The following is a 60,570-nucleotide window of genomic DNA, read 5'->3' on the forward strand; positions in this document are numbered from 1 at the left end:
AACAGCCATAAATACTACCAGCCAGGTACCCTGCATAGAGAAAAACCACAAACACCTTGGTCCATATAGTAGTCAAGAATGGTCCATAAAACTTTTCAAAGAAGAAATTGATTGGCATTTCCTCCTCCGCACCTGTCTGAGGATCATAAGCACCACCGACTGAGCAAGCATTGCTCTTATTCGCTTCATTTGGAGTTGCAACCTTCCTGAATGTCAGCCAGTGTCTGTTGCCTTTCTCTCGTCGTCCATTCAGTGCCAGACAGGCACCGAAGAACGTGATGTTGTAGATGTAGCAGAAGAGGATTGCTGTTCCGGTGTACGTGCAGAAGGACTGTACAGAGCGAAAAGGCGTCAAGAGGCCAATGTAGAAGGCCAGGACATTAGTTAGAGTGGTGATGGTGATGGAGACAGCTGCCTCCTTGTACGTCTCTGCCATGCGATCTTCCATCTTGTCATGAACCCTCGTCCTCTGCCAGCATGATATCATGATGAACATGTCATCCACACCAATACCTGGGGATGATCGGTATTTAAAAACATAATACAACTGTATTTATTAAATGGGAATTGATTTATGTTGAGGAAAAAATGAATGTACTGAATATGACAGACTGTGACAACTAATTTGCAGTCTTACCAAGAATGAGAAAAGGGGCACTGGCAACAGGCATTGAAAATGGCATCCCACAGAAGAGAAGCAATCCAAAACTGGTAAGCACAGCAAGGCCTGCAGAGAGAACACCAGCCAAGGCCACCCACACTTTGTTTCTCACACAGTCCAACCTGAAAGAGAGAACCCAGTACACCAGCCAAGGGCCATGTCACCATCTTTCAGATACACATAGCCTCCTCATGCCTAATAGCTGTCTAAAGTGTGATACATTTATAAACCAAGTTCCTTTGCAAAACCTTTGCATGGATTTGAAGCTACAAAAAACATATTGGGATGAAGCCAACCTATCTACTCTCTTAAGCTAACCATCTCTAACCATCTTAAGCTAACAACTTGTAGGCCTAGTTCATATAATTTATAGCGTGTGAATGGTGTATGTGTTTTCACATCCAACATGGCTGTAAACCTATGGGGCGCCGTTTGTGAAATGTCGCACATTCTAAAATCCTGCTCAGTTTTTCCAAGGATAATGTTTGGCAGTAACACAAAGTTGTAGAATAATATAAATGTTTCATCTCAAAGTAAATGTTAAATGCAAATGTTTAATATAAACTTAAATGTTCGATGTTATATATAAATGTTAAATATAATTGTTAAATGTTAAATATAAATACTAAATATAAATGTTAAATGTAAATGTTAAATGTTCAGTCTACATGTCAGACTTGAAGACTAAACCTTACAATATTTACGGTAATTGGCTTTCATAGTTTTCACGTCATGTCAGAGTTACCAGCTTGCGGGCAAGAAATACACTCCACACATGTCTACCACTGGAACTTATACTGGAAATGACCATCTTTCATTCAAGATTATTTAATATCTCCGCTTTAAAATGGTCTGACTTAGGTAGTAAAATGCCACAGTTGTTGCTCGGTTTGCTGTTCAGATCGGCAAGGAGATAAGCCCGGATTGTGTTTTTATAGCATTAAAAAACGCCACGTTGTTACCAGCTGATTCTGGATCAACTTTTCTCAGACAAGCAGTTAAGAAGCCTTATTTTTGGAGCATGCAATAAAAGCAGTAACCCTGTTTTGGTCGCCTCATTTATCAGAATAACTACCTAAAAGGGGAATAGATCAAGAAATAAAGTCAAGAAACAAAGCATCAACACAAAATTGGATGCCCAGGCTTCTGCTGTGAGGTTCCGAAAAGTAGCCTACCTAAGCAAGTAGGCTAGGCTACTGTATTTCGTCATCCAACTGGTAACACTACAATGCCAGTAGAAAATATATGGGAAGATAATTTCAGTTGTCATTCGCCAAACCAGGTGGTTGTACTTGTGTTAACCAGGAAATTGTGTCAAACGATAAAACAGCATTGGGTAAGATAAAGGCTGCTGGCTAACAGCATGTAGCTCGCTAGCTGGTAGCTAACTATTCAATGGCAATCATCTTTGCTCTGATAATGAAAATGGTTTTTTTTTCACTTTCCAGATGACATCGTTATGAACCCATCCCATTCTGAAAATTAAATTACAATCTGTGCTTTTGTAGGCTTTCAGTTTTTGAGGTGTGTAGGGGGACGGATTTTCTATTAGATGTAAATATCTCCAAACTGGAGCTCAGGCAGGGACTTCGCCAACGTTATATAAATTAAAATATCAGCAGACAGTAAAGGGATCACAAGTTCCCAAAATGTAATTTTTTTTTCTAGATATCTCTGTCTGGCTATTGTGGTATGATCTGTGTTTGATGGAGATCGTAATTGAGTAGGCTGCGCTGCTCGATGATGTCCACTGTTGGTCGAAATCTTCACTGTTCAGCTGTTCTTTTTGTCTGCAAGGTACCCATTCTACTCCCGTGACTGAAAGCTATGAATTACCGTACATATTGTAATGTTCTGTCGTCAAGTCTGACAAGCAAACTGAACATTTACATTTAACATTTTCATTTGGCACTTGATATTTGTATTTACATTCAACATTTACCACTTATATTTAACATTTATATATAACATCGAACATTTAAGTTTATATTCAACATTTACATTTAACATTTATATTTAACATTTACTTTGAGATGAAACATTTATATTATTCTTCAACTTTGTGTGACTGCCAAACATTATACTTGGAAAAACTGAGCAGGATTGAACATTTACGTTTATATTTAACATTTACGTTTACATTTACATTTAACATTAACATTTAGATGAAAGATTCATATTATTTAACAACTTTGTGTTACTGCCAAAAACTATCCTTCGAAAAGTTATCGCATGAATTTACATGAATTTCTCTCTAAATGTTGAAAAAGTGACATTTGAATATCGTCGTGCTTTTTCCCCCCATATGACAATGCTACATGTACCATAACTGAGCAGGATTAACAATGTGCAACATTTTACAAACAGTGCCCCATATAAACCTACCTGAGACATGAAGCAATTGAAACGCTTATGGCCAGAACGTAAGTAATGGAGAATAATGGAATCACTGTCTTTGAATTTCTCTCAAATTCCTCTTCTCTTGAAATTGAAGTGAAATGAGATACAGATATCTGAAATAAACAGATAAAAGTCGTTATGAATACAAACATGCTTGCAAATGACATGCTGATGATAGGCATCTTTAAGTTATCTCAATGTGATAAATAACATAACATCTGCGTAAAAGTAGCTGAATAAAATAAAATGACAACATGCATTTTATTGATAGTGACTAATTATGATGAACAATCTGTTAAAGGTGAATATTTCATTTTTTATTCAAGATTAAACTGAAATTGCATTAAAACCAACTGAAACTGCATTATCTTTTTTTTTCCTGTAATGTAGGCAGGGCCGGTCCTTCCTACAGGCGACATAGGCGGTTGCCTGGGGCGCTAAAAACTGCGCCCAGCAATTAAGATAATTCTTATCATTTTTCTGGCTGGGCAGAGTTTTTTGTGCCCCTTGTATTTCTCCAACCAATATTTTGACATTCAAAAAATGAATCTAACATAAGGGGAAAATTAGCCTAAAATCGAAAGAGGAGGGGGTATGTACCTCCTTGGACCTGGGCAAAGTGCGACCCCAGGGCCATTTGCAGCCCCTTGGCTGTCCCTGACCGGCCCGCGGAGGTCAATGGTAAATTAGGAATCAAACGATAAAAATTGATATTACTATTTGTATACTTGCATTGCAAGCTTGCTCTTGTGTGTGTGTGTGAGCCATGTGTATTGGTCGTCTGGGCACACCTTTAATACTGCAAAAGAAAATGCTAATTTTTCATGCTGAATTGAGTTCAGATTTCCCCAAGGCTGCAGGGGACAGAATGCGTGACTGTCGGATGTCCCCAAGGATGCGGGGGACACCTACGCTCTTGGTGGTTTATCGTAGTGTCCTTCTGCATGTCCCTACACACCCATGAGCAGTAATATGAAGCGATACGGAGACACTGATGTGGAAACTATATTCGTTCTCTGAAGAGTGATTCTAATGATAGACGTTGTTGGGGGTTGGATGTAGCACAGGTGACATTGGAAATCACTAATCTGTTGTAATCTGTTCATGGACATAGAATTCTGGGTGATTACGGATGGGGAAGAAAAGAATGTAGGTACAATTGGTAACCAGGTTTTAGCTGTCAGAACAGAAATAAAAAGAAAACGTGACTTTTAAGGAATTCTCCCTGTCAATCCATAAAAATAAATGTGAAAGGCTTACACTTCTACATTAACTCACATTAAGAGATTGTATGGCATTTCCTTAGTGAAAGAATATTTTATGTTTTTTTTTCCATGTTTCTGAAGAATAAGGTTGGTTAAATCATATCAAAACCATCAATACATTCTGTTAGAATCTATATTTTTTCCCCCTTTGCAGTTTTCAGAAAGATGGTGTTTTATGCAATTCAGCAAATATGCAGCGCTATAGGCTACCTCCAGAGATGGGCAAAAATACATCAAAATGTATTTTGATACAAAATACAAAATACCCTTCAAATAAATGTATCAAAATAAAATACAAAATACTGTTGCCAGAAAATGTATCAAAATACAATACATGTATTTTGTATTTTTAAAATACAGGAAATACTTTTTCTGAATTTTCAGTTTTCTCTCAATTTGGTATAGCAAAACATCCAGGTTTGGGCTATTCAGTGGCGTAACGTAGTTATCACGGGCCCAGGTGCAGGTTATTATGACGGTTGTCAGTGTAAGGCAGTGGTTCCCAAACATTTGAGTCCTGTATCCTTTTTTTCATGTTTGTAACCGCCGCCACCACGCCCCTCCCCCCGCACACATATTCCGCCTATTACACCTGTCAGTGTAATTTTTTCGCTGAATATAGGTATACATCAGTATTTTGGGCAATGTGACTTGGCTATTCAGACTATTTAGATTGACATAAATATGTCTATGGGCCCTGGCTACGGGGCAATATAATGTGCACAAAGCTCTGGTGAACCCAGTAAAAAACAGTCACAGAATGTCAGTATAACTAAGCAAAGCTATTAAAAGACAACAACTTGATTGATTTTGTATATATATATTTTTGCAGGCAGCAGCTGTATGACTTTCATGTTTTCACAAAACAGGGCTCTCATTGCAATCTCTATGGCTTCCGGGAGGGCTATCCCCACCATGCTTTCGTCATACGTAATTGCGTATAAGGACATCATACGGCTTAGATCAAGTCACATTCTGTCAAGATGGCTAACGTTCAGTGCAACAACTCGATTCGCTCTTTGAAAGAACCTCCTTTTAGTCAGTGTACTAATGAAGATAAATTGACAAGGATCAAGACAGCTATCTAAGTTTTCGACCTGAGCCCTGTTTTGTGAAAACAAATGTATTTAACATGAGAGTCAACGAGAGATCTGGGGTGATTTCCTTTTCGCCCCGAAAAGGGGCGGGCCATAAGAAGCACCACTTTTGGCAAATTGACTGATGCCTGATTCGACAATGACATTCAGAGGCAGATCAGATGGTCTAGTGGTAGAATCCGACAGAAAAAATCTCCTTCTGCCTAAACACTGGAGAAAGTATTTTGAGTATTTTAAATACAAAATTACTCCACGCTAAAGTATTTTGTTACAAATTACATTGGATTTTTTATCGGCCCTATCAAATACAAATTACAAAATACTCAAAAGTAAATTAACTAGTATTTCAAATACAAGTAATTGAAATACTGCCTATCTCTGACTACCTCATAGCTTAGTGTCTTACGCCAGGGGTTTTCAACCGGGGGTCCGCGGCCCCCTGGTGATCAGCGCCGGTATTGCAGGGGGTCCGTGATATGAGCCTTTGTTGATCAGTTCACCATTGATTTAAAAAATATAAATAAATTCACTTTGACACTTCAACACATTTTCAGATAACTCTTGAATATCGTGAAAAATATCTAAAATAAGAAAAATATTTTTTAAATAATATAAATTAGATTCACGCTGACAGAACGTATCCAGTCAATGGTAACCTGTGCTTTGCTAATGTTAATGCATTACGTCCCTAACGTCACGCCATACGCATATTATGAAGTTGAAGTTTACAAGCATCTGCATTAAAGCATAGCCTACATGTACTTTTTAAGTTAAGTCAAAAAAGTAATACTTTTGGTGAACAACTGAAGTTATCTACTGTCCTTAGCTAACATTTCGTTCAACAGCGAGTTAGCTGGTCAGAAGCACCAATGGATCGGTTTTTTTTGTGAGGAGAGTGAAAGAGGGACAGACTGCCACGACAGAGGGACAGGCTGCCACGACAGAGGGACACGGACAGGCTTCCAACAAAGCAACACCTTCACAGAATACAGGGAAACAAAGTTAAAAAAGAATATACAATGAGGAATACATCAAAGACAGAATTACAGTGACGACAGACAGAGCAGTAGAGGAGGAACCACTGTGGTTCGTGGGTTCAACATTACTGTTAAATGAAGCCATGAAACCGTCAAAACAATTGTGGCATATGTAGATGCATGACGTTTTCTTGAATGCCAAGCCTATTGCGTACATGCAATAGATGTTGTCTGATCTTCATATGACTTAAGTTCTGGATAAGTTGCCAGACAAAAATTCCAGAACAAGCAGCAAAAGCAATGAGGTGTCTTTTGCCCTTTCCAACTACCTACCTGTGTGGGAGCGTTTTTTCTACACTGTCGTACTTATGGCAAAGAATAAGTACAGGGCAAGGCTCGAACCAGAGAATGATATGAGACTGTCGCTGTCTACCATTTCACCACAAATAAACAGGCTGTGTGGACTTCACCCTGCCAAGATTTCACACTGACAGGTCTCCCCTCTCTCCACACACACACACACAAACACAAATGAACCAACGCACGCTCGGGCAGGCACATCAGTGGGCTGCGGATTACTTTCTAGTCAGAATGGTGGTCCCTGGGAACAAACCAGTTGAAAACCCCTGTCTTAGGCAACTGAGCCTAATGTTGCTGAGACCAAATACCCTGATCGTTCATATTGAGGCCTCTGTTGGCCTACATCACCCATGACTACTGAAGCTGTAAATATGCTCTATGGTAGTTAAATGTCATCCCCACAAATACAAAAAAAAAAAAAAAACATATCTTTAGAGCATCAATACTACTATTGCATTCACACCACTCCTTTATTGCTGATTCTGGATTTATGATATATTGATTAAACAACATGGCTTTCTTCTGCTAAGTGTCTCTCTATGAAACCTCTAAAGGGACTATCCCGGGGTGACCATCTTGCTAATTTTTATGTGATTTTGTACATGCTATAAGAATGTAAGTAACTTGGAAAAAGAGTTCCAAGTGACTTTTAAGGATTTCCCCCGTTCAATCAATGTAAATAAATGCGAAAGGCTAATGCTTCTATCATACGAGGGAGTTCTACAACACTGGGATCTTCTTCAAACGCTTAATATGTTTAATGGAAATGGCTTACCTTTACAGTATTTCTCTGTTCCTAAAACACATTTTTTCAAAGCATGCCTCGGTTTCTCTTAGCTCTAAACACAAATCTCAAAACCACTCACACAAAATGCAAAACCCTTTATATCTCTTGCAAAATGACACTTTGGTTTCAAAACACTATTATATCACCTCAAAAGGGCATTTTGTTTTCAAACAACAAACACAGACCATTATTTGAGTAGACATTCTAAGCATTGATTGAACACTGATGTGCTCAATGGAAAACACTACTATGAAATGGGAAAACACTAGTGAAGGCCTTATCAGGAGTATTATGCCTTTTCATCTCCAGTGTTACTGTACACTTTCTCCTGTTGTAAAATATTGTAACTGTATAATGTTTTAACTCAAAAATGAAAGAAAAATGTAAAATAATAAAAGGCCAAGAAAACTAGACTGCATCCTGTTCTTGCTCAAGACAATATCGACAATTGTTGTGTTGTGAAACATCTGAAAATACAGTTTGATTTGAACATTTGATTGGATTACAATACAGTACAGTAATGTTTCTGTGCTGATAGGACGTAATCAGTTGTGGAAACGTATATGACTTACTTGCACATAGTCATATCATACTGTAATTGTTTGACTCTATCAGAGTTTCTGTCAAAAGGCACCCTGTACACCTGCTTCATTCTCGAGATGTTCTGCCTTAGAACATGGTCCACTGTGGCTAGGCTCTTTGTATTGATGTTTAGGAATATGTCTTGGTCATCAATGGTTGCACATCAATGGTTGTATTTGTTTACGTATACTGTAATTTTACAAATACAGTACAATGTAAAATATTCTACAGTAAAATACAAGAATACTATGCTCCTGATACAGTAAGGCATTCAAACTAGTGTTTTACTGTCATAGTAGTGTTTCTTACCCATTCTCTCTTCTGAATGTCCGGAGAATCGGTGCAACTGACTAGCGGCTTATGTTTGGTTGAACCCTCTGGCCAGCCTTGCCAGCCTCCTGCATGGTCAAACCCATGTTGACCACATGGTTGAACACATTGGCCTGAATCTCATCAGAGATACAGTAATGGCTCTCCGTCTTGCTCTTCCTGTTCATCATTTTCCTCCTCCTCCTCCTCTTACTCTCACTCCTCTGCCCCTCTGATCACCACTCACTTCAATGTTGCCATAAATTGTTCTCCAAACTAGGAGCTAAAGTTTTGATTTCAAATTGCACAACAGCTTTGGAAATGGAAGTTTTGTCATTTGATTAGCAGTGTTTTCTGTTTGAACACAATGAGGTTTTGGCATTGATGAAGCATGCAAAGAAGAGAGGACGGTGCTTAGTGTTTTGAAGAAAATGTGGTTAACAATTGAAAACTGTGTCTAAAGCAGAGAATTGTGTGTTGTGGTTTGAAGAAAGTGCGGTTAACAATTGAAATCTGTGTTTAAAGCAGAGAATTGTGCTTAAAGTTTAGCAGAATTGGTTTAGGGAGTTGGAACTTGGGTTTAGTGTTCAGAGAAACAGAGGCATGTTTTGAAAAAATGTGTTTTAGGAACAGAGAAATACTGTAATAGCGGAAGGGAATGACACACACTTACCATGTCGTCTGGGATTTCTTCTGAAAATGTCTTTATAAAAGCCTGCAGCCATGCACCATTCTCGCTTCCGTCCATCTCAGTTTTGGCATCTTTTAAAAAATAGAAAAGACGAACTGCCTCTGCACTTTGTATTGCTTTGCTGTTTGGTTTCAGGGTCACACCGCCAATTGTTGATCCTAAAAACTCGCGGCGATGAAATGGGTAATCAATAGATTGGTTGTCAGCGTTGGATACAATGTCTAAAACTGCATTTGAAGCGCACTCTCCCTTTGTAGTCGCACAGAGATCTGCATAGGTGCTTCCTGTTAATTCTGTCGTTACGTTTCGTACTTTGTGGTCCAAATCGATTACTTTTTGAAACAGTTCTTTTGAGAGAAGGTCATTGTTCGAAGAACTAGACACGATCAACGACGCATAAGTCCCTTCTGTGTACAGCCTCAACTGAGAGAATTCATCACTGTGAGGAAAATATGTTTTGACATATTCTCTCTCTGTCTTCGCCTGGCCGTTTGTTGGTGTGAACTGATCCTCGATGTCGCTTGCTTCTCTTTCATCGAGAAAGTAAAAACCCCCTCCGAGACCTCCGGATAACACCAAAGGTAAAACTAAAAACACCCATGGATGTTTTCCCACGAAAAGACCCAGTTTATGAAATCCTTTTGATAAAGGCTTCACGATGCAGTTTGTGTTGCACGAAGGCATTTCTAGCGTCTGTATGTTCAACCTAGGCAACGCTCTGAGCTCCGATGCGAATTCATACAGTAGCCTATCTATAGGAAACCTCTGATGGATGGTACGGGTGAAACATTAACAGATTTTATGGCCGTTCCCAACGAATATTTTATGGTTTTATTTTCTGAAGAATAAGGTAGGCTAATACTCATCCATGTCAAAACCAGCAACACATTCTGTAAGAAAAAAAACATTGTTGCATGGCAGTTTTTTACAGCAATTTAGGTGCAGTGATATAGACTCATATACCTCATAGCTTGGCAACTAAGCCTAATGTTTTTGTGACCAAATAATAATATTTAGGCCTCTGTTGGCCTATACATCACCAATGACTACTGGAGCTGTAAATATGCTCTATTGTAGTTAAATGCCCTCCCCACAAACACAAACCAAACAAAATATATCTTTAGAGCATTAATACTATGATTGCATCTACACCAAGTTGGCTAAAGCCTGATGCATGAAGTAGTGGAAAATTCTAAGAGTTCTTAAGAAACTTCTCAAGGCAAACAGGTATGAAAATTGAACGGTTTAATTCAGAGGAGTTAACTACTGTTGAGCTGGTCAATGGAGCACTTCAAAAACTCTAAGCATAAGGCAAGAGAGATCAAGTAGACTACCTGAGGACCAAGTCCCATTGCCCTTTTTATAGATATAACCCCATTTGTTCTTCCCTGTTCTTTGTTCTTCCCCGATGTTGTTTACTTCATTAGACTTAACCACATTGAGATTGAGAACAATTGGTACATCTATTTTAACATTGTGCATATTGCACAGTTTCCTGGGATAACAGGTTTTTTCAGGTATGGTGTCTGGAAACTGCCTGTCTTGTGGCATTTCAGAAGGGTCGAGAGGAACATGTGACCCCGTCATGGCCTTTCAGAGGCGCTTATCTGGAGGCCTGTGACCTTGGCATGACCTTTTAAAAGCGCCATTTTTAAAGGCATGTGACACAGTCAAAACCCTCAGGAGCCCTCAAAAGCGTCTTGGCTTGTCTGCCATGTGGTTTTTCAGAGACGGCATGTCTACCACATGATTTATCAGAAAACGTATCTCTGCCATGAGGTTTACAAGAAAAGGTATCTCTGCCACGTGATTTATCAGAAAAGGGCCCTTCTGCCGTATGGCAGCCTTCTCATCTAACTGCTACCTCTATTTGTTGAGATGTCCATGTTCCAGTACCAGCAATACACACATTATTCAACAATACAGTCATCAGTAGATAAAAATACGACAATGAACATGCATATTTACAAATAAGGCAATAGTTTTTATAGTCATTTTGCAATGAAATTGAAGCAGTTCCTGTATGATCTAGGTATTAACGGTAGTTTTTCATACTAATGCAAGGACATTGGCATTGACTGCATATGGCCTATATTAAAATGTAATGAATGCCTAATGCAATATAATACAAATACATTTAAATACAGGGAAAAGCATGTTGCTAAATTATCGATGACATCATGAAATAACAGGATAATAATTTGGCTTGTGCTACATTTCATGAAATCATACCAAACAAGCTGGAGAAATCAAATCAGAAATTCTTATTGGAACTAAATTCAGCTCTTGTTCATGACTTCATTCTTGACCCACATTGTAGAATGACTGAATACTTTATTTTTATCTCTATGAACATTGTGGGCACACAACTTCTCTAATACAATCCATGTTATTCCATGATTTATAATCAGCTTATTGTCAAAGCTGAAGTAATTTGTTTAATAGATCACTGACTCACAATGGCTGAAAAAGGCAATGTATCTGACACCTGGTGAGTTTACAACCTGTGAACACAGAGAAGTAGAGGAAACATCTTTGGTTTATAGCATCCTCATTTACCTTAACCCAACACTGGGTGTTGGTTATGAGCCCTATTCCTTAGTGATGGGTTGGTAACATGCAAAACAGGGATCAAAGTTCTATGCAGGTTTCATGTCACATTTGTTTACTTATCATCAGCAGTTTCAGTATTCTCATGGGAGCCAACACAAACAGTGATATCTTTTACAGGGAATTTTTTTTGTTTGTGAGTCTCAACCACTTAAGTAAAGAGCAGCTGAAAATCTCTCTGGAGAATGGCAGATCATCTCTCCAGAAACCTATGGTGTCTTCAAAGGAGTCAGGCATCAAGAATAAAGCTGACATAAAGTATTGAAAAGATTTGAATCGCAGTAATGAAAGGTTTTGTTTCATTGGGTTTCTCTCAATTTAGAAGCAATGCAGTTACTGTTGAAGGTTATTGAACCCTGCTTTGGCCACGCCCCCTTCCGCACACTCACACCACAGCTACCGACCACTACAGCCTGACAGTCACACTCCCAGCTGCATTCCATCTCCATTCACAATCCCCTGATTGCGTGCAGCTGCACTTCACTCCTTCACCTGATCCCACATACCAGCTGCACTTCACTCACTTCACTGCTCCCCGGGCGTCGCCAAAGGCAGCTGACTGCTCGGGGTTAGTGTGTAACCTCACTTCACTGTGTGTGTGTCACTTCCCTGGATGGGTTAAATGCAGAGGTGGATTTCAGAGTGTGTGTGTCTACACCACCTCTGCCATAGAGAGGACTTTCACTTTCACTTTCAACGCATTTGTTTTTAGAGTGCAGGTGACAAGCACAAGCAAAGCCAAGCCAATGGAAATGTATTTTAGTATAGAACAAATATTTTTCTTTTTTGAAATTCCAGCTAGCTTTGTTTATTTGCCAGTTTGAGATTTTAGTTTGAGGAATGTTTCCACTGAAGTTTTATTTAACATATGATTATGTTTTATTTATATGATTTCAGAGTCTGTGCCTTGAGTTTGATTGTGCCACTGCGGAGTATTTGGAAGAGCATATGTTACTTGGCTAGTTGAAAGGCCTGAGTTACTGAGCTTTTGTCTCAATAAAGACATTACTTGCAACATTGGTGTGTTTTTGGGATGAAAAACATAGAATTATCAAATGTTTTAAGGCAGGATACAAATATTTCTTGGTAAGATATAGGCTATATGTATCAATGCTTTAGTTGTCGCGGCTGTCCCACCAAAACATATTGTCAAATCAAATCGACGCATTTCATACCAGGAGGTACACAATGCGCCTCACAGATAAGTAAACAGGAAACTACGTACTAACCACACTGAACCGGAAAGGACTGGTCAGCACGGTTATCGTCATATTAAGAGACAGCTGATGGGGGGGGGGGGGGGGGGGGGGTGTGTCCCACCAAAACATATTACTTGTCCCACTTTTAGGAGGTGGGATAGCCAGGATATGTGGGATCAGGTGAATGAGTGAAGTGCAGCTGCACGCAATCAGGGGATTGTGAATGGAGATGGAATGCAGCTGGGAGTGTGACTGTCAGGCTGTAGTGGTCGGTAGCTGTGGTGTGAGTGTGCAGAAGGGGGCGTGGCCGAAGCAGGGTTCAGCACAGACGTGATAATAACCTTCTACAGTGTGTCAGTCTGCCCCAGGGCAGCTGTGGCTACTGATGTAGCTTACACCACCACCCAAGGCTCGGTGATGGGACCACTTCTCTTTGCCATTTGCACCACCTTGCTGGGCCCTATCATCCACTCGCATGGTTGTTCCTTTCACTGTTATGCCGATGGTACTCAACTGTTTCTGTCTTTCCCTCCTGACGACACCACTGTGTCGGCCGCGGATCTCGGACTGTCTTGCTGATATATCCACATGGATGAAAAATCACCACCTTCAGCTGAACCCGGCCAAAACAGAACTGATGGTCTTTCCAGCCAAACAGGTCATCCATCACAACATCTGTATCAATATTGACTCCTTATCTCTTGTTCCATCCAAAACAGCAATAAACCTCAGGGTCATTATTGAAGTCCAACTGAGTTTCACAGACCACATTGCCTCTGTCTCTAGGTCCTGCCGCTTTGCGCTATTCAACACCCACAAAATCAGGCCGTACCTAACCCAGTATGCCACCCAGCTGCTGGTGCAAACCTTGGTGAGTTCCCGCCTTGATTACTGCAACACCTTCCTAACAGGCCTGCCGGCTTGCATGGTGAAACCACTACAGATGATCTAGAACCTGGCAGCACGTCTGGTGTTTAACCAACCAATAAGGGCACACATCACCCCGCTACTCATTGAACTCCACTGGCTGCCTGAACAGGCGGAGATCCCGGGGGGGACGTGTGCAGTACACGGTCAGGTTGTGAGATTGTATTCCTCTTCTCTACCCTGTCACTCCCGCTATGATACAAGATATGTAAAGAGGTTTACCTCATTCTCGAACGCAGTAAGAACATGTAAAGAAGAGGTTTTTCTAAACTCCATTTAGGATGCTCCAATCGATATGCACAAGTATACATAAGTTTAATAATGGATTGACATGACAACGTGAACGTTTGCCATAACACACGCATGCCGGTAATTAACACCATTAAGATAGCTAGCTAGACAGTTAGGACACTGTCCTTTCAGGGGCAGGTTAATGGTAGTTAATAAACGTAGGTCTACATCTCAGTTCCTCTCCATATTAATTAAATTAACTGAAGGTTAAGTAATGTTATTTGTACTGGGCTCAATCAACCACGCTGTTACGGAATTCGAGGGGCGACAGTGGTACAGAGGTAGAGAGGTCGTTTAATAATTAGAAGGTTGTAAGCTCGAGTCTGTGTCGTAGCTTGACTGTTCTCTCCGTTGTATGTCGCTTTGGACAAAAGCGTCTGATAAATGACTAAATGTAAACATTTAATGTAAATGGTATGACTGTGTATGAATGACCAGTTCGGTATTTAGAGAAGCGCTATTTAAGATTGAATTATTATTATTATTATTACAGTAACTGCATTGCTTCTAAGTTGAACAGTAAAGTAATTGCAGTTTAAATGTATTATATTAAAAATACAGGCCCCAGAGTAGGAACCCAATGAAACAAAACCTTTCACTACTGAGATTCAAATCTTTTCAATACTTTATATGTCAGCTTTATTTTTTGATGACAGACTCAATCCTCCTTTGAAGACACCAGTGTTGCATAGTTTTCTGGAGAGAGGATCTGCCAGAGAGATCTTCAGCTGCTCTTTACTGGAGTTGAGACACACAAACAAAAAAAACTTCAAAAAAGCTATCACTGTTTGTGTTGGCTCCCATGAGAATACTGAAACTGCTGATGATAAGTAAACAAATGTGACATGAAACCTGCATAGAACTTTGATCCCTATGTTTTGCATGTTAGTAAGCTATCACTAAGGAGTGGGCTTCATAACAAACACCCAGTGTTGGGTTAAGGTAAATGAGGATGCTATAAACCAAAGATGTTTCCTCTACTTCTCTGTGTTCACAGGTTGTAAACTCACCAGATGTCAGATACATTGCCTTTTTCAGCCATTATGAGTCAGTGATCTATTAAACAAATTGCTTCAACTTTGACAATAAGCCATGGGAATCAGCAGCATTTTGAAATGGGGGGGGGGTGACACATTGCAGATTTTCTTTTAAGATGTAGATAGAATTTCTCGCATTCTGATGCATTTACCATTTTTTTTAGCTTACCATAGTAGCCTACTGGATTCAGAAAAACTAACATTACATTTTTTATTCAATATGGATTTAGAACAATTGTTTCACACAGAAACCTTTTCACTGCTCATGAGCGTTAGTCTTAACTGAGAAACCTATCCTAATCACCAGTGTGTTCTTTAACTAACTTAAAAAGGGGCACTTTAACCAAAGTAATAATTTCCCACTCTGAGAACCTTAAAACTTAGCAATAACACAGGATGTCATAAGCCCCATACCAACATTCACTCAGTGGCGGTCCGTGCATTTCACGACTGGGCCTTCAGCGATGTCCTACCACTGATCTCAAAAAGAAACTGTGTGTCCTACACGATGTTAAACTGAGTGAATCCGCCTCCTAATACCATCATTATGACGCCATGGCTCTAGAACCATTATATTTATACAGAAAGGCAGTGAGTACCTTAACATAGTCGAGTACAACAGACTTTATTAATATTTCCGGAGCATTTAAAATCAATACACCCGTATTACAATACATTAAGAGTAGTAAACTCTCAGTTATATGATCGCTTGGATATTACTGTCACAACTTAAAAATAAAAGGCGATTTTCAGGGATTAGTCTACAAAGTTTTATTAAGTCCACCGAAAGCTTTAACAAGTTTGTCCACTAAACATCGCATTGTCCCACCTGCAAAGCAGTTTCATTAAACTTCCCATCCTCACGATATCCAGTTTTTCTTGAAAGTTCCGTCTTGAAAATGGCGTTGTAATTGTATCAAAAACTGGAATTATCAAGTTGGTGTAAACTAGTTTATATGAGTTGGTTAATGTAATTATATTTAGTCTTACCAATAGAAACAACTAGCATAAGCATGTACGTCGTTTTCGCATTAGCCAGCTAAACTGAGCACTGAAGCACTGCACCGGTCTGCCTCAGTCTCCAATCAAAGAACGTTTACGTGTCACGTTCAACGCGAGGAAAGAAATCTTCCGGGCCTTCTAGAAGGCCCAGTGTCGCCAACTCGAAATCTGATTGGTTGTCACAACTGTCTGTTTCAGTTCATTCAACTTAAATTAAATGAAACAGCCAGTTGTGATAACCAATCAGATGTACACGGGCCTTCAATGTGAATTCTGAAGGCCTCAGGGAAGATTTCTGTTCTCGGGGAAGATTTCGCGGAGCGTGGCAACACACGATAGCTGAAATATGATTGGATGAAAGCTCTAACATAAATTAACAACGCTGGAAGTTATGCAATGAAGATAATGGACTATAGGGAATAATTGAATACATATTTATGGAAAGAAAATATTAAAATTAAATTTATTTTATTACATTTATTTTCTGATGATATTTAAAAGGCCAGCAGAGAAGGCCTTGAAGGCCCTGACGGACCACCACTGCATTCACTTGAATATATCAGAATACACTGTGTCTTCATAAACCACTGCTCACTTATATTCAAATACAAATACATTTAATTGCCAGACCCATAACAAAAGGTATTTTTCACCATAAACATATTTCACACGCATTTCGCTGTTTTTCTCAAAAAGTTCAATGTTCTTCAATTCAAAACGTCGTGTCACGGTCCTTAAACTGTTCACACACTGGACATTACCGTCCACCCAACACTTTGCTGCTCTTTTACAGTCGTGAAGTAGGCTAACATTTGCCAGGGTAATACTCACGACCCACACACCAACTGTCAGTGGGGTGGGAGAGAGGGAGTAAGGGCAAGTTTGCTGAAGCCACATGCAGGGGTGGAGTGGCGAAATGGCTGGCTGTCCTGTTTTGCTGACGTGGTGAAACCTTCAACGTTGGCGACTGTAGTAACTTGAGCAGCTTTATGTTCAACCTGTTTAATACCACTGATCAAACAACACAGTTTCATGCAGGTGGCTTATCGAACTGCCAGCATGCAGGTAAACTTCCAACTGAACCTCAGACCAACCACCCACGCCAGACTACTCCTGCCACCTAGTGGCTTGACTGCTAAAATACACTTTACTACATCTCCCCCCTTTTAAGCGTGAACAAAATCGTAATGAGGTAAATTACTAGCTTACCATCTCCAACAACTTGTAGACCTTATCATGGAACATTTTAATGGTGTGTGATTGGGGTTTGTGTTTTCACATCCAACATGGATGTAAACCTACCTAATACATGAAGCAACAGCAATGTTAATGACCAGAATGTAAGTAATGGAGAGTAATGGAATAACTGTCTTTGAATTCCTCTCAAATTCTTCGTCTCTTGAAATTGAAGTGAAATAAGATACATATATCTGAAATAAACAAAGTCGTTATGAATACAAACATGCTTGCAAGTGACATGCTGATAATAGGCATCCTAAAGTTTACTCACTGTGATAAATACCATAAGACAAACGGACACCTGCGCCAAAAAGCTGAATAAAAAAACCAATGACATTGTATTGATAGTGACTAAATATGATAAACAATATGTTAAAGATGAATATTTGCAAGACATTTAATTCAAGATTCAACTGACATTGCATTAACACACACTGGCTTTGCAGTTAAAAGAAAGATGGTGTTTATGCAATTTAGCTCTCAAGGTGCAGTGACAGGCTACCTGATAGCTTAATGTGCTAATGTGGGCACTCCTTTTTTAAGTACCATTAGGCTAGTTATAGAATAGGTATGACAATGCGCTAGGTTAAGCATTTGGGAACCCTGCTCCATACGTGACTTGGTTAAATTACAAACTATAGTTCGCTCACAACCTCATAATCCCATCAAACACTCAGACACGCCAATGTATTACACAACACAACCAATAAAACACAACGATGCGCTTATCGACCACGCTACCGCAGTAATTCACCAACAGTAGGCTAGCCGGCTGGCATTTATATAGCCATCCTAGTAATCAACTTTTCATAATTAAGAGTTGTCATTATCCAACGTCACATAACACAGAATCATCTTGCTGTCTCCGTAGAAAAAAAACACTGTTTGAATGCAGATCCGCGGCGGGAGTGACCCTGCATCACATTAACCAATTTTACAGACTGTTTTGAGACATGGGGGCATCCTCTTGACAGCCAGAGCTCTGTGATTGCGACAATAGTTGCCGTGGCCAATGGTCCTACTGCGCGTACTCGCCCTATTAATGATTTCCAGTTGTTCATCAGTTGCACCGTCTGTACACATTTTAATAATTGACAAGACCAGGACCTTGTCAATAGATGAGGCTACTCTTTAATAGATTAGGCTACTTCTTCTTTCTGAGTTGGCATTTGATGTGTGTCTTGCTCCCTTTTTGCCCACTCGGTGTTTAACCCTGGACCCCCTCGGTCCTGGTTCCTGGCTGACTGACAGGTTGCTGAACCTATTGCTAGCGCTCCCTGCACACCTCTTGACACCTACCTTGTCAGATACAGCTTTCAGGCCTTGCCTAGAGTTACACCTGTTGCAAGTTTATCTTGTCCACGTGTGTACTTGTTTTATGATTTTCTGGAAGTGCCTGTTGCCTGTTTATCTCTGGATTACGACTTTGCCTTTTCTAGTGATGGCGAGATGGCGAGAGAGAGGCTACAGATACCTTCTAGGGACACCTGCTGGCCAATGAAAATACAATACAAGATTAATTATCGGCACCGAGATTTGCAGTAGCCTATAGGTTGGCCAAAGCCTAATGCATGAACATGCATATTTACGAAAAGGAAATAGTTTTTATAGTCAGTGTCATCTTGTAATAAAATTGAAGCATTTCATGTATTATCTAGGTATAATCGGTAGTTTTTTATACTAATGCAAGGACATTGGCATTGCCTGCACATGGCCTATAGTATAACATAATGAATACTTAATGTAATATAATAAAAAATAATCTGTTCAGATAGTGTTTTGCTAGTTTAAACCATTTTAATATTGAAAGTTCTTTCAAATGCAGTGAAAAATCATGTGGCAGAATGATCCATGACATCATGAAATAACAGGATAATAATTCGGCTTGCTATATTTAATGAAATCATAGTAAACAAGCTGGAGTAATCCAATCAGAGTTATATACACTCTAAAATTCTTATTGGAACTAAATTCAGCTCTTGTTCATGCATCACTACATTCTTGACCCACATTGTAGAATGACTGAATACACTTGTGTTTTTTTTTTTTTATCTCTCTATGAACATTGTGGGCACACAACTTCTCTCATACAGTCCATGTTTTCCATTAACTTATTGTCAAAGCAAAGTCATTTGATTAATAGATCAGTTGCATCCATTCTCCGGTAGAAAGAGAATAGGTAAGAAACACTACTATGACAGGAAAACACTAGTTTGAATGCAGATGGAGATGAGATTAAATTGTATGAGAGCACAGCTGCCACTGATACAGGCCATGGAGGAGGCATGTGCCGATATAGCTCCTGAGGCATTTCAGGGCTGGATTGCCATACTAGGCGATACTTCCCAGGCTGCTTTGCCAGAGAGGCCATTTCCTGTGATGTCGATGATGTCCTGTGGCCAGACAGGAACGGAAGACAGGATGCAGCCTAGTTTGTTTGCTTTTTATTTGACATTTTTCTTTCTTTTTTTGTTTTCCACTGTACTGGCCTATTTTGTATTGTGTGTTCTGAGAAAATAATTTGCACACACAGTTGTGTTTGCTGTGATGTATTGGCTACAGCACTTTTGTAATAAAATAAAGAAATATTTTTGTTGTTACTGTATATTTGTGTGTTGTTTTATATTTGAGTTAAAACAGTATAGTTATATTTTACAACAGGAGTAAGCTTTCAGTTCAGGAAATATGCAGGGTTTTGCATTTTGTGTGTGTGGTTTTGGATTTCTGTTTAGAGTTTTGAGAAAATGTGTGTAAGCAATTGAGAAACTGTAATACCATCTTTTAAAGAAGAATGTAAAATGTAATATTTACTCCTGGTAAAGACTGTTGATTGTTTGATACAATCACATCAATGAGTTTAGATATCACTTTCTATGTAAGAAACCACACACACACATTAGACCCTCCTCCACATGCTCAACTGCTGTGGTACAAATATATAAGTATATACACGTATAAGAAGACTTAAGTAAACCAGTCAGCTCAAGCCTCCCACCATTTAGACTCTTATAGTTATATCCAGACCACCTTAGCTGAACTCTCTGAACCCTTAGCCCATCAGTCCTTAACATGAGTAGCCTCAGCACTACTTGACTGATAAGAACTTATTTCCTTATTATCCCTCTTTCCCATCAAGCTTTATCAAAAACTGATAAACTTCAATACCGTTATCTCGTATGAGAGATAATTATTTTTCCATTGATTGGTGGCTATCATAAAGAGTTCTTCACAGGGCCTTACGATAAAGAAACCCAGGGAGAAAAATATGTGCATTACAAATACACATCATTTTGAAAAAGGGTTGTTTTGGAAACATGGAACTTCTATGTTTTTTTTTTTTTTTCATGTCAACATCCATCCTTTAAAAGGGGGGCATTTTCATCTCATAGATATTCATTTTGAATTTCAGTATGGTAAAGATTCCAAGGGACTGTAGAACTAAATTACCTAAAGAATGAGGTAGAATATTACTAATAAAAAAAAACAATGGTTGCTTTTCGGTTTAAGGAAATATTGTGTTTTATGTAACTTACCTGTCAAGGTGCAGTGATACTGTACATATGTCTGGGTCAATAAACTGGTGATGAAAGGTTGGCACATAATCAGATGTTATGACACTTCTTTCCTGACAAAGACAGCATTGTATGGTTTTATCTTTCCTAATGCATCTTCCCCCACCCACTATACGATGTTCTGTGGATTTAATGGTTCCAAGACCGTATTTTATGGTTTTTTTTTGTGGACCTTGAAGTTGTATACTGACATCAGCAAGCAAACTCCAGTCCTGTGCTTTGCCCCATTTGTATTTTTCTGCCCCTCTTGAACAAAATAAATCCTACTGTTTCTGTCATTAATGGCAAAGAGTTAACCATTTATTCTCAAACAGACACACAAATGATTCTAGAACACGTGTAGAAACCCTGGCTCAGGCTCGTTTTACATCCAGACAAAATATTTGTTCGTAACACCCTAACACAATTTGATTCACCAACCAACTGACTGAGGTTCTGTGGAATTGGGAGGACATAATTTGTGGCTCCAAAAAATAATTGAATTTGCTTGGCGTAAAAAAAAAAAAAGTTATCTCCCACTAATCTTCCTTGTCTCAACACCCAGTTCATCCATTTCCCTTGCTTTGCTTGAGAAGCCGCTGCTGCTCGTCTAGTTTCCTCCTCGTGCTTGTGAACAAAGCTACCATCTGCCTCCTCTCCAGTAATGTACCTCCAACCATTTCCAACTGTCCCCTAGCCCAGACTCTGCTCTTCCACTGCCAAATGATGCTCTATCCCTATATGCTGTAATGCGCCTTGTGCATGTTGAACAACTTCTCCTGGATTTCCCCTCCTTTTTTTACCTTTTTTTAGCGAGCAGTGTTCTTGACTACTTTACTCTTAGTTAAGTTCATGTGAAAACAAATTTTATAAAAGAAAATTGTGCTTTGCAGTGTAAGGAAAGATCGTGTTGTATGAAACTTAGCTCTCAAGGTAGCTCTTAGCTCTTCCGCTCTGGACTTCATCAACACCAACATAAAAAGTGTCACCAACCTCAAAGTATCACTACCATTCCCTTTTTAGAAGCCATGGATGAACAATGGTCCGCTTACTGCTGAAGGCACAAGACACCGCTTTCAGATCAGGTGATGCGCAGACCTACAGTTCATCCATGGCTGGCCTGAAGAGGAGCATCAAAAACGCCAAGCACAGCCACAAGCTAAGGGTTGAGGAGCACTTCATGAATAACTCCGACCCCCGTTGCATGTGGCAAGGCAGCCAACACCCCCCCCCCCCCCCCCCCCAAAAAAAAAACCAATGCAAGTATGGCTGCTGGCCCTGATGGCATCCCTGGACACGCGTGCTCAGGCCTGTGCTGGGCAGCTTGAGGAGGTCTTGACTGACATATTCAACCTATCACTGGCCCAAGCAGCTGTCCCCACGTGCTTTAAAGCCACCTTCATTGTGCCGGTGCCAAAACACTCCACTGCTACGGGCCTAAATGACTTCCGCCCTGATACACTCACCCCCACGATCATCATGAAGCACTTTGAGAGGCTGGTCCTGGCTCACCTCAAAACTTGCTTACTAGCCACACTAGACCCCTTCCAATTCGCTTTTCGCCAGAATGGGAGTATGGAGGATGCCATCTCAACTGCCCTACACTCCGCCCATTCTCACCTGGACAATAACAACACCTATGTGTGAATGCTGTTCTTAGACTTCAGTTCAGCTTTCAACACCATCATCCCCTCCAAACTGATCTCCAAACTCAGTGACCTGTGTATCAACACTTCCCTCTACAACTGGATACTGGACTTCCTAACCAGCAGACCACAGTTTGTCAGGTTAGAGAACCACACCTCCGCAACCCTCATCCTAAACACCGGCGTCTTACAGGGTTGTGTGCTGAATCCTCTCCTCTACTCCATCTTCACCTACGACAGCACACCTGTACATGGTTCTTATACCATTGTCAAGTTTGCAGATGGCACAACGGTGATTGGCCTCATCAGCAACAACAATGAGACACACTACAGAGAAGAGGTACAGCACCTGGCGAGTGGTGCGCCGACAACAACCTGGCTCTTAACACCAAGAAGACCAAAGAGCTCATTGTGGACTGCAGGAAGGAAGGTGGCACACACACACACATCCGTATCAACGGGACGGAGGTTGAGCGTTACGCCAGCTTTAAGTTCCTGGGTGTCCACATCTCCGAGGACCCTTCTTGGACACTCAACATCTTAGTGCAGCGTCTCTTCTTCTTAAGGAGACTGAAGAAGGCCCATCTGTCTCCTCAGATTCTGGTGAACTTCTACCGCGGCCCATTGAGAGCAACCTCACCAACTGCATCTCAGTATGGTATTGCAGCCGCTCTGTTGCGAACCGGAAAACACTACAGAGGTGAAAACTGTCCAATGCATTACTGGTTCCTCACTCCCCACCATTAAGGCTGTCCAGAGCAAGAGATGTCTGCAGAGGGCGCACAGCTTTGTCAGGGACAGCTCTCACCCCAGCCACAGACTATTTGCCCTCTTACCCTCTGGGAGGCGCTAACGGTTCTCCGTTCCCGGACCAGCAGGTCAGGAACAGCTTCTACCCTGCTGAACTCTGCACCACGGCAATAGCACCCCCCCCCCCCCCCCCTCCCCCCACCACCCTCCAGTGACTGTACTCCACCTGGACTGCCACACACCATCCTCCAGTTATTGAACATTTGCACTAGACTGTTTTCTACTGTATTCATCCCACTTATAGAGTATAATATCTATTTATATTTCTATACTTATCTTGTGTATAGTCTATTCAAATTCCTTATATCATACATCTTAACTTATTCTGTATATAACATTACTACTAGCATTTTCATTTCATTTTTCTCATTTTTCATTTCACTTACTACCATCACTTATACTTACACCTGCACTTTATATATACTTATCATATCTGCACTACCCACTTCTATTGCTGCTTTTTCTCTATCAATACTTTTCATAGTCCATATCTTATTCCTTACTGTACATATCTTATTTATTTACATATTCCACTTTACAAATGCACAAACTCTGCACTTTTACTACTTTTTTACACTGCTGGTTAGATGCTAAACCTCATTTCTTTGTCTCAGTACTTGAACTCTGTGCAATGACAGTAAAGTTGTATCTAATCTTATCTAATCAAGGTGCGGTGATACATACACTAGCCTATTTGCAAGGAAATGTCTGACTACATGTCTGATAAAGAGGTTATGAATGGTTGACACATAATCAGATTGTATGACACTCGCCTCATGACAAAGACTTAAAGTATTTTATGGTTTTATCTTTCCTAATGCACCCTTCTCCACCCACTGACAGAGGTTCTGTGGAATTGGAGGCGTCAAGACAGTATTTTATGGTTTTTGTGGACCTTGAAGTTGTATACTGACATCAGCAAGCGAACTCCAGTCCTGTGCTTTGCCTCATTTGTATTGTTCTGCCCCTCTCGCACAAAATAAATCCGACTGTTCCTGTCATTAACTGGCAAAGAGTTAACCATTTATTCTCAAACAGACACACAAATTATTCTAGAACACGTGTAGCAACCCTGGCTCAGGCTAGTTTTACATTCAGACAAAATATTCCATCTGCCTCCTCTCCAGCAATGTACCCCTACCCATTTCAAACTGCTACCTAGCCCAGACTCCACTCTTACACTGCCCAATGATATCCCCATGCTGTACCCTAACTGCTTCTACTGGATTCCACCTCCTTTTTTTTACCGATGGAGCAGTGTTTTTGACTACTTAACTGTCAGTTTAGTTCATGCAAAATCACATTTTATCAAAGAAAATATGTTTTGGTGTACCAAAACCCAAACACAAGACAAGCTTTTGTCTTCAACCATCTAATCACTGAGTTTCTCTGGAATTGGGAGGACATAATTTAGTATGAGTAGCGTCAAAAGGCCTAAGTTCTCTCTAGCTAATCTTCCTCTTCTTAACACCATGCCAGTTCATCCATTGCCCTTGCTTTGCTTGTGTGTGTGTGTGCGAGTGTGTAGGATAGAGAGGGGAACATGTAGAGATTGTTTTGTAAGCATGTGAGCGTGTGAGCAAGAGTAGGTAGTCACAGTGAAACGTCAGGTTCTGCAGCCTGGCTCTTAGGATAAGTGCTGCCTGATCCAGTGTTGTTGCCTGAGCCTAACCCTAACCCATTTCCAACTGTCCCCTAGCCCAGACTCCACTCTTCCACTGCCCAATGATATCCCTTTGCTGAAATCAAATCAAATCAAACTTTATTTGTAGGCCGCATTTCATAGCCAGAGTTTAACAGGCAAGAAGATCTTATCAATAGTACTGATATCCTTAACAATGAAGTATCTACGCTTTGAAACCTGTCACTGAATGTGAAATTGTGCCACCTGTCTAAATTCCACAGTTTTTTCTGCAACTTATCCACTTAACCATCAATATAAAATCTCTCTTCCACCAGTTCCCCCTTACTGATAGAAACCCTTTTACATTTGTATCCAAAATACATCAATTTCAATAAGGTATTATACTCAACATTTGTATTAATGTTCACAAGCCAATATGTGCCATTATCACAAGTAACTGTCTTTCACAGGTCAGTTAGCCTTTCTGTTCCACCACACATGGAACATGACACGGCCCTGTATCTCTGTTAGCTGGCTATGCTTATGCATTTTTTTTTTATTATTTTATTTAACGTTCATAATGTGATTTACTGAATACACTGTATGTACTGGAGAATAAATTAACATCACAAGTTGTGAATACAAATTTAACTTGACCTTCTGTGGAAAATGTGGCTCATATAATATTCCAAATGCACCAATTTCATGTGTGTATTTTGTTCACCCACATATATGTGTTTAAGCACAATACAAATTATTCTCCATGGACCTTACTGTAGATTTCTAATGTCAGTATATCTCATACAGACAGAAAGGAGTAGTTTTTTACTTTAGTTCCATGCTATCTGACCAACCAATAATTGATTTCAGGCCAGCTGTAGTGCTCAGGAACTGCAATACCTCTTGTTTTAGTAGTAATATTTTATGGAAAAGCAAATTAAACCACCACAATGCGTATGTGATGCTGAATTTGGAAATATTTGCATATTGTTTGGATAAAGGTTTTGGATTTAAGCCTCAGTACACTACACCAGAGACCATGCGATGATCTGAACCACAAAACATTAACTATATTTGCTTTCAATGGTACAATACAAAATGAACTCATAAAATGACTCATCTTGCAAGTCAGTCCAAGTTGACAGATTACAAACATTAAGAGTGTCTATGATACAAAGCTCTCACAAACAAAATGTTACATGCAAACAACAGAGACGGAAGCTGATAATTACATTATGCTCTGTGTATATCAAATCAGTACTTTATTTACAGTTCCAGTTCTTCTCAATAAGAAACGCTTCAAAAGTTTTAAAAGTAACAAGAACTTAAGGACAGTACATTAATTTACACTCAGTTCCAGGTCCTCCCAAAGAAACTGTCTAAAGTCTTTATGAAGACATTAAGACACAAAAATATATTTGCACTGTATCAAAGTAGCTAGAACTAAAGGACAGTCAGGATCCCTCTGTGTTAAGAGTTTTGTCTCAAATTAATGAAATACATTAAATGAATGCCAGCTTGTGTGTGTACGCTTGGAGGTCGGCATGGCAGACCTCTGTTAAAAGGGAGTGATGTTCAAAATGTTACAGTCATCACTACTGCTAACAGAGAAATCAACATCTGTCATTGAAGGCTTTTTACACTCATCAGTACTGCTCACAGAGGTATCAACATCTGTCATTGAAGGCTTTTTACAGTCATCACTACTGCTCACAGAGGTATCAACATCTGTCATTGAAGGCTTGTTATCTTCAACACAACTGCTAATGCCAAAAACTCCAAAGAATGTCAGAAACACTGGGATAAACACAAGGCCGTGGACGGCCCCGAACAAGATGACTAGAAACATGATCTTAAAGAATGTTCTGAAGATGTAGCTCTTTGCTGCTGACAGGACAACAACACCAGCTATAGTAGAGACAGCTCCTTGTATAATTGGATACCCAAGGCTGTAGAGAGCGTCTATGGCTTTTCCATTGCGTATTTTTTCGCTACTTGACACAAAAGCATAGGAAATGTGTGCAGAGAAATCCACAGAAAAGCCTATGCAGATTACCAGGTTGATCATAGAGATGGAGTCTAGATTAACATCCCACAAAGCCATGAAACCAGCTACACCCACTATTACAGATGCAATGGCAAAGGTCACCCACAGAGAACAGATGGGATGGGGAATCAACAGAAGAGAAATTACAAGCATCACCGCAGTAGCTGCTAGAATATTTTGGATAGTATTGCTAACAATGACTGCATACTGATCAAAGTAAATGAAGGCAGGGTGGTAGACTAACAGATCCATGTTTTTCTCACAAGTGGAAGCTGTGTCTCTGAAAAAGTTCAACATGTTCTTTTCATCAGTTGCAGTGGTGATGTTAATACTGGGGATGAACAATCGAGAGGCCAGTATTTTGCCACCAGAAATATTAACATCCATATAGAAATCTGACACATTAAGAAATCTAGTCAAGTTTGTCATGAATACATTTTGATCTGAAATATTTAAACCAGTAACAGCTCCATATTGCTCATAAGAGTCAAGCCAAGATATAGTCATGTTTTTTGCAACCATGTCAGAGGTTTCAAATTCTTTCAGGCACATGTTGAGGTTTTCACGAGCGCTTTTCTCCCAATACTGGAAGTTTTCATCTTTAATGACTAACATCACAAAGGGGCCATAATATGAGAAATATCTGGCTTCATTGTCATAATAGCTAGCGACATACGAATCATCAGGTGCAAGATTTTTCAACTGTATGCCCTCTTCCATTTGAAAACAGCCATAAATACTACCAGCCAGATACCCTAGATAGAGAAAAACCACAAACACCTTGGTCCATGTATTAGTCAAGAATGGTCCATAATACTCTTTAAAGAAGACATTGATGGGCATTTCCTCCTCTGCACCTGTGTCAGGATCATAAGCACCACCGACTGAGTAGCCATTGCTCTTCTTGCCTTCATTTGGAGTTTCAGCCTCATTGTCTTTCAATGTTTCTGCAAATGTCTTAGGTCCAAAAACAACACCATCTTTTGGAGTTTTAGCCTCATTGATTTCCAAATTTGTTTCTTCCCATGTCTTAGGTCCATGAACACCAACCATCCTGAATGTCAGCCAGTGTCTGTTGCTTATCTCTCGTTGTCCATTCAGTGCCAGACAGGCACCGAAGAAGGTGATGTTGTAGATGTAGCAGAAGAGGATTGCTGTTCCGGTGTACATGCAGAAGGACTGTACAGAGCGAAAAGGCGTCGCGAGGCCAATGTAGAAGGCCACGACATTAGTCAGAGAGGTGATGGTGATGGAGACAGCTGCCTCTTTGTACGTCTCTGCCATGCGATCTTCTACTTTGTCATGAACCCCCGTTCTCTGCCAGCACGAGATCATGATGAACATGTCATCTACACCAATACCTGGGGACAACCGGTATTTAAAAACATCATTTATAAGCTAATAATGCATATTATCTGGCTTTGATAAATAGGAATTGTTTTTAAAATGAATGTACATCATATAATAGACTGTGACAACAAAATTGCAGTTTTACCAAGGATGAGAAAAGGGGCACTGGCAACAGGCATTGAAAATGGCACCCCACAGAGGAGAAGCAATCCAAAACTAGAAAGCACAGCAAGGCCTGCAGAGATAACACCAGCCAAGGCCACCCACACTTTGTTTCTCACACAGTCCAACCTGAAAGACAGAACCCAGTACACCAGCCAAGGGCCATGTCACCATCTTTCAGATAAACATAGCCTCCTCATGCCACATAGCAGTCTAAAGTGTGATACATTTATAAAGCAAGTTCCTTTGACAAACCTTCTACTCTATTAAGTTAACCATCAACAACTTGTCGGCCTAGATCTTATCATGGCACATTTAAATGATGTGTGAATGGTGTATGTGTTTTCACATCAAACATGGCTGTAAACCTACCTGATACATAAAGCAATTGAAATGTTAATGGCCACAACGTAAGTAATGGAGAATAATGGAATCAATGGGCCTCATTCTCGACCTTTTTCTGTAATTCTTCAGAAATGTTTCTTACACGACTTCGCAAAAACAACGTAAGAGAAACGCTTCCGCTGCATTCCCGCACGCTTGAAAATGTGTTCATAAGCAGCCGAAGTCTTCTCAGCTGGGTTCCTTCCGATTAGCTTCTTAGATTGATGCGCGTTCTCGTGAAAGTGGATTTGCATACATACACGCCCTGCCAGCTCCTTATTAGGAGACGCAATTTTAGAAACGTGTGCTGTCGCAATCTCCCGAATCCACCTCGTAACAGGTTTTCATTAATAAGGTGGAGATATTGTATAACGATGAACGTCCGAAGTCCGTAAAACACATTTAAGTAGTCACTTTCTTTTTTTTTAATCGAAAAATAGGCACCATAGCTGTGAAGACCGGTCCCTACGAGTATAAATTGTAGTCCGTCCTGTCCTTCGAAATGGCCACCATAGGGGTGAAGACTGGCCACCAGTAGTAGTATAAATTAATTCCTTAGTTCTCAGAGATTGAGCTTAGTGTTTATTTATTTATTCACTTACATTTGCAGTGTTCATGTCATTCACAATCAGCCTCATAGCAGACGCAGCCTTTGTCCAAAGTGACGTACAAGGGAGAGAACAGTCAAGCTACGAGCCATATAGACCTAGTGTAACAATAAACACTACCTCGTATAAAAAAAAAATAGTAGCAGGGAGCAGACCCCTGCGACGCGCCGAGGGTGGGAAGGTGTGGAAGGGGGGTCTCCCCCCTTCCACGGTGCGGAGCCTTTGAAAAATTAATGATTAAATGGTACATTCTGAGGCTATCTTAGAGAGAAATTCTAGCTCTTGTGGTCATCCTGAAAAACTAAAATACTATCAACTTTTGGTAGGCTTTGGTAGACCTTAAAATCTGGTAGATTTTTTTTGAAAATAACCTTTTAAATAGTGTCCTCTGGTGGGTTTTAGGAAGAGAAATTAACAAATTTAGATTTAAAATATGGCACAAATATAAACATATTGAAGACATCTGCTGGGATTTTGTTTTGGATGTGTGTGAAGCAGGAGCGCCCTGACCTGGGAGAGATAGCTTAGGAGCAGCTACTACCCTTTTCCTCCACATATTTATGTGAGGCCTCATTCTCTGCATTGACTGTGATCAAAACAAAGCATTGGAACAGAATGTGCCTCCAGAAGAGCTTTATCACAGCAGTTGCTTCCCCTTTTTTGAAAATAACCTTTTAAATAGTGTCCTCTAGTGGGTTGTAGGAAAATCAATTAACGAATGTAGATTAAAAATATGGCACAAAAATAAACATATTAAAGACATCTGTTGAATTATAGTTAATGTCAGATATCCTCTGCTCAATTTTCAAACTCTCCCTCACTATATTACTTTTCTGCTCGAGCAATATTCCGTCACACCTGTTACGATGCCAACGTGACCGTTTCAGAGTAGCCTACTTCAGAGTACATTTCCAAAAAAAAGAGTCTGTTTCTCTGACTGACGTTTCAAAGTATGTACCTTGTGCCTGCCCAGCTCTGTGCCTTTAGGAACTCCAGGGCTATGTTAGCATTGTGTGTGGAGAGACGGAGCTCCAAGTTTGAGGCTTTAAAATGCGACAGTGACGTCTGGCATATTTAGCAGAGGGGTTTTCCATTTCGCTCCACAAATAATTCCTCCCATTCAGGCAAGAACGTATCTTCATATTTTCGTTTAGCTTTACGCTTTGCTGGATCCATGGCATTCTATCAGTAGATACTGCTAGTCTGGCTAGTAACTTTCTGAGACGGTGCACACATTAGAATGTTTAATGTTTGGAACATTAACGTTACTTGAAGACATCTCTCAAGATCGCGTGAAGACAAAATATACATGAATAAATACCCCCATTCAAATCAGGCAGCTTTTTGTCTGTATTTCCAAATTTATTGCGTGCAAAATATGCATTTTAGATGTTTGTTTTACAATATGAAAATTCTGTACACCAAGAGAAAAGTGAGTGAGCACTCGAGCTGCAGCCGAGCCGCACGTCAGCCGGCAAAGCTGCTAATAACTTTAACGTTAGCATGTCAACATGTCGACTCGGTCTGGGAAACTCCAATTCGGATCGGAATATTTTTGGAGTAATTATAAGTTATTTGAGGATCAGACACATTGTCAGGTGATGGTGTTGGGATATTTTTGCGGAGAAAAGATCGTTTTGAGAAATAGTGTATGTTGTACAGCAGCATGTAAGTACAGATCCAAGTCTGACAGGTTCAGTCGGCATTTCGGTAGGAGGGCGCACGCCGGGAGTATCGGGGCGCAGCGCCCCTGTTCCCTTGTTTAGAAAAAACCCTGTATTCACATTGAAGCTCAGAACGTTGCCTAGGTTGAACATACAGACGGTAGAAATGCCTTCATGCAACACGAACTGCATCATGAAGCCTTAATCAAAATGATTGTAATATTTGTGTTTGTGGGGAGGGCATTTAACTACCTTAAAGAATATCTACAGCTCCAGTAGTCATGGGTGATGTAGGCCAGCAGAGGCCTAAATATTAGCTCCTTAATGTCTTAGGCACTTTTTTAGGTAGTCTGACATGCCTAAATGTTTTTGTATATTTCCTCTAACTAAAAACATTGATGCACAAGACTTGTAAGTATGACAAAGATTAAAGGTTTCTTGGGGTGTTCTTTTTATGACTATGACAAAAACTTGCGGAGCTTTAAAGGCATATTGACAACAAAAACAACAAACAATTGTTCCACGGGTGGGGAAAAGACCTTTAAGGGTTTTGACTACCAAGGTATTTGGTCACAACAACATCAGACTTAGTTTTAATGTTTTTATTGATGCATAGTGAAAATACAATAACACAGTGAACATCATACATTATATTGGTACAGCAGTACTTTAAAACACAAACAGACAAATGACAATGAATAATGACAACAGCATAGAAAATATAAATACAATGAAATAAATCACAAAACATAGAGGAAAGAGATAATTATCCTTTAACAACCATGTGGATGATTATTGACCAAACAATGAGAATTAAGAAGCAAGTCCATTTTTAGTATAAAGACCTGAAAGGATGACTGTCCTTATAGCCATTTTTGTTTGTGGAGGAAACATTTTGATTGCAAAATAAAAAAGTTTACAACAAATTCAAAGGGTATTTGACAGGGTTCTCATAATAAAAGAGAAAAAAAATCCTTTGCAGTTAGGGAATACGATAATTAAAAAAGATGAATATTTAAGTCATTAAGAAATGTTTTGGTCTTCTCACACTCAAAAAAGAGATGCAACATTGTTTCATCTGTGTTATCACAAAAGGAACAAGAAGAGCTTATGTCAGTATATTTTGCTATATTGACATTTACTGGATACATTTTATGTAGAATTTTGAAGTGAACCTCCTTTACCTTATTTGTGATACAGTATGAACTGGGTAACAGCCAAGCTTTTTGCTAGTTAATGTCCTGAATCAAAGATCCCCAGCAGAATTTCCCTCTTGGTGTTATTCTTTTTCTGAATTGAAAGATCTGGCGAATATATTTATTATCACACTTTCTGTTTATCACATCAATCCCATTCAAAAGTAATTTATGTTGTTGCATTGTCCATACCAAAAGAAAGGTGACTTTTGATACGTTGGATTAATCCCTTAGGGATAGCTTTAGTGAGTGAGTTAAATTCCCTTAAAGGGACTGGGAGGCCATGACGTGACATAAATTGTTCATATGTCAGTATAGTGCCAGATCTTTCAAAACAAAGAACTAATATTATAAATGCCTTTCTCAAAACATCTAGAGAAAAATAGGCATTTATTTTTAACTGTAATATCTGCATCGTTCCAAATGAGTGTTGTATGAGGTAATAAGTTGTGAATGAAACACAGTTTCCATGCATACATTGCATACATTGTTGGTGAAATTTAGACAACATGAAAGTTAATTTGGTAGGGGCATAGTTCCATTTTAAAACAAAAGAAAGACCATCAATCTGGTTAAATATCTGATTGGGGATAAAAAAAAAAAACATAAGGAAATGGGATGTATAAGACCTTTCCTGATCCAGCTGACTCTAAATGATTCATTATTTACCGCAACATTAGGCTTAGTTGCCAAGCTATGAGGTAGCCTATATCACTGCCCATAAATATCAGTAAAAAACTGCCAAGCAACAATGTTTTATCTTAAAGAAAGTGTTGCTGATTTTGACGTGAATGAGTATTAGCCTACCTTATTTTTCAGAATAAAAGACTACAAAATATTCTTTGTCAGTAAGGAAGTGCCATAAAATCTGTTAATGTTCACCAGAGCTAAATTGAACCAGACCTTTCCTTGTAGATAGGCCACTGTATGTGTTCGCGTTGGAGCTCAGAACGTTGCCTAGGTTGAACATACAGACGCTAGAAATGCCTTCATGCAACACAGACTGCATCGTGAAGCCTTTATCAAAAGGATTTCATAAAGTGGGTTTTTTCGTGGGAAAACTTCCATGGTTGTTTTTAGTTTTACCTTTGGTGTTATCCGGCGGTCTCGGAGTGGGGTTTTACTTTCTCGGTGAAAGAGAAGCAAACAACGTCGAGGAGCAGTTCACACCAACAGACGGCCCGGCTAAGAAAGAGAGAGAATATGTCAAAACGTATTTTCCTCACAGTGACGAATTCTCTCAGTTGAGGCTGTACACAGAAGGGACTTATGCGTCGTTGATCGTGTCTAGTTCTTCGAACCATGACCTTCTCTCAAAAGAACTGTTTCAAAAAGTAATCGATTTGGACCACAAAGTACGAAACATAACGACAGAATTAACAGGAAGCACCTATGCAGATCTATGTGCTTATACAAACGGAGCGTGCGCATCAAATGCAGTTTTAGACATTGTATCCAACGCTGACAACCAATCTATTGATTACCCATTTCATCGCAGCGAGTTTTTAGGATCAACAATTGGCGGTGTGACCCTGAAACCAAACAGCAACGCGATACAAAGTGCAGAAGCAGTTCGGCTTTTCTATTTTTTTAAAGATGCCAAAACTGAGATGGAAAGAAGCGAGAACGGTGCATGGCTGCAGGCTTTTATAAAGACATTTTCGGAAGAAATCCCAGACGACATGGTAAGTGTGTGTCATTCCCTTCCGCTATTAAAAGTAAGCTGTTTCCATTAAACTTTGTTAGCGTTACACAGGTGTAGGCTAATTCTGATGGCAGAAGTTCGAAAAAGATCCGGGTATGTAGTAGAAATAAGCCTTTCGCATTTATTTACATGGCTTGAACGGGGAAATCCTTTAAAGTCTCCTGGAACTCTTTTTCCAAGTTACCTTCATTCTGATAGCATGTGCAAAATTACATAAAAATAAGCAAGATGGTCACCTCAGGATAGTCCTGTTAGAGGGTTCATAGAGAGACGCTAAGCAGAAGAAAGCCATGCTGTTCAATCAACATACCATAAATCCAGACATTAGCAATAAGGGACTGGTGTAAATGCAATACTACTATTGATGCTCTAAAGATTTGTTTTGTTTTGTTTGTATTTGTGGGGATGACATTTAACTACCATAGAGCATATTAACAGCTCCATGGGTGATGTATGCCAACAGAGGCCTCAATATTAACGACCAGGGTATATGGTCATAACAACATTAGGCTTAGTTGCCTAATACACAAAGCTGAGGTAGCCTATAGCACTGCACCCTGAGAGCCAAATTGCATAAAACACCAGCTTTCTTTAAACTTCATTTTTTGAGAATGTGTTCCTGTGAATGAGTATTAGCCTACCTTATTCTTCAGAAACATGGAATAAAACCATAAAATGTTCTGTCACTTAGGAAGTGCCATAAAATCTGTTAATGTTTTAACCTTACCATTGATTAAAGGTTTTTTTTAGCCAGACGTGTAGAAGTGTAAGCCTTTCACATTTATGTACATGGATTGTGTAAAGAACTGATGTCCACTCAATGAGTATATGTACAAAGTTCTCTATTGAATAAACGTGGAGGTAAATTATTGTCAGGTCATTTCCCGTGACATCACTCATAAGGTCACATACATGTACACATTATAGGACAGATTGACAGGAAGAGTTCCTTAAAAGTCATGTTTCTGTTTTGACAGCTAAAACCTGGTTACCAAGTGTATCTACATTCTTTTCTACCCCATCTGTAATCACCTGGATGTTCATGTCCATGAACAGATTACAACAGATTAGTCACCTGTGCTACATCCAACCTTCATACATTAAAGGAAAAAAAGATAATGCAGTTTCAATTGGTTTTAATGCAATTTCAGTTTAATCTTGAATCAAAAATCTTGCAAATATTCAGCATTAACAGATTGTTTATCATAATTAGTCACTATCAATAAAATGCACGTTGTCATTTTTTTAAACGCAGGTGTTATGTTATTTATCACAGTGAGTAAACTTAAGGATGCCTATCATCAGCATGTCACTTTGCAAGCATGTTTGTATCCATAACGACTTTGCTTATTTCAGATATCTGTATCTCATTTCACTTCAATTTCAAGACAAGAAGAATTTGAGAAGAATTCAAAGACATTGGGCCTCATTCTCGACAGCAGTTGGGAAGACTTTCCGAAGGATTTCAGAAGGAACTCCACTTCGGAAACATTTATGAAAACATTTGCATTCTCGTTATTTTTTTCTTCTGTGCTTTCTTCTGAACTTCAGACAACTTTCAGAACTCGAAATAGCAGTCGTAACTCTACCGGAATCTTCTCAAATGGGATTCCACGGGCCATCTTGTGGTTATTTGAGGAATCGCGTTGAGGAATGACATTTGAAAAAACTCTGTATTACAGTAAAAGAGTTAACAGGCGAATTTGTGAGAACCCGTTGGTGATTGCGTTCACGTCAACTCTACAGACATCCTCGGATTCAAATAATTATGATAATAATAAATACGATAATATTTGTATTTTTATAGTCATAATTTTACGAGGTAGTGTTTATTGTTACACTAGGTCTATATGGCTCGTAGCTTGACTGTTCTCTCCCTTGTACGTCACTTTGGATAAAGGCCGCATCTGCTAAGAGACTGATTGTGAATGACATGAACACTGCAAATGTAAGTGAATAAATAAATAAATAAACACTAAACTCAATATCTAAGAACTAAGGAATTAATTCATTGCAATTTATACTACTACTGGTGGCCAGTCTTCACCCCTATGGTGGCCATTTCGAACGACAGGACGGACTACAATTTATACTCGTACTTGGGACCGGTCTTCACACCTATGGTGCCTATTTTTCGATTTAAAAAAAAAAAAGTGACTACTTAAATGTGTTTTACGGACTTTGGACGTTCAACGTTATACAATATCTCCACCTTATTAATGAACACCTGTTACGAGGTGGATTCGGGAGATTGCGACAGCACACGTTTCTAAAATTGCGTCTCCTAATAAGGAGCTGGCAGGGCGTGTATGTATGCAAATCCACTTTCACGAGAACGCGCATCAATCTAAGAAGCTAATCGGAAGGAACCCAGCTGAGAAGACTTCGGCTGCTTATGAACACATTTTCAAGCGTGCGGGAATGCAGCGGAAGCGTTTCTCTTACGTTGTTTTTGCGAAGTCGTGTAAGAAACATTTCTGAAGAATTACAGAAAAAGGTCGAGAATGAGGCCCATTGGGCCTCATTCTCGACAGCAGTTGGGAAGACTTTCCGAAGGATTTCAGAAGGAACTCCACTTCGGAAACAGTTATGAAAACATTTGCATTCTCGTTATTTTTTTCTTCTGTGCTTTCTTCTGAACTTCAGACAACTTTCAGAACTCGAAATAGCAGTCGTAACTCTGCCGTAATCTTCTCAAATGCGATTCCACGGGCCATTTTGTGGTTATTTCAGGAATCGCGTTGAGGAATGACATTTGAAAAAACTCCGTATTACAGTAAAAGGGTTAACGGGCGAATTTGTGAGAACCAGTTGGTGATTGCGTTCACGTCAACTCTACAGACATCCTCGGATTAAAATAATTATGATAATAATAAATACGAGAATATTTGTATCATTAACAATTACGTTTCACATTTATAGTCATAATTATACGAGGTAGTGTTTATTGTTACACTAGGTCTATATGGCTCGTAGCTTGACTGTTCTCTCCCTTGTACGTCACTTTGGAGAAAGGCCGCGTCTGCTAAGAGACTGATTGTGAATGACATGAACACTGCAAATGTAAGTGAATAAATAAATAAACACTAAGCTCATTCTCTAAGAACTAGAAATTAATTTATTGCAATTTATAGGCTACTACTACTGGTGGCCAGTCTTCACCCCTATGGTGGCCATTACATACCACAGGACGGACTACAATTTACACTGGTACTTGGGACCGGTCTTCACACCTATGGTGCCTATTTTTCGATAAAAAAAAAAAAAAAAGTGACTGCTTAAATGTGTTTTACGGACTTCAGACGTTCAACGTTCTACAATATCTCCACCCTATTAATGAACACCTGTTACGAGGTGGATTCGGGAGATTGCGACAGCACACGTTTCTAAAATTGCGTCTCCTAATAAGGAGCTGGCAGGGCGTGTATGTATGCAAATCCACTTTCACGAGAACGCGCATCAATCTAAGAAGCTAATCGGAAGGAACCCACCTGAGAAGACTTCGGCTGCTTATGAACACATTTTCAAGCGTGCGGGAATGCAGCGGAAGCGTTTCTCTTACGTTGTTTTTGCGAAGTCGTGTAAGAAACATTTCTGAAGAATTACAGAAAAAGGTCGAGAATGAGGCCCAGTGTCATTTTCTAAATGTTCTAGGTATTAACGGTAGTTTTTTCATACTAATGCAAGGACAGTGGCATTGCCTGCATACGGCCTATATACATATACAGGTGCATCTCAATATATTAGAATATCATCAAAAAGTTGATTTATTTCAGTAATTCTATTCAAAAAGTGAAACTCATTTTTTGAAATAGGTTCATTACACACAGACTGATATATTTTTAGTGATTATTTCTTTTAAATTTGATGATTATAACCAACAGCTAATGAAAACCCCAAATTCAGTATCTCAGAAAATTAGAATATTACTGAAGACCAATAGAAAAAAGGATTTTCAACACAGAAATGTTGGACTAGTGAAAAGTATGAACATGTACAGCACTCAATACTTGGTCTGGGCTCCATGAATTACTGAAGCAATGCGGCGTCGCATGAAGGCAATCAGTCTGTGGCACTACTGAGGTGTTATGGAAGACCATGTTGCTCTTATAGTGGCCTTCAGCTCTTCTGCGTTGTTGGGTCTATTGTCTTGCATCTTCCTTTTCACAATACCCTATAGAATCTATGGGTTTTAGGTCAGGCGAGTTTGCTGGCCAATCAAGCACAGGGATACCATGGTCCTTAAACCAGGTACTGGGACCTTTGGAAGTGGGTGCAGGCGCCAAGTCCTGATGGAAAATGAAATCCGCATCTCCATAGGATGGTCAGCAGAGGGAAGCATGAAGTGCTCTAAAACAGATGGCTGTGCTGACCTTGGACCTGAGAAAACACAATGGACTAACACCAGCAAATGACATGGCATCCCAAACCATCATTCACTGTGGAAACTTTACACTGGACCTCAAGCAACTTGGATCCTGTGCCTCTCCTCTCTTCCTCCAGACTCTGGGACCTTGATTTCCAAATGAAATGCAAAATGTACTTTCATCTGAAAAGAGAACTTTGGACCACTGACCAACTGTGCAGTCCTTTTTGTCCATAGCCCAGGTGAGACGCCTCTGACGTCTCCGGTTCAAGAGTGGCTTGACACAGGAATGTGACAGTTGAAGCCCATGTCCTGCATACGTCTGTGTGTGTAGGCTCTTGAAGCACTGACTCCAGCTGCAGTCCACTCCTTGTGAATCTCCCTTGAATGGGCTTTGTTTCACAATCCTCTCAAGGCTGCGGTTATCCCTGTTGCTTGTGCACCTTTTTCTACCACATTTTTTCCTTCCATTCAACTTCCCATTAATGTTCTTGGATACAGCACTCTGTGAACAGCCAGCTTCTTTAGCAATTACCTTTTGTGTCTTACCCTCCTTGTGCAGGTTGTCAATGATCGTCTTCTGGACAACTGTCAAGTCAGCAGTCTTCCCCATGATTGTGTAGCCTACTGAACTAGACTGAGAGACCATTTAAAGGCTCAGGAAGTCTTTGCCGGTGTTTTGAGTTAATTAGATGATTAGAGTGTGACACCATGAGTCTTCAATATTGAGCTTTTTCACAATATTCTAATTTTCTGAGATACTGAATTTTGGGTTTTCATTAGCTGTCAGTTATAATAATCAAAATTAAAAGAAACAAACACTTGAAATAGATCAGTCTGTGTGTACACAATCTATATAATATATGAGTTTCACTTTTTGAATAGAATTACTGAAATAAATCAACTTTTTGATGATATTCTAATTTATTGAGATGCACCTGTATAACAGAATGTATGCCTAATGTAGTTCTTTAAAATGCAGTGAAAAACAAAATGATCCATGAAATCATTAAATAACAGGATAATAATTTGGCCTGTGATACATTTAATGAAATCATACCAAACAAGCTGGAGAAATCAAATCAGAGTAATATACACTTATGCGTATTGGAACATTCTTGACCCACATTCTAGAATGACTGAATTCACTTGTTTTCCTTTTTTATATTCAATGAACATTGTGGGCACACAACTTCTCTAATACAGTCCATGTTTTTCCATGATCTATAATCAGCTTATTGTCAAAGCTGAAGTAATTTTTTTAATATATCAAATCACTGATTCACAATGGCCAAAGAGGCAATTTATCTGACACTTGATGAGTTTACAACCTGTGAACACAGAGAAGTAGAGGGTACCATAAAATAAAGGAAACACCTTTGGTTTATAGCATCCTCATTTACCTTAACCCAACACTGGGTGTTTGTTATGAAGCCCACTCCTTAGTGATAGCTTACTAACATGCAAAACATAGGGATCAAAGTTCTATGCAAGTTTCATGGCACATTTGTAAGATATTAAATTATCATCAGCTGTTTCAGTGTGACTCAACCACTCCAGCAAAGAGCTGAAAATTTGTCTGACAGAACATCTCTCCAGGAACCTATGCAACACTGGCGTCATCAAAGGAGGATTGAGTCTGTCATCAAAAAAATAAAGCTGACATAGAAAGTAATGAAAAGATACAGAGTAATGAAAAAGATCAGAGTAATGAGAGTTTTTTTTTCTTTGTCTTGTAACTCTGGGGCCTACATTTTTTATATAAAAAATTAAACCACAAATGCTTTACTGTTCAACTAATAAGCAATGCAGTTACTGTTTAAAGCACTCCCAGCTGCACTTCATCTCCATTCACAATCCCCTGATTGCGTGCAGCTGCACTCAGGGGCCGTTTTAGCAAATTGGAGGCCCTGGGCAAAGAACATTTTTGAGCCCCCCTCAGGATATGGGCAGCTGTGATACCTGATGGCTCACTGTTTGTAAAAGCAAGGCAGGCATGGACACTGACAGAAGGACTGAACCAGTCATCATTGAAACTTTAGCATCATCATTCTTTTTCTGACCAGACAGACCTGTGGCAATTGTCAACTACTATTCTAATCTCCTATACAGTCCTTTTGGGATTTATTCATCAATCCTCAATAGTGGCCACACCCTTGATCTAGTTATTACAAAAGGTCTAACAACTGTTATATCGTCTATCCGTGACCTTGCTCTTTCTGACCACTTTTGTATTTTCTTTACAGCAGTGGTACCTAAAGTTAAAAATAGTGCTGAATGTTTTATTACGTAAGAAATGCTATCTTAACTCTGCAGCATCTGAGAATTTCAAAGTAATGATGAACATAACTAGTACAAAAACCCGAGATGTGCGACCATCATGTTTAAATTATCTAGTAACTACTCTAAATACAAAATTTAGGACAGCACTTGACTCTGTAGCACCATTGAAACAAAAAAATGTTTTAGCCAAATAAAAAGCTCCATAGAGAAATGAGGACGTTTTTAACTTTAGAGATCCCGCAGAAGGTCTGAGCTTACATGGAGAAAGACAAAGCTATACAGGTCCACCTTGATATCTTTAAGGATCAACTTTCAGTCTTTATTTAAGCAATAAGAAAAGCTAGGAAGGATAATTTCTCTAAATTGATATCTACAAACAACGATAGACTGTAAGGCTATACATTCTGCACCTAAAGTAGATGAAAGTCTCTTTTCTACCTCCAAATCTGATCTAATCTAATCTAATCACAATATCATTATTAATAGACTTGAACATTGTGTTGGCCTCACTGGTCCGATCCTTAACTGGTTTAGGACCTATCTAACTGGCCGAGAATACTTTGTTGCCCTCGGAGACCACAGCTCAAAAAACATCAAATAACTGTGCTGAGCAGTCCATTACGGTGCCAATGCGGTTAGAACGTAATTTCCTGTTTATTTATCTCTGGCTAAATCTGTGTGTCTTTATAAGTGTTTTGTAACCTGTAAAATGTATTTATTTTACATTTATGTAACATTTATTTATTTACTTATGTGTCTCTTGACAAGTGTTTGTAGTTTAGGTTAGCTATGCTGTAGTTTTTCTTTAAACCAATCAACTCAAGCCTCCCACAATTTAGGTACTTTGTTTTATCCAGACCACCCTTACTCTTAGCTGAACTGAGCCTTAGCATTACTTGACTGATAAGAACTTTTTTTCATTATTAACCTTCTCTCCTTTCAGAAGTGGCCTCACAATGAAAGATCACCACTCATTCATTTTAATATCCAATGCTATGCTAGCTACTTTAGCCCAGCAAACATGAAAATGAACACTGACATCTTGCTTTATGGTGCTCAGTTTTGGCATCACAACTATGAACAGCCGTTCGCCTAAACTGCAAATCCTACATGAAGGAAGATCACAGTTTATGGTTTTATTTTACATCATGCACTTCCATGTTTCTGAAGAATAAGGTAGGATACTACTTACTCATGTCAAATCACATTCTTAAAAAAAAAAAAATGTGTTGCTTCGCAGTTTAGGGAAAGAGTGTGCTTAATGCAACTTACTTTTCAAGGTGCAGTAAAACATACAGTGGCTTATTTAAAAGGAAATGTCTGGCTCAGTAAACTGGTAATGAATGATTGACACATAATCCGATTTTATGACACTTATTTACTGGCAAAGACAGTATTTTATGAAACTTCCTTACCGACAAAGACAGTAGTTTATGACACTTCCTTACCGACAACGACATTATTTTATGGTTTTTGTGGAACTTGAAGTTGTATACTGAGATCAGCAAGCAAACTTTTGTACATGTCTGGAGTCCATTTTTCTGCCCCTCTTGCACAAAAGAAATCTTACTGTCGCTGTCATTAACCGTCAGAATTAACTTCAACTAATTTATTCTCAAACAGACAGACAAATTATTTTTAAATCAATTGATTATGATAATGTCTCTTTCTGAAGCAACCCTGAAACAACACCCAATCACTGAGGTTCGGTGGAATTGGGAGGACATAATTTGTGTCTCCAAAAATGAACTGAATGCGGTTAGCATCCAAAGGCCAAAGTTCTCTGGCTGATGCTCCTTATCTCAACACCATGCCAGTTCATCCATTGCCCTTGCTTTGCTTGAGATGCCGCTGCTGCTGCTCGTCTAGTTTCCTCTTTGTGCTAGTTCACAAATGTACCCTCACCCATTTCCAACTGCCCCCTAGCCCAGACTCCGCTCTTCCACTGCCCAATGATATCCCTATGTTGTAATCAAATCAAATCAGATCAAACTTTATTTGTACGCCCACTTTCATACTAGGAGGTAACACAATGCGCCTCACAGAAGGAAAAAATAGGGGGTGGGGGTTTACAAGCACTTGTAAAGACACACAGATTTTCCAGAGATAAAAAAACAAACTCATCTCCAGACTGGTTTTAGCACATATGAACTCCCAAATCAAGAGAGTCATTGGTTACTCTATATTCTTAGTACTGATACCCTTAACAATGAATTATCTAATCTCTGAAACCTGTCACTCAGTGTTGAATTGTGCAACCTGTCTAAACTTCAAAGTGTTTTTTTTACAATAGGTAGAATCACTTAACCATAATTATAAAATCTCTCTTCCACAAGTTCTCCCTTACTGATAGAAACACTTTTACATTTGTATCCAAAATACATCAATTTCAATTAGGCATGATAGTCAACATTTTCAATTAATGTGGAACAGCCAATACTGTATGTGCCATTATCACTAGTAACTGTATTTCACAGGTCAGTTTGCCTTTCTGTTCTACCCTACATGGAACATGCCCAGGCCCTTTATCTCTGTTAGCTGGCTATGCATACGCATTTATTTTAACAACATTCATAATGTGATTTACTTTTATACACTGTATAAACTGGAGAGTACCTCTTTCCTTAGGTGCAATGTTTAATCGAAAAGTAAAAATTACATTTCATTATAAAACAATCTTTTTGACTATTTAACCTTGTTTGTTAGTTCTGGAACCTGACCTTTAAGTACTTGACATAAAATTAATGTGTTGAAAGGGGGAACAAAAACCTGTTTGTGTGCTAGCCTTGGTGTTGTTAGTAGTTTATTTGAGATAGAGTTACGGAGCCAGTTAGGAAGAGAAAGCCCAAAAGCACTTTTGCCCCCCTCACTGACCAGTTGTCCAAAAGTACTCTCACTACCCTTAGTTTTACAAAAGTACTGACCAGCATGCCAAAAGCATTAACTCTGTTCCAACAGCATACAGAAAAGAGGCAAAGCATCGGGTTAAAATTCGCTTTGGCCAGGATGCGAAACAAAATAGTCCATCACTTGAGGCAACGTTGCTAACTATTGTGCCACATTATAATCCATATGGCCACTAGAGAGGGAACGACGCTTTGAGTACGGAACCTTTTTCAAACACATCTGGCTGGAAAGCTTCAAAGGTTCAATAAGCTTCATTTTGCCATCACTACAGCACACTTCTCCTCACATCAAGCACAATGGCAGCAGGGGCAAGGAAAAACTCCCTGTGAGTTAGGAAGGAGCCTTAAGCAGAACCACGGCACATAAGGGGGGAACCATCTGCTTGAGGTTGGCCAGGTGGAGATAGGAAGGGGGGGATTGGGGAAGGGTTGTTTTGCAGAAGGGGAAGGTGATAGAGAAATTTACCACAAAATTAGTGCCGCTGAAAACATTACGTTGCAACTGGTCCGACGTTTCCTAAAAAATAAACTAACAAAAGTTTTTTTAAATGTAATTATTGAAATAAAACGTAGGTCTGAAGTTGAGCTACATGACAGTCTGGTGAGGTGTATTGTGGTATATTATAAGTGTAATGCTGCTTATGCTTCAACTCTGTCAGAAAACAGTTAAATAATTGTGTGTTCCAAAGAATGTTCTAAAAAGGTCTGTTGATTTTAATGGGACACCCCAACATTCGCAGGTCCGTAATTTCTTGATATTCACCGCTGCAAAAAGATATTGACCCCTGTCATGAGCAACGGGTTTTCCATATCATTCCGCAAGTAGTCCGGTCATTTAACGTAACAGACTAATTTGTAACTTCAGAAAGTAATCATCCCTTAATATGGCCTTGTTTTGTTTTTGCCTGTTAATCATGTATTTATTCAATTTGATAATTTGAGTTAGTTTGTTAACTAAAATAAATATATAAGTTGAAAACATCCTACTGTGCTTTTTATTTATTATTATTATTTTAAATGTATGAATAATTTTGGCGATGGGTGCCCTTTTTTTTTTAGCACCTGCCCTCAAAAATATCTTGGTACGTGCCTGCATCCGGTGGTAAATACATGATACAGAAAAGACCAGTTTAGTGGGTATACACTGTGCTCATAGGTTTACTGTTACAGGTTACAGGAGTAAGGGGAGTAGGAACAGAGAAACATGTAAGTGGTGGCAATAATATTGTAGAAATGTATATACGTAAATGATAGCATAGGGTATGGGGTAGAGTAAGTGAAGTGCAGTGCGGTCGCGGTGGGTGCAATTGCCAGAGGGTTTCTACATGTGCCATGATAAGATTTAGGCCTCCAAGTTGTTGATGCCTAGTTTTATAGAGTAGATAGGTTGGCTTCAGAGGGGAAAAAGCAGCTTAGTCTGCAGTACAAGTTTGTGTTTCAAAAATGATCTGCCGTCATGTGCCCTGAGTCTGGAACATTTGGTAAAGAAGCGGTTTCTTGTGTTCTGTAGCATCATCATTAACCTTAACCTAACACGCGGTGTTTGTTATGAAGACCATTCCTTAGTGATAGCTTACTTAAGGCCCCGTCACATCATAACGTTCTGGTCAAAGTTCTCTGAACGTTCTGATCGTCCAATTTCGAGCGTTCAAGAGCGAGGTGGACGCATCTGGGGTGCGACTAGTGGTGACTAACGTATGACTAACGCATGACTACCGTGGGACTGCACATGACTAGCGTGGGACTGACGCATGAGGAGCGTGAAACAGCGACCAAGTAAGATACCCCTGAAAACTATTAGCATCTGTGAAAAAGGTGTGAGGGGGGCTTCTGCTACTAGCGCTGAAAGTAATAAGAATGCAAAGCCTCTTTTTTAGCAATGTCTTAAAAAAGCAGGTAGAGAAGGAGTAGGCTACTTGCTTTATGTGAAGTGAAGTACATGCTATTGAAATACTTGGGGAATATTTTTAGATTTAGTTTTTGAGTACTGTTACAGTACTTATTTATGCTTGTTTGTTTTGTATATATGTTTGGTGTTGAAGCCAAATAACTACAAATATATTTTTGTACAAAAACCATCCTCTTGTGCACCGTGTTTTTACCTCTTCACCACTCACCACAGTGGCTGGGGCGCATAAAGGACTCCAATGCACGGATTATGTATTGGTTTTTGGCACTGCAGCCCTACCGCTTCACAGTGCGATAAAGGGCTGGTAAGCACAACACTGTGGCCGGCTTTTTGTCCAGCCACCCTTGGAAATGTGGAAAAAATTTAATATTATGTCCTTTTGGAGCCCCTCCCTTTTCCACTCACACATCTTTTGGAGGAGCAGCCCCTCCCTTCTCCACTCACACAACTTTTACTGCCTGAATGATCCACTCCTCTCCTCTCCTGTCCTGTCCTATTCTGTCCTCTCATATCCGGCCTCCCCCCCCACAGCCCCACAGGAACGCTAGGGTAACGACTGACTAACAATAGCCAAACTCGTGCAACGTTATAACGTTGAAGAACGCTGGACTCCATGAGAACTTTTGTGCCTGTTCAAAACTTTTTTGGGGGGGGCCAGCGTTCTCCGACGTTCACCAGCTTCCACACAACGCTCTTCTTGCGCTATACCAGCGACCATGGACGATTACCAACGTTTCCTCTAACGTCAAAGAACGTTGACCAGAAAGTTATGCTGTGACGGGGCCTTAGCAGAAAACATAGGGATCAATGAGGCATGCAAGTTTCATGTCACATTTGTAAGATATTAAATTATCACCAGCAGTTTTAGTTTTCTCATGGGAGCCAGCACAAACAGTTCTATCTTTTACAGGGAAGGTTTTTTGTTTGTGTGACTCAACCACTCCAGCAAAGAGCAGCTGAAAATCTCTCTGAAGAATGGCAGAACATCTCTCCAGAGACCTATGCAACACTGGTGTCTTCAAAGGAGGATTGAGTCTGGCATCAAAGAATAAAGGTGATATAGAAAAATTGCAAAGATTTGAATCTCAGTAATGAAAAGGTTTTTTGTTCATTGGGTTCCTACTCTGTTGCCTGCATTTTTAATATAATAAATGTAAACTGCACATACTTTACTGTTTAACTAAGAAGCAATGCAGTTACTGTATAAGGTTATACACATTTGAATCAATCGCATTTAAGGGATATTGCACAGTGTAATACAGTTGGCAAGTTAGCTAGCCTTTATCAGTGTCAACTCTGTTGTTAGTGGTGTTGGCAAGGCATGTCTTTTGGCTCTTAGATAGTTAGCAGGCTACGTTTAGGTCTCCTCAGTTTCCAGTCTTCCTTCATTAATAAAACTAATTTGACTAATAAGTACAAAAGTTAGTTGTATTAAAAAGGAATCATATTTTTGATATCTGGTTATTATTTCTACTTGTAGGTGCTCTAGGTCCTTGTCTCTGTGTGTATTTTTCATGCTACTTCATCATCATGAAGGCTGCTACTTCCAGCATTGATTCATTACAATGAAAACTGTAGGGATTGGAATTTCAACCTTCCTACAATGAACAAGCATGGTTGGGTTTCTTTGATAAATTAAGAGGGAAATCAGATTATACAGGAACATAGCTGAATCACACTATTCATGCTTTCATGATGCATCCAAATGAATGCACATTAAGTAAGTGGCACATTCGCCAGTGTAGTCCGCACCTCTTTTCATATTTAAATGATGGCTTCATATTACAGTCTTGTGTCAGCACTGTTTTTAACTGTATCAATGATATGTAGCAGTCTTCAAGAAGTTGTGGGCCAATGTCAAACACATTTATCACAGAGCTCTGGCCTTACTGTGAAACTGTATTTTTCAAATACACAACTGTTTATATGTAATTGTTTTAATTTAAAAAGACGGTTCTCTGTTTGTAACTAACATACACTATAATACCAATTCTTGTTTTAGCCTAGGGTATAAATAAAGTTATTCAGTTTTATATAATGAACAGCCATTATATTTATTTAAGAGGCTGTATAAGGTATAGAGGATGTCTTAAACTGATACATAAAATAATCTTTAATATGTATATATAGAGAGTAATATTATCATAGTTATATGTAGGTACATTACTCACCCAAGGCAATGTCCATGAGTTATAAGAAATGACTGCAACCTTATGTCCACAAAACGTTTTATTGTAGAGATACAGTATATGAATTTTCCAACACCACATATTAAAAATTACACCAAGGAGCTTCACAACATCAACCGCAAGACCATCAAACTAACATTATACATAAAATATAATATAAAATATACATTATGAAACTATTAGGGTGTAAGATTAAGAATGTATTCAGACGTGATTTTCTACACATTAGTTTAAAGTGAAGTTTCAAAGACGACCTTCTCATTCTCATTTTCATAATCATCATTAGAATGCTCCATCAGTATTGTTGCCAGAGTAGCAACAGTACTGTTGGGGTCCAATAATTTTACCAGAGGGATATTTACACCTCTTTCCTGAAATATTCGATTCTGGAGAGTCATAGCTAACATGGAGTCAACACCAAGAGTCGAGAGGGATGTTTCCTCATTTAGCTCATCATACTCAACTCCGATGGTTTCACTGAGCACAGACCGGACATATTCACTTGGTGAAGACACTGAGGTTTTATGGGCTGATACATGATCAGACATCTTGGCTCTCTGGAGGCCGTCCTCCACTATTGCTGTCAAGCGCATGGAGAGGGAGGTGTTTTCAGAGAGAACATGGTTCCTAAGGTTTTTGAAGTTGAATTTACACACTGTCTGCTGCGGTGTGTTTAACAGGAGACATTGCTCTAGGCTCTCGTGAATTTCAGTGACGCCCATCACCATCATCCCCTTTGCCTCAAGGAACTTTTGAAAATTGCTTTTGTTCAGCAGAAGACCAAGGTTCAAGGCCCCCCAGTTAATGGACTGGCCAGGAAGTCCAAGGTTCCTGCGATACTGACAGAATGTGTCCAAAAAGGCATTTGCAGCGGCATAGTTGGTCTGAGAGGCATTTCCCAGGAATGAGGAGATGGAGGAGTAGCAGACAAAATAGTGTAGCTCACAGTGCCGGGTGGCGTGGTGCAGATTCAACACACCATTCACTTTTGGACACATGACTTTCTCATACAGGGACTTATTGAGGCTTTCCATGAGCCCATCGTGAAGCACAACTGCACTGTGGAATACTCCTCTGATTGGGCAAGTGGGAAAATTCTGACCAACCTGAGTGACTGCTTGCAGGACATTTGCAGAATTGGACACGTCACATTTAAGGCTAGTAATGACGGCAGACCATTGGTTCTGGACATTGCTTATGTCGTCCAGGACCTCTGAGGAAGGACTGCTCCTAGAGAAGATAACAATGTGTCCTCCACCTCTCTGGGCAATGAACTTCACAGTTTCAAACCCCAGCCCAGTCAGTCCACCAGTCACAATGTACACTGCGTTCTTGTGAAATAGCTGTTTGGCTTTGGGCAGCAAAGGGATATCAGACAGTGCAGTGCTGTTTTTCAGCATCAGCACCGGCAGTGTCTTACAACTGAAGTAAGATTCTGATTTCTCAATGGGAAGGATTTCTATGGAACCAGAATTCATCCTTTGAAAAGTGGACTTCTTAAAAGCCAGTGACTTCTTGTCCAACTGCATTAATCTGAGCCACCGATAGATAGATGGCTTGTGCATTCGCAGGGACAACTTCTGCAAAATGCTGTACATGTAGATGATCTGTGTTTGTGTATTTTCACCTCTGCAAGCCCTTTGGGTGAATAATGTGTTTGTGTGGTTGTCACAAATGATAATGGTTTCTGTATTAGTAGACATTTTCCCTACTTTTTCAACCATAGATTCATGAAATGGAGGAAGTAGAACAACCGCATCAACTTTGTCAAAACTGGAGCTAGGATCAGCTCCTACTGTGACATTCCACCCTGTCTTTTTTGCTGTGAGCATCAAGATGCCCACAAGATTAGAGTCAGGGGCAGAGGTGATAATGCCCAAACGGCCGTGTTGTTTTGGCTTTGATAATGCATGATGCAAGACCTCCCATGCAAGAGCAAAATGTGACAGGCATGGAGCTTCTTTGAAGATGGGAAGTTTCTTTGTTTTGTAGCAAACCACTGCTGGAATAACTACTTTTGAAGCTGCTGCTATGGGGTAGCAGGCTGCAATGTGGTCTCCCACTCTCAGTTTGCTCACACTCTTACCCACAGCAGTGACTATGCCACTGAAATCAAGAGCCAGGAGCTTGTGGTTCTGAGATGTGTGTTTATTCCAGTACATCGTCTGGCCAAAATTGAAGTCAGAGTCACTGACCGGGAAGAAGTCTGAGGAATGCACACATATTTCATTGAGTTCAACCTCAACATTTTGCTCATAAATCTGACCAGCCTGTTTCTCAGATGGAATGGCTGACAATTTGGTCATCTTATAAGGGTCAGCTGTCTGCAAAGAAAAGCGTTCTGCCTGAGAACACTGAACCTTTCTCTCGGGACTATGTAAGGCTGGTGTTGAGGTATGAGTAATTTGTGGCTGGAGAACTTGCCCATCTTTCACCACCAGTTCTGGGTATTTACTGCAGGGGTAAGAGGTCAAGACCTGCGAAAGGGCTCTAATGTCTTCAGCTGAGACAGAGCTAATGTCAATCAGCTGAAAGGAGAGGTTTGCGATCTCCGCTGCACATGCTCGTGTCATGCCAGAAAGCCCAAATCCTGGACTAATGTGATCTATTCTGTCTCCAGTAGACTGATAAGTCACCACCCTGATTGAGTTTGAGAAATGAATAGCCTTCAGATAGACAACTATCTGACGGAGCATCTCACAGCAACCTGCAATGTTCTCTAGGATGTAATCAGCTTTGTGGTTGGTAATGTCACCATGACCCCACATGAACAAAACTTCTGTGAAGGATTTTCTCACATCAGGAATCTTCAGCTCTGAAAGAAATGCTTGGAATCCATGATTCAACAATACCTTGGCACTTTGTAAGGGTAAAAACCTGGAGGCTGGGCTCAAGTGATTTTTTAAGGCATCAGACACCCCTAACTGGTCAGTAAAGACTAATGCTCGGGGGAACGTACTGCGTTCACTGTTTAGACTTATTGCATTGAAGGTATTATGGTAGAAGTATTCATCCACCACTCGAGAGTGACTTCCAAGGAACTTGATCATCACATGCTTCAATTCAATCAAAACTGCACCCTCTTTGTCTGTGAAACACCCACAGATTTCAAAATCATTTGCTCCCACAGTCACTGCTCTCAAATAGACCACCATTTCACTCTGCAGAGGCTGCATGACTGTTATCGTCCCTATCCTTGAGGGAAACCCGGGCCGGGCAAGAAATCCATGAGCAACGGTGACAGGCACCAGCTGCATCAGATAATCTAACACAACGGGATGAATGTGGTAATCATGTAGCTGAGGAAGCAGCTCCTCAGATACGTTTACAACAGAATAAGCTTCCATGAGGTCCTCTCCATAGTACACATCTCCTTTGTTCCTGAACACTGTACCATACTCAAACCCCCCAAGACAGAGAGACTTGTAGAACTCATCTGCATTTACAACTGACTGACATCTCTGGCGGATGCTGTCCAGTGCTATTCTCTGCTCCTCAACAAACCTCCCTTGCCTGTGCTCCACTGTGCCAGAGGCATAAGTGGCTAACTGGGAGAATATTTTGAAATTGGTCAGATTCCCTGCCGGTTCAAGCTGTGCTTTCATGTCAGGGGTGTTCTGGCTGAAAATAAAAGGACTCTGGAAATTGATACTGAGCTGCAGAGTGTTAAGTGGGACCTTGGGTTTGGCATATTCCATGTATGCTGCAAGGCCCAGCTCAACATAAAAGGCTCCTGGAATGATTGCAACACCATTATTTTTGTGGTCATACAAATACGACAGTGAGTCAGATGTCAGATCACAGGTGAAGGTATTACAATCTGTCCTAGACTTGGATATCACAGGATGGCTGCTAGTGTAGGTGTTGTGTGCTGAATCAATTACTACATCTTTTTTAGTATTGTCAAACTGATATCTTGGAAAAGGTGTTGGTAGGGCCCTAAAGCCTTTGTAAAATTGGTCCCAGTCTACATTAAACCCTGCCTCAAACAATTTTCCTACTGTCATGAGCATTGCCTCATGGTCTTTTTCTGGCTGGACAGAGGAGAGAACTGTCACATCATTACCCAGAGTCTCTCTGATGTACCTCTGCAAAGCTGGTCTTGGGCCTATCTCTACAAAGACCACATTCTTTCGGTCTTTGGCTGCTGCTCTCACAGCTTGTTCAAACAATACAGGCTCACGGATATTCTGGGCCCAGTACTCGCCACTGACAAAATCTGTAGGGGACACAGCATTTCCTGTCACTGTTGAGAAAAGTTCTGTCTCCTTGGCATTTTCTTGCATGATTCCTATACTATCCCTAACCTCTGATAGAATGGGATCCATCATCTGACTATGGTATGCAGCAGGAACGTCCAAAATGCGAAGAAAAGTATTTGTGGATTTGTCACTGTTGCTTAACTTTTGGTGTAGTTTGCCAATGGCCTCTGCATCCCCTGATGTTGTGCAAGATTGAGGACTGTTGTATGCTGCCAGACAAACCTTTCCTGAGTAAGCAGGCAGAAGATGTAAGACCTCTGACACTGCCATGTTGCTGACAACCAGCATTTTCCCACCAGTGACCTTGCTTTGTAAAGCACTGCGGTAATGGATGACTTTCACTGCATCCTCAAGAGACAACAGGCCAGAGCAATGAGCAGCAGCAACCTCTCCCACAGAATGCCCAAGGTCAGCATCTGCTCTGACACCCCAGTGCTTCAGGAGAGTAGCAATAGCAACTTGGATAGCAAAGAGCAGTGGCTGGATGACTTCAGGCTTTGAGAAATCATCATTCTCATCTGTCTCTGCCTCTAGCTGTTCTATGATGCTTAACCTTTTGTAGCTTTGGAAAAGGGTCTCAATCTCCTTTACTTTTTGTTGGAAAATAGGCTCTTCTCTGAGGAGCTGCCTGCACATGCCTCTGTAAGTTACACCATTGCCACAGAATACAAACACTAATTTGGGGTCTGCCTTTGACTGGACTATCTTTTTGTTGAGAGCAGATCTAAGCTGGTCTGTCAGGTCTGTCAGTGTGGTCGAGAGTAAGGCCTTTCTGTACCTGTGCTTTAAGTGAGTTCTCCTGCATGCTGATGTGTACGCTATAGCTTGGAGATCAGCCATGATCTCTTTCTCAAGATTATCTGCTGTGTCTTCAATTGTCATGGCAAGTGATTTTTCAGAGGCTGCAGAGAGCACAAAATACTGACGATATTTGCTAACTGAATCTTTTAGTATTTGTGGCTGTTTTTGCTGCTGGACAATTGCATGGGCATTGGTCCCACCAAAACCAAAGTTATTGATTCCTGCCACCCTTCCACCTGGAGAAGTGTTTTTCCATTTCTCTACCCTAGTTGGTATTCTAAGATTCAAAGCTTTCGCATCTATGCTAGTATTGTCTTCTGAGTAGAACACCGATGGAACAATGGTCTCATGTTTCATCATAAGGAGCACCTTAATCAATCCTGCTACACCAGCTGCTGATTCAGTGTGTCCAATGTTACTTTTCACAGAGCCTATAATGAGAGTCTCTGATCCTGGGGGTCTGGCTTTGGCAATAACGTTAGAGATGCTGCTTGCCTCTATTGGGTCACCTACTGGTGTTCCAGTCCCATGAGCCTCTATGTACTGGACACTCGTCAGGTCACTCTCTGTGGAGTAGATCCTGCTGAGAAGCTCTTTCTGCTGGACCATGGACGGCTTGGTGATTGGAGTGACAGTGCGACCATCTTGGTTCACTGCAGTCTTCCTGATTATGCCCCAAACATGATCAGAATCTTGAAGAGCCTTAAAGAAATACAGATGTGCTTTCAAAATTCAGCTAGTTAAAGGCTGACCCCAATTCCCAAATTATTTAACCTCCAAAGGTACCTGTTTCAGTGGCTTCAGCAGGACAACTCCACAGCCCTCCCCTCTGCCGTAGCCATCTGCATTGCTGCAGAATGGTTTACTGGTGCCATCAGGTGAGATCATCTTGGCTTTGCTGAGGGCCACAAAGAGTACTGGCTCCATGATGCAGCTCACACCACCACACATGGCCATCTCACAGTCACCTGCCACATTAAACACAAATCAGACGCGAGTGAGTTTTCAACACTTCACATGTCAAGAGTACTGACTCAATGATGCAGCTCACACCACCACACAGGGCCATATTACTGTCACCTGCCACATTAAACATATCAGTGAATTTTCAACACTTTCACTTTCATAGACTTAGACCTAGGCACATGAGTCAACCCTCTTCACACAAGGGTAATACTTGAAGGGTAATAAACCTTAAACATATCAGTGAATTTTCAACACTTTCACTTTCATAGACTTAGACCTAGGCTCATGAGTCACACTCTTCACACAAGGGTAATACATGAAGGGTAATAAACCTTGTTTTATGGCCTGGCATGCAATGTGAAGAGCAACAAGAGATGAGGAGCAGGCACAGTCAATGGACAGGGAGGGCCCAGTGAAGTTGAAGGTGTAGGAGATCCGATTGGCAGCGATGCTCATAGCTATTCCAGTGCCAGTGCAGTGGTCGATGGTGTTTGGGTTGGATTTTACAGTGTACATTTCATAGTCTCGGTTCATCAAACCTAATGGAAAAAATAAACAAACAAAAACACAACAATGGACCTTTCAAAGAATTTAATTAAGAAGGACACCTAGATGAAATAAAATAAAACCTGAAATTTTCATAAATGTTTCAAGGATATAGTATAACAAACATTATGAAAATGATGAAAAGGGGATACACTGACATTATTATTGATTACAGTGTCATATTTCAGGCATATTTCATTTGCATATTTCATTAGGATAAAACTTATGTTTAGTATTTATTTTATATGCTTAAATTGGACAATTCTTTGCTCAGACGATAAGGCGTGTGCAAATGTTTTCTGTAGTGTGTGCTCCCTCTTTAGGTGTGGGGGGCACAGAGCAATTCAAAACCTTTTCTTTATTTTAAAATCAATGCTTTCAATCAGTAAATTGTCATTAAATCAAGCGAATCAAAGTAAAAAAAAAAAATGAAATCCTCACAAATTTCATGCAAAACCTCTGTAAAGCATAGGTAATAGGTTAGAGCATCAAACATTTGAAATAAATCCTTACATTTGCCACTGTATGCTTTTATTGCCTGGAAAATGAATTTATTTTTATTTTTGTGATCCTGTTCTTTTGCAATCTCTACTACTTTACCTTAATTTATGTATTCTGTGGGAATATAACCATGTTAATGGAAATAAATAAATTGTACAGAAAACATACCACCTGGTATTTCATATTTTTAAATGAACTACGGCGTATAACTGCAATTATGACATGTGTGTGTCATGATGAGAGACATTTTAGGGTGTCCATGTGATATCATACTACTAATATGCACACCCATGGTGCATTACGGGTGAAAAAATATTCATAAAGTTTGAAGCCCTGACAAAACTTGCATTGGCCTGTTTACTTGACCATATACTTATCTAACATCTGACCATTAAAATACCTGAGAACCAACATCAGAAATACATTCCCCCACCACCAAGCACTGAACAAAGAGTTAATTACCCATGAACACTCCTGTTCTGGTGCCACTGGCCTTCTCCATGGGTATCCCAGCATTCTCCAGAGCTCTGTAGGAACACTGCAGCAGCAACTTGTGCTGAGGATCCATCTTGTCTGACTCAGCATCAGTGATCCCAAAGAATTTGTGGTCAAACTCATTGAACCTGGAAACAAAAGCAAAAATGTATTTTATGTTAAGATAGCTCATATAGTTAAGCAGTTTTAAAATGTTCTGGACCGGTCTAGGCTGGATCCATGAGACAGACAGACATATACAGCCGCGGAAAAAATTAAGAGACCACTTTAAAACAAATTATCAGTTTTTCTTTATTTACTATTTATTGGTATGTGTTTGAGTAAAATTAACACTTTTGTTTCATTCTATAAACTACTGACAACATTTCTACTGAATTTCAAATAAAAATACTGTCATTTAGAGCATTATTTGCAGAAAAATGACAATTGGTCAAAATAACAAAAAAGTGCGGTGTTTCCAGATATTGATTTCTGATCTCTTCCTAAGTTAAAGCATTAGTATTGTGCAGTTTAAGAATCTATATGAACTTGTTTTCTTTGCATTATTCGAGATCTGAAAACATTCCATTTATTTTGCTATTTTGGCCAATTGTCATTTTTCTGCAAATAAATGCTCTAAATGACAACATTTTTATTTGAAATTCGGTAGAAATGTTGTCAGTAATTTATAGAATAAAACTAAAATGTTAACTTTACTTTAACTCATACCAATAAATAGTAAAACCAGAGAAACTGATAATTTTGAAGTGGTCTCCTAACTTTTTCCGCGGCTGTAGACATATGGATAAATAGATAGATAGATAGATAGATAGATAGATAGATAGATAGATAGATAGATAGATATTTTAAGATATGGTAAAAATAATAATAAAATATAAAATAATAAAATAATAAAATAACAGGGTCAGTGAAGTTTAAATTACCCATGAATGAGTGCAGCCTTAGAGGCGCGAGATTTCCCTGGTTTGTTATCATCTTGGTCACACCAGTAGGAGCAGTCAAACCTCTCGTTTGGAATCTCAACCGCACAGTTCTTCGCATTCCGAAGTACATCCCAGAAGTGGTCCAATCCCTCTCCTTTGCGTTTATGTGTGGATACAGTGGAACATATTATTTAGCTGATTTTCACATAGCAGGTTCAATTAATTTGTAGTTGTCATAACTGTAAACATGCTCAAACAGCACAGCAATAATTGACTCACCTCCCGGAAAATTGCAGCCAATGCCAACAACGGCAATTTCATCAGTCTCGTCATCCATTCTGCATCCCGTAGTTCAGATGATAGGCGACTGACAAACAAGTGCGTGTTTTGAATAGGAAAGTAGTATCAGAGAGCTTTGATGTTAGGATGCTGAAACCAGTTAGTAATTCACCCACCTTTTACCCACCCACCAAACTAGACTATTGAATGTATCTAGTGGGCACCCGTGTCTCATTTTATTTCACTAACAAAGGAGGCGTGTGTTTTGATAGTTAATGATTACAGTGCCTATAAACAGTGGCGATTTACATGGAATTACGTCCCGGGCGAACCCCCTCACACACAGACAGGAAGACCTGATTTCGTCTAAAAGCCTTCAAAAGGGACTTCATTATGCAATGGAGGGATATGTACAAAATGTTAAACTAGATTAATTGAAGACAAGCTTAAATGTAAAAAGCCGACTGCAGCGGATCATTCGGTCAGCCGAGAAGGTCATCGGCTGCGACCTGCCGTCTCTTCTAGACCTGTTTCACTCAAGGACCAGCAAGAGAGCAGGGGAGATCATCGCTGATCCTTCTCATCCCGATCACCACCTATTTCTGTGTCTCCCATCCGGCAGAAGGTTCCGGGCTATTAAGACCAAAACCTCTCGCCACCTGAACAGTTTTTTCCCCACGGCAGTTGGGCTCACAAACAAGCCCCCTGCATCTCACTGACTCTGGGTTTACGTAGCCTACTCATACTAACTTGCCCTTCTATGCCCAATTATTTATTATTATTATTATTTATTATTATCTTAAAAAACATTTGTCCATTGTTCTTGTTCATGCTTTTTTGTTGTTATGTTATGTCTTATGTCTTATGCACCAACCACACCAAGTCAATTTCCTGTATGTGTAAATATACTTGGCCATTAAAAGAATTCTGATTCTGATTCTGATTCTGATTCTGAAATTGGAGGCGAGAATTTACAGATCACAATGCACAATGCAAGAGGGAGAAGCCTAATCTCATCGCGATTGCAGATAACAACATCCCATACCAGCATTGTTCATGCAATGCAGGGAAAGATTACATTAATTTACCTAAATGTTTTTAACTCATCTGGAGAGCCACTGAGATGTAGACCTACATTAATTTGTTAATTAACTAGCATTACCCTGTCCCCTAGCATAGCTATGTCAGTTATCAAACATCTGCCATTCTGTTAAAGGCACTCGAAACTCGAAAAATAAACATTCAATTTCTAGTCTTTTTTTTACACGTAGTAAGCTTCAATAACTCCATACCATTACATATCGACATTCAAGGAGCAAAGATGAGACGTCGTTGTGTGGTGAGAACTGATAGAAAATCGATAACAACAACAATCGCCGCCATTTTCTTTATTTATTAGTGCCACCAATAAATAAAGCAGGATTCCAGTCAATGGAAAAATGGCCTCTCCCCACTGCGATTGTTGTTGTTATCGATTTTCTATCAGTTCTCACCACACAACGACGTCTCATCTTTGCTCCTTGAATGTCGATATGTAATGGTATGGAGTTATTGAAACTTACTACGTGTAAAAAAGACTAGAAATTGAATGTTTATTTTTAAGCCTCAAAAGTTGCACTGGGTGCCTTTAAACAATCAAAATGCTAAGTTTAATATCTTAAAATCAAATAATGGAATGCGTCAACTATCGGAAACATTCAGCGTTGGCATGTTAACATTCACTCTCGTGAGTGACTATGGAAAGAAACATAAGCTCCCACAAAAATATTGCATCAAAGCTTTACTTGTGAAATAGTGTTGTATTTTTGCGTGTACCTTACAGTGTGGAACACTTAGCAGCGCAACGAATATTTAATTTGATCTTAATGTTGTAATGTCAGATTTGTTCTCTCCCAGGATTAACAATTGATATGATCAGTTTAATAATGGATTAACATGACAGCGTGAACGTTTGCCGATAACACACGCAGTCCGAAAATAAACTGATAACTGTCTGGCTAGCTAGCGCAGCTAGTGAATAGCAAACATTAGCTAGTTTTAACCAGAGTTAACTTGCCTAAGCCTAGCAAAACATCAGTGGTGAAAGTAAGCTGCTACTGTCAATGGCAATAATGTGAATAATGAGTATGCCGATGATCATGCTTAGTTGATTACATTAGCAGAGGAAAATTCCAACCTAACATGTTCCATTTGGGAGACGCAGAGGCGAACTGTCCCCCTCACCCCCACCCCTTCCCCCTTCTCACACAGGCTCTGTGCACCGCACCTTCTTAGCGAGCAGGGGCACCTGCAGCTACAGGGGGCGCCAATTTTCCAATTCACCACATGATATGATAGATAATAGAAAACCACTTCGCGGGCCAGATAATTTTTTTTTCCTTTTTTTTTTAAGTGCCCATGCCCACCCCACCCCACGTGTCATGAAAAAGTGCCGCCCCGGGCAGCTGCCTGGTCCGCCCGACCCGTGCCTTAAACCGCCCCTGCCTATGAAGACGATAGCAACCGATAGTACTGTGTTGGGTGACCAGATTTTCGGAGACAAAATCCGTGGACATTTTCACTGACCCTTATTCATAAAAGCAGTTTATCTTACCCTTGGTCTTGTAAATCGCAAGGGGAAATGTCAAACTAAGAGTTTTCTACTTAAAACTAATCACAAAGTGGCTGAAATGAAGAGTAGTAAAGGTAACAACCTTTTGCCAGATAATAAGCGGGATAAAGTTTTGTCCGGAGGTCATTATCCAAAAATGAAAAATGAATCCCAACGGGGCGAACAAGCGGAGCAGCGGAGCGTGTTAATTCGTCCTGAAGGGATTTATTTTTGGATGATGGCCGACGGACAATAAATTATCCCGCTTATTATACGGGGATTTGCCAAAAACGATAGAAGACATTCCTCCAACATACCTCTTTTTAAGGATTTAATTGCCGTTTCATGAGTCCCGTTTAGAAATAAATAGTTCTTCAAGCAAATAGAACTTTGAAGTTTCAGGTGTTGCATAGCAACCCATTACTTGCTGACTTCAAATTACCATGAGTCTGTTACGTTAACATGACCGGACTTCTTGCGGAATGATATGAAAGATGTGAATTAGAAGCACAAAACCCGTTGCCAAGGACAGCGTTCATTATCTTTTTGCAGCGGTCTGTAATCAGGAATTAATGTAGGGTAGAACGCTGGGATGGCCCATTCAAATCAATGGTACATTTGGGAACATTCTGAGGAACCATTATCAGTGATAAGAACTTTGTTGACGCATGCACAAGCTTCCTTCCAGTAGGCCTAACCTTTGTGTTTGAATGATAAGTGACTTGTCTGCACGGATGGGTGACAGGTGTAGATTTTGCCAGCATAGAAAATGTTAAGGCCATTGAGGCAACTGAATGCATTGTATTCCTATATAATGTGTGAAAATCAGCTGGAACTATGTACATACAGATCAGGCCCATACACTCCAGGATCTTTGGAATTGTATGTTGGGTATTACTATACCAAAAGTGATTTAAGAAACAAACTAACAAAAAGATTAAAAATACACTTTCAGTACAAAAATTAATTCAATCCAAGCAAGGCCAATGTCAGTGAGGGAGATCTGAGTAATTTAAAAAATAACAAGTTCTGTGACACACTACCAGTTGAAATATTTGTTGATGAAGAATATGTGACGTTTTTATGTTTGTTTTAAAGTAATGGAGGCCTTCCATTATTCTACCTGTAATTGTCTATCTACGTATGTAGCCTAAGCACATGACTCATTTAAAGATTTAAGCTCATTGAAGCCCACTGCTTAAACTGGCGAGACTGTTTTTGCTTCCACAGAACTATCAAAGTTCAAAGTTCTTTATTGTCATTGTCACATAAACAACGAGACAGACGTAATCAGGAAGGGAGTTCAAGGAGTATTTTCTTGCTTTCAAGTGGTTTAATTTATTGACAAGTTGCCAACTACCTCTTAATAGTAA

At 39.8% G+C, this 60,570-nt stretch overlaps 3 protein-coding genes across 3 annotated transcripts in view; all 3 read right to left on the bottom strand.

The window, feature by feature from the left end:
- Window positions 1-9,813, bottom strand: part of LOC308378655 (patched domain-containing protein 3-like) — a gene marked incomplete at both ends in the record, with an annotated part of 10,883 nt that extends 1,070 nt beyond the window's left edge. The window contains 4 exons of the mRNA XM_080855615.1: window positions 1-513; window positions 638-783; window positions 3,047-3,174; window positions 9,112-9,813. The exon at window positions 1-513 is cut by the window's left edge and continues 1,070 nt beyond it. Coding sequence (XP_080711741.1) covers window positions 1-513; window positions 638-783; window positions 3,047-3,174; window positions 9,112-9,813 — 1,489 coding nt within the window. The remainder of the gene's footprint in view (window positions 514-637; window positions 784-3,046; window positions 3,175-9,111) is intronic.
- Window positions 9,814-26,623: 16,810 nt separating this feature from the next.
- Window positions 26,624-47,832, bottom strand: LOC308378255 (patched domain-containing protein 3-like; the record flags this gene model as incomplete). Its single annotated transcript, XM_080855116.1, has 5 exons — window positions 26,624-28,047; window positions 28,159-28,473; window positions 28,608-28,753; window positions 28,997-29,066; window positions 47,817-47,832. 5 exons carry the CDS (start codon window positions 47,830-47,832, stop codon window positions 26,624-26,626), a joined length of 1,971 nt encoding a protein of 656 aa, XP_080711242.1.
- Window positions 47,833-48,064: 232 nt separating this feature from the next.
- LOC308378653 (phenolphthiocerol/phthiocerol polyketide synthase subunit C-like) lies at window positions 48,065-56,665 on the bottom strand (the record flags this gene model as incomplete). Its single annotated transcript, XM_080855613.1, has 6 exons — window positions 48,065-53,599; window positions 53,684-53,865; window positions 54,196-54,402; window positions 55,373-55,533; window positions 56,329-56,482; window positions 56,608-56,665. 6 exons carry the CDS (start codon window positions 56,663-56,665, stop codon window positions 48,065-48,067), a joined length of 6,297 nt encoding a protein of 2,098 aa, XP_080711739.1.
- Between the last annotated feature and the right edge of the window lie 3,905 nt (window positions 56,666-60,570).

This window comes from Sprattus sprattus, assembly GCF_963457725.1.
Source record: "Sprattus sprattus genome assembly, chromosome: 17".
Taxonomy (NCBI): domain Eukaryota; kingdom Metazoa; phylum Chordata; class Actinopteri; order Clupeiformes; family Clupeidae; genus Sprattus; species Sprattus sprattus.